The sequence below is a fragment of the Sturnus vulgaris genome, chromosome 16 (assembly GCF_052056855.1).
Source record: "Sturnus vulgaris isolate bStuVul1 chromosome 16, bStuVul1.hap1, whole genome shotgun sequence".
NCBI lineage: Eukaryota > Metazoa > Chordata > Aves > Passeriformes > Sturnidae > Sturnus > Sturnus vulgaris.
The window spans coordinates 4,177,528-4,248,894 of record NC_142258.1 but is presented as its reverse complement, the minus strand read 5'-3'; the positions used below and the strand labels follow the sequence as shown (position 1 = coordinate 4,248,894).

The 71,367-nt window shown below is 45.2% G+C and overlaps 2 protein-coding genes across 3 annotated transcripts; one reads left to right on the top strand and one right to left on the bottom strand.

The window, feature by feature from the left end:
* Window positions 1–8,481: 8,481 nt before the first annotated feature.
* On the top strand, window positions 8,482–16,768 carry AMZ1 (archaelysin family metallopeptidase 1). Of its 2 annotated transcripts, XM_014870436.2 has the most exons (6): window positions 8,482–8,823; window positions 9,422–9,589; window positions 10,448–10,576; window positions 10,912–11,075; window positions 12,493–12,669; window positions 16,090–16,768. In XM_014870436.2, the coding sequence occupies exons 1-6, from the start codon at window positions 8,520–8,522 to the stop codon at window positions 16,657–16,659; spliced, it is 1,512 nt and encodes a 503-aa protein (XP_014725922.2). In that variant the 5' UTR covers window positions 8,482–8,519; the 3' UTR covers window positions 16,660–16,768. The 2 variants fall into 2 exon arrangements, with proteins under 2 accessions (XP_014725922.2, XP_088030428.1); XM_088174302.1 differs by lacking the exon at window positions 12,493–12,669 and having other exon boundaries at window positions 8,511–8,823.
* Window positions 16,769–21,899: 5,131 nt separating this feature from the next.
* On the bottom strand, window positions 21,900–62,788 carry GNA12 (G protein subunit alpha 12). Its single transcript, XM_014870449.2, has 4 exons — window positions 62,453–62,788; window positions 50,657–50,872; window positions 29,939–29,989; window positions 21,900–29,054 (listed from the first exon to the last, which is right to left on the bottom strand). Exons 1-4 carry the CDS (start codon window positions 62,771–62,773, stop codon window positions 28,485–28,487), a joined length of 1,158 nt encoding a protein of 385 aa, XP_014725935.1. The 5' UTR covers window positions 62,774–62,788; the 3' UTR covers window positions 21,900–28,484.
* Window positions 62,789–71,367: the final 8,579 nt, after the last annotated feature.

The window sequence follows — 71,367 nt, the reverse complement described above, 5'->3', positions numbered from 1 at the left end:
AATTTCCGTTTATGTCACTTAGGGACATGCTTGGGTCCCAGCCAGGGTATTCCTTTTTCCTCCCATCCAGGGATGGCAGAAATGAGGGATCAAAGCACTGAAGAGGATCAAAACATGAAAGGCAGAATAAATGAAGCCATGGAGAAAGGAGAACAGAGATGCACTCCTTTAATGTAATTAACCTTTCCAAGAACAGATAATATTCCCGAATTAAAGGACATCTTGGGACACAGAAATGCATCCGGGTCATGTGGGAGCGATGCTGGGAGCGAGGCACCAGGGCGAATGCAAACACGGCTCTCAGGGCGGGGATGGCACCAGCCACCGGCACAGCCGGTCCCCAGACAGCCGCTCCTCGCCCAGCTCTCATTAGAGCCCAGATTAAAGGGTTTCCACCCCCCGGCACTGCTCAGCCCCGGCCCTTTCGGGAATGCGCTTCCCCAAACGGGGGCTGCGTGCGCTCCCAGGCTCCGGCAGCCGAGCGGGACCCGCAGCCGCCACCGCCGCTCCCGGGCCCGTCCTGCCCCCGCATTCCGTGTCCCCTCTGCACCCCGTGTCCCCTCCCGGACCCCGTGTCCCTCCTGCACCCCGTGACCCTGTCTTTCCCGCACCCCATCTCCTGTCCCTCCACCCCGTGTCCTCTCCGCACCGTGTCCCCTCCTGCACCCTTGTCCCGTCCCTGTCCCCCTGTCTCTCCCGCACCCAGTGTTCCGTCCCCGTCCCCGTATTCTGTCCCTGCCCCTGTCCCTGTCCCCCTGTCCCTGTCCCCGTGTCCCCGTGTCCCTGTCCCCGGTGTCCCTGTCCCCGTGTCCCCAGTGTCCCTGTCCCCGTGTCCCTGTTCTCGCGGGCGCCCTCCTGCGGTTGCCCCGCTCCCGGCAGGAGGCGGCTCCGGCGGCCGCTCGGCGAATCCCGCGGGCTCCCGGCGTCGGGGCCGAGCCCCCCTTTGCTCCCCCTTTTCTTCCTCCTCCTCCTCCTCCTCCTCCTGCTGCTCCTCCTGCCGCCGCCGCCGCCTCTGCCGGGCTCCGCTCCGCCTCGCCAGCCCCGAGCCGGGTGCCCCGGCCCTGCCGCTCCTCCCGGCCTCCGCAGCCCCGGCCCGGCGGGCGGTGAGTCCCGTCCTGTCCTCCCGGGCAGATCGGGGATGTCGCGGGGTCGCCTTATCGGGGGAGGGCACGGCCAGGCGGGAAGGGGGCTCCGGGTGGCCCCGGTGGGCTGGGGCATATGCCGGGGTGATGGGCATCGCCCCCGGGGCGACGGGCACAGCTCTGCGGGTCAGGGTGGCCGCGCTCAGGGCATCTCTTGGGGTGGTGGGCAGCCCTTCCCCGGCGACGACATCGCTCCGTGGGTGAGGGTGGCCGTGCTCGGGGCATCCTCCCCCGGTGGCGGCGGGTCACGCTTTAGGCATCCCCCTTCGGGGGCTGGTGACCGCGCTCGGGGCATCTCCCGCCGGGGATTAGGGACTGCGCTCTGGGCATCATCCCCACGGGCTCCAAGGGTCCTGCCCGGGCACTCTTGGTGCACCCTCCCGGAGGTTTGCGGTGCCGGGGGCTGAGCTCTGTGCTCGTGCTTGGTGCATCGTCCCAGAGTGCTGGAGGACTTGTTCCCTCCCTGCACACCCACCCGTGTGATTCTCGCACCGGGGACCAGCATCAACAGCCCCATTTGCACATCAGCGGGGCCGGGGGGTGTTCAGGTGTCCCAGGAGCAGCACCTGCCTCTGCAGCCCTTCCAGAACATGCCTCGTACGCAGCAACCCTCCGGCCGGCAGCGCTGGCTGGTGACCAGGGTACAGCCGGCCCCTCGGAAATCGTGGGTTTGCGCTCTGTCGTTGTGTCCCCCCAAAACATGCTGGCTGTAGTAATAGCCCGGAGCCCCTTCCTTCTCCTGGGCTGTGAAATGCCCACAAACATCCCCGACCTGGCGGCACCGCTTAAAAAAGCACTTGGTGTGTTGGGAGGAGGAGGCACCGCGTTCCCGTGCCTTTTCACGGCGGGATGAGGCACTTTTATACCGCCCGTGCTCCAGGGAATACCCACCCTGAGCCGTACCTGTTTGGGAGTTCATCCGTATGGAAAACGCAGCCGCTTTCCTGGCTAGCACCGGGCTTGTCGCGCAGAGACCATTTAGTCTGTCTAGACAAGTATGATGAAGAGCAAAGTGCCTGGAGCTGTGAGTGATTAGAGCTCGGTATCTCTGCAGTGCTACGTTTGTTGTACAGCTCTGATAGATGCTGCTCGGTGCTTTTGGCTCTCTGGTTAGCAAGTGCACAGCACGCAGACATGGATTGTGGAGGATTATTTCATGTCAGAGCCAGGGAAGGAGAACACAGCCAGCCCTTCATCACATGTGTGCACGAAAGAAGCATCACGGGCAGTGGAACCAGACTAAAATGAACAGAGAAAACTCTGAAAATGGTGAATAAATGGGTGATGAGGGGGAGGAGGGGGAAAGGCATATACTGCCAGCTTACTTTCTGGAGGGTAGCACAGAGAAGTTCATGAATGTTTGTGTGACACTTAAAGAGCCTCAAATAGCAGGCGCTGAAAAATAGGGTAGCGCTGTGTACGAGCATAGAATAAATAAAATCTGTAGAAGAGAAGGCTGAAACGAGGGATAATGTATGTCCTCAGTACGTATTAAAATGAAGCACAGTGCATTGAGAGAGCAGGCTTTAACATAAAACAAAATCAAGGGCAAAGTGGACGTGTATGTGTTCTTAAATACTAAAGAACACTTAAATAAGAATATTTAAGTAAGGACAAATGGAAGCATCTGCCTCCATCTTAGGTATTTAATGACCTTTGCAAATCTTGTCTTTCACCTTGCAAATCTTTTTTGCACATTGTTGAGTTGTCCATCTAACTTGTCCAGCAGTCCAAGTTAATTAATGAGGCAGATTCCTGGGAGAACAAACTTCCAGGACTGAGTCTTGCAGCAGTAACACATCAATCACAGCTCCAATAGGACAGGCAGATTCTCCTCCTGGTAAATGCACGTGTGAATCCCTGAAGGTTTCCACAGCACCAGGAATGACTCTTCTCGAGACCATCTGTTTCTGAGCCACAGACATATTCTAGAGACATTACACACAAATATTTTTGGGTGCTGCGTGAGGCAAGAAGGCTTTATCTGAGTTTATGGGCTGGAACACACACAGATCTGACTCAGTGCTTTGTGGCCACTTAATGCCAAGTGGACAGAGGATGCCAGAGGTGCAAGTAGAGGGCTGAGAAGGTCCAGAGTGGATTTTCTCTGTGAGCAGAGGGGATTGATTCTGAAAACTGCTCAGGGTCTCAAAACCCGGTCTGAACCTGGCCAAACAGATTTGCTGTGACCCCAGGAGCTGAGCCTCAGGGGCAGGCAAAGCCTGGGTCTGTGTGAGGGTCTGTGTTGAGCTCCTCAAGGAAGGAGCTGGACCAGTGAGAATTTTATTTGGAGCAGAGCTTCTCAGTCAAGAAAAATCTCTTTCTATACATGTCAACAAATAAATCGAGAAAATTGCTTTCAGGCTGTTATTGGGGCAATACTGGGAAGGAGAGGCTGTTCCTGGAGCAGCAGTAGCAGACTCTGAGTGCAAGTCTCAGGGAAAGAGCTATTAAGCAACTGGAGCTTGTGTTGATAATTAGTTATCGCTCGTTATGTTTGCTCTGGGCTTTTCATTTCTGTTGACTGGCAATGAATTTTCTGCACTATCACTGCTTGTTTACAGTACAGCACCTAACAAAGGTAATTAATCAGTGTTAAGAGACCCTGCTAATTCCCTCTAACATCCAGAGCTGGGTTAAGACAGTTTTTGTCTCCAAACACTTCACCAGAGCTGAGAGGGGAAGGGAACAGAGGGAATTCCCTTCTGTTCATCTGCAGTGCCTATGGGAGAGTCAGAGCTAGAAATTACTTACAAGTTGGCTTATAAAATACATAACTATAGAATGACCAGCTTAAAAAAAAAAAAAAATCTCTGCAATGTTAGGGTCAAATTGTGTACAATACCAAATAAATCCATAATGCACTGAGTGCCCTTTCTGGACCTGTACATGGAATTCCTGCACACAAGACCATCCCTGTCTAGTCAGAATATCCCAAATGAACTCATACTGTATGATATTGCCTTGGCCTTTGGGAATCACCCTGTTCCTGTCAGCCCCAGGCATATCTATCCAAGAAAGCAATGTCAATAAATTAGAGAATAAATGACATATCTATGAATTACAAACAGAATAATTCATAGGTAATTTTCAATTACAGAGAATAATTTATGTGTCTGATTTGCAAAGAGAATTATTTATGAGTAACCTGATTTGCACATGAAGCACATTAACAGGTTACTGTGGGAAAGGGAGTGTACAGACTGCTCAGGTGTCACGTGCTGAGACTGGATTTTGGGGCGTTTCTTGTGAAAACACTCACCATGAAAATAAAATCTGTCAGATTCCATAGTAAACAGATTTGTGTAATGTGCCCAATGTGATCTGAAACCTCTGAGTGGTGCTGAAAGCCAGATTCAGGGAGCATGTTGGAGCTCCTGCCTTGTGGAGCACTACAAGCAGAAACCCCTCAACTGGGGTCCTGCAACTTAATCCTTGGAAAAGGCTGGTGCCAGAAGCAGACAAGGAGCAGGTGCCAAAACCTTTGGGCTCTTTGTGTCTCCTCTGCACTGTGTGGAGGTGATGATGGATGATATGAAATATGCAAATAACAGGGAAAAAGAGGAGGGTTTGGATGAGATTCCCAGCACAGGCTCCTTCCCTGCCCTGGATCCTGCAGGTGCCAGAGCACAGGCACGTGTTCCATCCTGCACACAGGGACATTGCTCCTTCGTATCACAGAATCACTGAGGCTAGAAAAGACCTCCCAGATCATCAGGTCCGAACTCCATGGACTTCTTATGGCCCAACACAGCTCCTGGTTTAGGAAAAATTACAGTGTTAGCAAACAGCTGTGAGATGGAACGACAAAATGTGTATTGGGGACAGGATATTTTCCTAATGGTAGAGTAAAAAGGGGCACAAGAGTGGATGTGGAGAGTGTCTCCACTTGCAGCTGATCTCTACAATATTATTTTGCTTAAAGCATTTTCTTAAGTGCAACTACAAATTATTGACCTTTAAAACAAAAGGAGTTACTTTCTTCTCCCCAGGACTTGCTGGTCAGGTCCTACAGCTTGTCATTTAACAAGGGGCCAAATCAGCTTCTTTAAAGGCAGGACATCTTCCAAAATACCTGAAGGGCAGAAGGATGCATTGGTGCTTCCACTTCTCCACCCCCACCTGGGCATTTTAAAAACTGAGTTAAGAAAGAAACTATCCAAGCTGAAGAGCCATGCCCTCTTGAGGGACTGCCTCAGGGAGTTACACCAGGCACCCTCAGCATAAGAGCTAAAAATTATAAAGCCCTGTTGCTCTGCTCCAGTTAATGAAACACCATATCCATATATTAGACCAAGACATAAATAACATCTACTATGGTAATGTGGTAAAAGAGCTTCTTTTTTCAACCACTAAAGTTGGCCCGTAAAATTTTTCTGAAGAGTTAATTTTCTCCAATGAAGAATTTTAGAAAAGCTTACTAAAGACAAGGAATTGTTTTGGCTTTGGAGAGTGTAATGCATTGCTGCTGTTCTCTTGGAAGCAAAGCCAGACCCTGCAGGAGAAGGAGGCACATGTCATTCCAGACTGAATTCCTGCAAATGCATTCCTGTGCCTGAGCTTTTGAACCACTAAAGAGTCGTCATGGGCACCCTTGGGCATGGGGAACATCACAAAACACCCATGGTCACAGCTGGGAATGTCTGGAGCTGGGTGAATGTCCTCTTTTAGGAAGTCTAGGGAAACAATGTACATCCCATAGCTTTGGGCTCACACTATATTCCACGAGGGACCCTGGGGGGAACACTTACTACAAGACTGTGCACTCATTGTATTTGCATTCACATACATCCACTCTTTGCTGCTTCCCATTTAGCAGAGAAAAATCCATTCATTTTCTAACCAGCTCCTCCTCCCTAGACCAACGCTCCACTTGTTGCCCGAAACGTTAATGAAGGCAGCTCATGCTTCCAGAAATTTTAAAATTCAACTCCTTTGACATGATCAGTCTCAACCTGGACCAAGTGCATAGTCTCTTTCTTGACTCGCACTAGGCAGGGAGCAGCTCACAGCATCACATCCTTGGGCACTTGAATATTGCCAAGAGTTTCCCAGTGAAAGTTCTGCAATCACCAGGAAAAGGATGCTTGTATTTAAGGGTTGTGTAGAACAAGTGAAATCTTGTCCATTAGGAAAATGCCAGTCTTCACCCTAATCCAAGGCAAAACTCCTGATGACCTGCTGGGGTCAGACTCTCACTTTGTCCTCCCAAATCTGGAAGAAAGCCAGAAGTGTAGAGATTTGGGTCACCAAGTGCAGAGCAATCTTACACAAACTCTTGCTAGTCCCTGTAAAAAACAGTTGGAGCCATTTGGACAATTTTGGGCAGCAAGAAGAGCTGAGAAAGTATCACAGATTTTTTTTCCTAAACTTTCACTGGATTAGAGCCCTTGTAGCACTTCAGATCCCCCCATGCTACCTGCTGTCAGCCTTTAATGTGAGTGAAATACAAAGCTTGCAAAAATGAAAGAAAATAGCTTATCCACTCCCTCTTCAAGCTACACACCCTTAGAGACCAAAAAGATCACACTACATGAGTCCTTTTAAGGACTACCAATACATACACAGCTCTTCCCAAGGGTTAGATGAGAAGGAATGCAGTGTTAATTTTAATGGGCTGCCACTTTCCTCTTACAATGCAAACCACATTTGCATAACTGAGGAGAGGCTTTGGCTCGTGTTGGTACTACTTTTTTTTAAATATTGAATTTTCTTAATCATATTGCTGTCCTCAGGGGCCACTGAGTGCTACTTACCTGGCAGAACTAGGCTACAGACCTACTTAAATGATAGACTTTACCAGTTCCTCCTTGAAATATTTAATCTCTTTTTTTTCCCTGTGATTGAACGCTGCTGCTAGAGCAGTGATGGTCAGCAGCTGATGCATTTGGTGTCCATCCAGAAAGCTTTTCTGGCTCCTTTTAAGTTAGTATGAACTTGCCTAGAAGAAGGTAACATTTATTCCTAGTAATCCTGGGCTTTTGTTCATACATCCCCTGAATTTCTCATTCTGCTGTGAACAGGTGGAGCACTTACCTGTGGTAGGCAAAAAGCCCAAAGCACTGCTCCAAAATGCTCCAGTTCTGCTTGGCATGATCTCCTCACAAAAAGGAAAAACCCAGACATAGATTAGCCACAGGGGCTGTGCTTTGTCTCCTCTTTTTCTTCCCTCTCCCCAAGGTGTTCACTGGCACCTCCCCAAGTGCATAAACTGCAGTGGGAAATAAGTGCTTGACTTCTGCAGCTTTGGGGAACGCTGGCCTTGGAAAGGACCCTGGAGAAGATATTTCCAGAATGCTCCAAATTAGTTTCTTTGTGCTGCAGGCTTTCATTTGCTCTTTATTTGCCACTTGACATCATCCCCAGCGTTGCTGATGCTAACTCAGTGTGACATGAAGCTGTTCACAAAGGGACGTGATGGCAATGGGCCCGAGCATGTCCTGCTAGAGAGGCACCACCAGCACACGTCAGCCTTGCACAGCAAGTCCCACCTTTGCTGGGCAAACCTCCCCAAACCCTGCAGCCTGACAACAGCACTGGGAGCCAGCAGAGGCCCTGGGATAATACCTAGGATTAAAAGCTGTTTGAGGAAATTGTCACCAGAAAACAGCTGTTTGCTCTGGTGTCAGGTTAAGCTTCCAATCGACAGATAAAGACTAATATCAACCTCTTGGTTCCTGACATGGACTTATTCCAAGGAGTGTGGTTTATCCCAAGCAAACAGGAGCACCACCTTTCCATCCTTCAAGGTCCAGTACAACCAGTTGCACAACACTCAGACGTATTTCCCATCTTACTGAGGCTTCAGGATAGAGCACCAAAAAACCCTCAAGCCAGCCAAGCCATCTGGTTTACTCCAGACACCCAGCAGCATTTTGGGGCTGGGCATTCTTAAGCACCATCTCCTGGCACAGAGTCCCTGAGCCAGTGACACTCCTGGGGACGTGGAGAACCCATAACAGCCACTGCCACACGAAGCACAGGGCTCCATGGCAGCGCAGTGTGCAGTGTTTATAGCACCCCACAGACCCTACAGCCATCCAGTGTGCAGTGTTTATAGCATCCCACAGACCCTACAGCCATCCAGTGTTTGTAGCATCCCACAAAGACTGCAGCTGGGATAGGGATATTGATGCACACTGCTGAGGGCCAAGTGTGAGGCCGTGCCTGGCGAGGCTGGGTGCTGATGGCCATGTCCCCTCTTGCAGTGGGTGCTGATGGCCGTGTCCCCTCTTGCAGTGGGTGCTGATGGCCGTGTCACCTGCTCCAAGTGGGTGCTGACAGCCATGTCCCCTCCTGCAGTGGGTGTTGACGGCCATGCCCCCTCCTGCAGTGGGTGCTGACGCCGTGTCCCCTCCCGCAGGCCGGAGCCCCGCCATGCTGCAGTGCAAGCAGGCTCAGGAGTTCAGCTTCGGGCCCCGCGCTCTGAAGGACGCGCTCATCTCCACGGACCCCGCGCTGCAGGAGCTCTATGCCAAGGCCTTCTCCAGGGCCGAGAAGCTGTTCCTGTCCGAGGCCTACAACCCCCAGCGCACGCTCTTCTGCACGCTGCTCATCCGCACGGCCTTCGACTGGCTGCTCAGCCACCCCGATGCCCCCGAGGACTTCGAGACCTTCTACCACGCCATGCTGAGGAGGAAGCAGAACTTCTGTCGGAAGCACATTTACCTGCAGCCTATAGGTAATGGGGGGATGTGCACTGGGCTGCCTGGAGACACGCAGGAGGGTGGTGGGTGGTGTTGAGGGCTGCTGAGAGCATCCTCTGAGCACTGCAAATGCAATGGTCCTAGCAGAGATAAGTGTAACAGGCAAGGCTTTGACATGCCCCCAGTCCAGAGTCACAAGCCATGGTGGTAGACCTGCCATATAAACGTTTATGTGTGCTCCTGGGTGAGGCTTCTAGGAATTTATGCGTATATGTATATTAAAATATGAAACAATGCTGGAAAAACCAGCATTTCTGGAGGTCTGTCTCTGATGGTTCATTAAACACAGCCACCCATTCCCACGTTAATCATTCTGCACAACTTAAACAGGAGACAACCTTCCAGCACATCTGCTCTGCTAATGAGAGTGTACTAATGCCTTGAGCAACCTCTCAGAAAGAAAACCCTCTCTTCTCCTCTATTTCCATAACCATCCAGAGGTGTCCACCACATCCCAGAGTAAGCAATTAACTCCAGAATGAACCAGTTGATGTGACCAGTGCCACAAAACCCCTTCAGACCCTAATGTCCACCCTGGCTTTAAGGGACTGGTAACAGAGCTTCTCTCCTCAGATTTAATCGAAGGGCCCGCGGGGCTCTCTCTGCTGGATTCCCTCCAGAGCTGTGTGGAGTCTTTCTTCCTGGGTCTGCGTGTGAAGTGCCTTCCCTCCATCCCCGTCTCCTCCATTCACTGCTGCTTCCGCCACAGCCGGGACTCGGACAGGGTGCAGCTCCACGCAGGTGAGGAAGGAGCTGCCAGCAGGGAGCCCACAAAGACACCAGCCTGGCACACGGGCACCAGTTCTCCCTTAGGAAATGCCTGACACAGCCCTTCATTGCCTGAGCTGGGAGGGGATGAGGAAGGGAGTGAAAAGGCAGAAATCCTGTTCCCATGGAAAGCCCAGAGCTTTGAGGCTGGAAACAGGAATAAAAAACAAAGTGACTTTCATCATATTTTCCTCTGCTGTTTGTATTTTTCAGTGCTATTATGTTCAGGTCCAGCTCTGCAAAGCGACGGGATCAGCTCTGCAGGAAGGCTCTGTTGATTTGGTGCAGTCTGAGCTCTCCCATCCCCTGGCCAGAGCCAAAGTAAATTATTGGCCTGGGTGGTGCAGGGGGGGAACAGGCCTTTCATGATAGGAAATTTGGGTTAAAGTGTCACACATTTCCTCAGGGGACTGGGTTTTCCAGCTGCCAAATTTTCACTGCACAAACATCCACCTGGAATGAGATGTTTGCAGGTACCATGGGCAACACATGCTCAGCACAGACCCAGCACTGCAGCCCTGGGGCTGTTCCAGCTCAGTTCTGTAGGGAAATTCTGCTCCCAGGTGCTCATTTCCATGGGTTAGGACTGAATCCTCTAGCATCTCTGCTTTGCTTTAAGTCTCTGCTCAGCACCACTTCCAAAGTCAAGTCTTCTCTGATTTCAGGGATGGGTTACACAGCCATGATTCTCCACCTGAGATGATGAATCCAGCAGCTCTGGCTGCCTGTGGGCTTGGATTACATCCTCCTCCCCATCAGCAGCAGAAGTTCTGGCTCTGTGCCTTCCAGGGATTCTTCATTTAAATGAACATCTCTGTTGTATTTGTCCAGATGGGATCCTGAATTTCCTGAAGAACAATAAGCCCATGGATGCCCTGTGTGTCCTTGGACTTACCCTGCTGGACCTTTACCCGTGTGAGACCTGGAGCTTCACATTCAGCAAATTCCTGCCAGGACAAGGTGGGATTGGTGTCCCATGGTGATCTAGCACAGTGTGTGAATAAGGCAGTACTGTACCAAAAAGCCCTTCCCTGTGAGACTGGAATAGCCAAATCTTACCTTTAAATGCTATTCCCTGGGGAGTAACAGGTTTTCCTAATGTGGAATTAGGGGATCAGGGCTCCTGATCGAGACAGAGGTAACAGAGGTCATATAAACCTTTTGGGGAGTGGGTCTCATCACACCCTGTGTGCTCAGCTGGACTGTGCTCCCATAGCTGTATTTTCATGCTGCCTAAGGTGAGAGACAGTTGCAAAAGAGCAGATGCCTGACTTGTACTTCCCCTCTCTTCACAGAAGTGGGAGTCTGCAGCTTTGCCAGGTTTTCTGGGGATTTCCCCCAGGCTGGCTGCAGCAGCTTGAACCCACCCGGGCAGAAGGAAGAGCTGTGTGAAGTCAGCAAGGAGAGCAGAGACCGGACCTTGCAGTTCAGTGCCCAGGAGATGGTCCAGTGCTGTAAGGTAGGACCAGCAGCCTCCTGCATCCCTTGTTCCTTCCTGTGTAGGGTTAAATATTTCAGGCCAGGGCATAATCCATGCCTCAGCCTAGTGAAGCAGCCATGAGACTGCTCCCAGAAGCACAGGCAATCACAGCTATATAAGTCCACATCGAATTCAGACATAAAGAGCTTGCATTTTAGTGCACTGCATGGACAACTCCTACTCCCCTCACCACTGGAGCAAATAACAACATCAGTTACTGGGAGGGTACAGGACTTGTCTCAGAATCACAGAATGGTTTGGTTGGAAGGGACCTTAAAGATTATTTTGTCCCAAACCCCTACCACGGGCAGGGACACCTTCCACTAAACCTGGTTGTATCATGGAAAGGCACTGAAACAACCCTGCCCAGCTCCCAGGCTCGTGCTTGGGTAATCCTGAGTATTTTTCTTGTCAGGTCCAGCAGGGCTGATACAGTATTTGGAGGTTAATCAGAATATCTGGTGGAGGTGTGTGTAACTAATGGATGGCTGCAAGGGGTCACTGTCCTCCTCAGACAGTGACATCTGTGAGGGGAGGGGTCCCTGTGCCAGACCTGTTACATGGATGGATGAGAATAATACCTCAGCCAAGTTTACACTTCTATTTATATGCAGATGCCCCTTAAACCTCCCTGCCTCCAACACATCCTCTTCATGAGTGCTGCCATATTCCAGCTCTGCTTCCAGTGTTCCTCCCAAAGCTGGCCCCCACAGAGCAGTGACACCAGCACCTTCAAAGCCATTTCCCTTTGCTCCCCTGGTATTTGCTCAGGATTTGCTAGTTTGAGGTCTCTTCTTGTAATAATTTCAAATTATATTTAGTGGAATGGGAGGAGGAGAGGAATCCTCCATCCTCAGCCTTTCCACAATTGCCAGTTCCCAAGACAGTCATGCTTGGTCAGCTGACTCCAGCTCAGTTTTTTGCTTTGGCACAAAAGCTAATGGAGTCTGTTCTGGAAAGACCCATATCTGTTATTGCCAGCAGCTTCTTGCACATTTCTCACACAGGCTGTGTTGCTCTTTTCAGGCCCCACTGGGAATGGTTTTCCTCCTTAAAAAAACTCTCAAACAACAAAAAATCTCCAAAGACCACGTTGTCCTTGGGGAAGAGCAGCAGCCCTGTCCCACAGCTCCAAACACGCTGCCTACAGGGCCTCCCACATCTGCCTCACCCACACCCACCCCTCCTTGTCCACAACACAAACACGGAGCCGGGAAGAGGCAGCCAGGTTCTCCTGTCACCTGGGAAAAGCCTAGGCTGGAGGAGTGCCATTGCTGAGCAGGAGGTGGGTCAGACCGCCAGGGAGCAGGGAAGGTGCAACAGCATAGGAGGAAGAGGAGGGGGCAGTGAAAACAGCAATGACCACGCACTGCTGTGATCTTTGCTTCCCTGAAAGGTGACCTGTCACGAGATCTGCCACCTGATGGGGCTGGGGACGTGCCGCTGGCTGCAGTGCATCATGCAGGGAGCCCTGAGCCTGGACGAGGCGCTGCTGCGGCCCCTGGAGCCCTGCCCCATCTGCCTGAGGAAGCTGCAGCACGTCGTGGGCTTCAAACTCATCGAGCGCTACAGGGTGAGCCCCAGTCCCCCCCTGGAGCAGGGCAGGGCAGGGAGGCTCAGCCCAAGCCCCAGCAGGTGAAGGCAGGAGATTCCCGGAGATTTCAGGGTGAGGTGCTGAGGCAGCAGCTCCCACCTGCACACAGGGCTGTTCTACACAGGCTCTGACCGACAAAGCACTTTGCACAAGCTCCAGGGCTTTTGGCTCTTCTCAGGGACACTGCCACAGTCCAACCACACTTTCCTACTCCCCAAAACGAGGAGGGGGGGCAGGCAGATTGCAAGCATGAGCAGCAGTGAGTGCAGGGATTTCCACAGCTACACCCTTTCCTGTGCCACCCTGGATTTTTGCCTCTCTGGGGCTGCTGGGAACAGGGAGGAAACATTATGTGTGTACTTTGCTGCAGTTCCTCTGTTTAAATTTATGAGAAAGGAACCCAAATTATTACCCCAATATTTGGAGGATCCCAGATTCATCTTTTGTCTCTTCTCCCTTTCATACCACTGCTAACACCACATTTAGACAGATCGAGAACAATGCTAACACATCCTTAGCTCTTGAAAGGCTTTTCTACCTCTGCTGTCTAAACAGCAGGATGCAGTAGGCAAATGGCTGGTGGAATAGAAATAATGTTCTCACTCAGCACCCATCTTCTCCCTGGTTGTGATTCCTGTCTGACACACATCATGTTCAGAGGCAGGATTTTCCACGGCTGCCTATTTTAAAGTCTGTGGGTTGTATTTGTAACAAGATACAAGCAGAATGAGAAAGGAGATGCCTCTAGTTTCATTCAGTGTGGAACCAGATACACAGAAGCATGGCAAAGAGTGTGGGGAAACACACATTTTATGTGGTTTTCCTACTTATCTGTGGTGCTGCCAGACCGACCCTTCTCTGACTCTGTGGCTGTTTGGTCCCTACTTCTGTCTGAAAGGTGTCTAAATTGCCCAGACCACCAGAAAAATAAATTCTGCTTCATTTAAACACCCAGCCTGTCAGCATCCAGCCAGTGCTTTCTAGAAGATAACTGCTAACTGCATTAATCTTTTCTAGAAACATTTTTGCCTTTGCACCTGCAGCAAATACTGGAATTGGCTCAGCATCCTCTGGTGACAGGGAACACAAACCTCAAGGAATGATGCACTTGCCAAATGTCACATCTGCTTCCTCGAAAAGGCAAAGCTCAACTAGATACAGTACAAGCTGATGTAAGAGAGCTGTGATAATCTCTGTAAGAGGCTTTGCCATAATGTTGAGAGGAGACATAAATGCCAGAGATGAATTAAATAGTTAAGGAACCTGACAGAAGACAGCAAAAAGCATTTCGAGACAGTAACAGAGAGCAAAGTTAACTTACCAAGCATGTTAAGTGTAAGTCTGAAGTCACATTTCCTCTTGGAAAACTATCACAGATCCCCACCTGCCACAAAACAGCTTCAGACACTCATAACAACCACAGGAAATGCCAGAACCAAGCTGTGCCTCAGCAGCAGCAGGTAACACTGCTCAGATCTGCAGCTGAGACATGGTTTGAGGCAGAGGAACAGTAGGGCAGGAAACCAGTCCTTATGCAGCAGAAAGAGCCCCTCAGCTCATTTATCTGAGTTGCACTCAGAATCTCACTCCATTTTTTATTCCAGCATGAGTCATCTTGAAAGCTGAAAGCAAGTTAATTGTCCTGGTGTTTCCCCACCACAATCAACATTTCCACATTTCCACCTGCTGCTTGTGCAGCATCCCAGGCTGTCCTCATGTGGCGGCTGGATGAGTTTGCAGTGGCCACACACACACACAGACAGCAGGTCTTAGTGACATCCTTGGGAAGGACATCCACTTCAGCTGCTCTTGCCTGCAGGTAAACAAAACCCACACAGAGCTCATTCCTTCCTGGTTAAACAAGAGAACATAAGAGGCTGCAGCCCTTCAAACCCACCCAGAGTTCAAATGAATAAGCCACCCAAAGGATGAGAGACACTGAAGAGATTCTGGGAATTCAGGTAGTGATTCTGAATCAATCATCATTTTTTTTTAATCTTGAATAACCCAAATGTTCTGCTGGAAAATCCACATCTCCATAGCCTTTGTTCTTCTTGGGAATTGGACTAAGTAGCAATTGGGATTCCTTCCCAGATTTACTATTCTTGGGAATTTAGAGCCATTACAAAACCATGGGGTGCTTGCAGCTTTCCAGTAGTTTTGCTGTCCCCTTCACTAGCTCAGCTCCCACTGCAGCTTCTGGCACTGCCTTTGTTGGATAAACCCAGAGGGAGGGAAGGGCCATTGGAGGTGGGACAAGGCAGGAGAAAAGTTGTCCCTTTACAATTTGTCTTGCCCCAGAGGGAGGGGGCAGGGTGGATTAGCTAAACTGAAAGAGTCCATTTTATTCCTGTACGAAATTCTTCCCCCAGGCTCCATGCTCAGACTGAAATGAGAAGCAGGGCTGATTTCTCCCACCCACTCAATTTGAGCTCTTTATCCTTTCTGTCACTTGCCTGGAGAGAGAGCAATAGAGGAGAGAAGGGGGAGGGAACAGTGGGGGGCTGTGAGAGAAGGGAGCTCCACAGGGCTGGGAATCTCCTGCCTGCTCCTCAAACACTGCAGCTCCCCCTGAGCTGAGCAGGGACAGATCCAGCTCTGTGCCTGGCACACCACAGGGACAGCCCAGGCTAATCCTGGCACTGCTGGGCAACTGGGGGCTTTGCAAATGGATCACTGGGAGCTAAAGAAAGTAAAGGTGAAGAAATAGGCCACAGGAGTGTGAAAAACTGAAAAACACACACAAAAAAACCCCAATACTAGAAACAAGGCAGATGAGATCACCTTTTACCCAGGGATGACTGGGCCACTGTGGTTCATTCCCTACAGCTTTAGGAATAAATGTGCCAGGAGCAACCAGTTATATGCCTTATTGTGGCAGTTCATATTTAAAAAGGAAATTGTCTCAGACATTTTCCTTTCATTAATTCTTTCCTAGAGCCAGCCTTCCCACTTGTTCATTTCAGCTTGGGAGAGGAAGAGCTATGCTTGGGAATAAAATGCATGTTACCACAGGCATTAACATGATGAAACACAATTCTTCACTATCTCAGGAGTTTTTATAAGACAGTTTCCTCTGGATAGGCATTGGTTTGCCTCCCCTGGAGACCACGTTCACACAGCAGGGAGTGATCTGGTGCAGTTTTCTACCACCTTCAATAACAGGGCAGATAAAGTCCACATCTGACTGCAGGCAGCTCTGCCACAGTCCAAGAAAACGGGACAAGAGAAAGCTCCTGCTTTGTAGGGTCACCAGGAATTGTCTGAACCCATTGTCTGGCAGAGAGGACTGTGGCAGCTGAGCCACCCAAGATAAATAGGTTTACCTGGCCAACACTGGGAAATGTGTAGCTGGTGTCTCTCATCCTCCACAATGAAACCTTTCTGCTCTCACCACAGAAGCTCTATGCTTGGACACAGACCGTGCTGTCCACGTGGCCAAGGCAGGAGTCAGCAGAGCTGTCAGCCTCCGAGGACATCCTCCCGTTCAGCTCCGACTCCGGGATGTGCTGCGAGAACGACTCCGAGGCCGTGACCTCCCTGTCGGAGCCGCTGACCCCCGACACCTGCAGCCAGGGCGTGTCCCTGGGGCCGGAGCTGGAGCAGGACGAGCAGCCGAGCTCGCTGCCCGAGGCTCCGAGCCAGCCCCGGCCCCCCGCACACGGCAAGGCCACGGACACCATCAAGGATTACGAGCTGTGGCTGGAGATGTGCATTGCTGCCCTGGAGAGGAACGTCTCTGAGGAGGAGCTGGCTCAAGTGGACAAGACCGTGGATGCCCTGGCTAAGTGGGAAATGTTTACAGGCCAGCTCCCTGCCATGAGGAAGGACCTGCCCTTTGCTAGGGACAGCACCGGGCTACGCAAAGTTCTTGGAGACAAATTTTCCTCCTTGCGGAGGAAGCTGAGTTCCAGAAAACTGTCCAAAGGGGAATCATCCCCTCATCGCTGGCGCTGGGAGGACAATTAGGCTGGGGCTGCCTTGGCTTCCAGCCTTCCTCACCCCAAGCTGTTGCTGTCTCAGGGAAACAGCAACTCTCCCCAGGAATAAAAGGTGTTTTGTTTTCTGAGATTGCTAACTCAGTTTTGATGTGATTAGTTCTTCTCTAAGGGTTTTTTCCTGTGCTGGTTTAAATGACACCACCACTTCACACCCACCTCAAGTCCCATGTAGGTGCTTTTATTTTCTTGGTCTGAAGTTGGCCAGGAAGAGATCAGCCAGGTCCCCAAAAAGGCTGAACATGCTCACACAGGAGCAAACAGATGCAAACTAAACCAGAGCAGCGCCCCCACACAGAGAGCTCTTCTCTGCTTAGCACCTCAGTCCCAGGCACAGATGAGATTTCTCCCTCTCCTCTCCTCTCCTCTCCTCTCCTCTCCTCTCCTCTCCTCTCCTCTCCTCTCCTCTCCTCTCCTCTCCTCTCCTCTCCTCTCCTCTCCTCTCCTCTCCTCTCCTCTCCTCTCCTCTCCTCTCCTCTCCTCTCCTCTCCTCTCCTCTCCTCTCCTCTCCTCTCCTCTCCTCTCCTCTCCTCTCCTCTCCTCTCCTCTCCTCTCCTCTCCACTCAGAGTGCCCCCTCACTGCCCCATCAGCTGGAGGTTGTGCTGAGCACAGGAGCACAATCCAGGCTGATGGACTCTCATAGATGGAGGAGATGGGCACAGAGTAAAAAAGAAAGATCCCTGGCAGCTTGGCTGCCCCAAAGAGAAGCGTTAGTCTGACAATTGTCTCTTGGCAGACACTCAAGAGGATCCCCAGAGCTGCAGTTCAAACAAAACCAGGCTTGGAGTGTGAGCTGGAACAACTCACATCCTCTGTAGACTGGCACAGGAGAGGAAACCTTTGGAAACATTCACAGACTCATTGATTATTAATGAAAAAGGGAGAACCACACGTGCATTCTTCTTTCTGCCTTGGGAAGTAACCACCCTGTCCTTCCCTCTTCCCTGCTCCATAAAGCACCGGCTGAGCAGGACACGGAGCTGTGCTGGCACCCGAGCAGCAGAGCCTCCCTTCCCATGGCCAGGGCACGCTGTTCCTCTCTGCTCCTCCTGGCTATTTATAGCCAGAGCTCAAGAGGCCGATGGGTTCCTTGCTCCTGCCAGGGGAAGGCTGACCCCTCTCCATCCCCTGCTCCCTGAGCACTGATAATGCTCCCACAGCTCATGGACACGTGGCTGAGCTCCTGATTTCTCCTGTCTAAAAAATACCAGCAGGTAGGATCGGATGCAGCGCAGCTGGGAGAAGGGAGAGGAAGTTTTCCTCCGAGGAGGCAACAGCCTTGGCTTTCCGGAGCACTTGCCCTGTGCACTATGAGGGCCCCACCTCATCAGTGCGATTCTGGAGCAGGAAAAAAGAGGATAATGGGAAGACACTGGAACAACGCCGGAGATTTACACACGCAGGTGAGTAGCAAAGATGGTCTTGCAGTAAATTCAGCTGGATTCCGGAAACACAAGCATTTCACATCCGCATGATTCATACGGAGAGAAAGGGAGTTTGGCTCCGGGACTGATGACGGCAATTCCTGGAAACATTTTCCAGGCTGCGCGCCTGGAGCAGGGCAGGCAGAGCCGCTGCTGCCGCCCTCTCCTGGCAGCCACAAAGGGGATGGATCCTCATCCAAGACATTCTTCCCAGCAGCAAAGACCTTCCAAACAAACCCTGCTTGAATTACAAATCCGAGTTCTGCCCCCGAACTCGCTCAGTTGTTGCCTGAACACATTTACTATTTTAAGCAAGAGATTACTCTCTGTTCAGCCGTTTTCTCTGCCTTGATTCCATACTGAGTTATTAGGTTGAACTTTAGAAACTTTCCAGAAAGAGGCTCAGGATGACAATCCTGCCTAAGGGAACAGAGGCAGCTTCCCATCATAAAATTCCAAAGCCAACAGAGGAGTGGGGTGGCACAGAAGGGCTGGCAGAAGTCACAGATGGGAGACTCCTTGTGACTCTTGGCTTCCCTTAGTGCTGCAGGGAGAGCAGGGATTGCTGCTGAAGAGCTCTTGTGACTGCAAATGGGTATTTTGGACACCATCACTGCCAGCACCACCACTTACCTGCTCAGCTTGTCCACGAGTGCTCCAGGTAAGACATAAATGAGATGGCAACTCAGAGCTTCACCTGGGCAGCTCAGCAGTGCCCGCAGGCAAGAGGCAGCTTTGTGGTGAAGAAGACTTGGAAGTCCTTCAGCAGCTGGAGGATCCCTGCTGGATTCCACTGCAGGGTTTGGTCATGTGAAGACATTGCTGTGGAGGGGCTCCTCTTCACACCAGCAAAGGTTTCCAGTGCTGCAGCTTCAGGTTAAGCACAGGGTCTGTGAGCAGCACTTTGCCCCTTTCTACACAGCCCACACCACTGAAAGGACTGGAGGCAGCCTAGGTCACAGAGGAACAAAAGCACTGGCCAAGGCTATGTCAAAAATTAAGGTTATAACCAGAACTAAAGCACAAAGGCACAGTTCCTACTCCTCTGCATGTACCAGAGTTGCAGGGAAGCAGAAAACAGCTGACACAGGAATAAGTAGTAGGCCAAATTGAAGGTAAGCCCCTAAATAAGATTTCCTGCATTTAAAGCAGCAGGTTCCAGGGGAGATCCTTCTACTTGGAAAGGTGTGGGAACTTAATCTGCAGTTTATAAGCTGCTGAGGAAGCTGTGAAACAGAAATACAGATGAGATAATTAGGAGTCACTTTAGAAGGTCAAGCTGTGGATTAACCATCAGCAAGAAGGAGTAGGCTGCTCTGTATATAAATCCAACACGCAGAAGTCACTGTTCTTCTGTGTGGCAGGCAGTGGGCAGGAGACCTGGGTGATCCCTGTGCAGCACCTCAGCCACAGCCTGGAGAGCCCTTGGCAGAAGAGGGCAAGGGAATGAGCTCAGATGGGAAGGCACAGCAGGTCCCAGAGGGACACAGTGTCAGCAGCCTGCCCCAAGCTCCCTGGGCACGGCCCAGGGCTCTGGCTGGCAGCTCTGCAAGGCACTGCTTGTGTTCCTCTGCCCCGTGGTGACAGGCAGACCACGAACCCTGCACATGACCCACCTTCAGGAGATCCCCCAGCTGAACCAGCAACTCCTTCCTGCAGTTGCTGCTGCTTTCCATTAACAACCCCTAAAGCCCAACACAAATCCATGTTAGACTCCTGTGGCTCAGAGCATGTCCCAAACCACACCATCCTGTGGCTACCTGGAACACCCTGCACCACCAAAGCAGCTGAGTCACACCCTTTCTGCCCTAAGCTCAAGGACACTTGTTTTGAAGCAACTTCTCAAGTCTAATCCTGAACACAGTAAAAACCAGTCTTTTAATAGCTTTACAAGCTCATAAAGACAAATATCTTCTCCCAAGAATAAACAGGCAGAACATTCCACTCCTACTCTGAAAACAAGGACTTGCTGTAGCTGAAGGGAGATGGGAGACAAAGCAACAGTCCAGAGGGGAAAAAAAAAAACAACACAACAAAAAAATTCCGTGCTCTTTACTATTAGGAGTGCAATTGCCTACAACAGCTTGCAAGGGTAGGAGAGAATAAAGCAGCAGCTTCCACAGACATGTCATTAGCATGATCCAGCACTTGGGGATTTAGCAGTGGCTGTGACCTCTCTGCCCTAAAAATGGTACTTCTCACTGAAGTCTGCTTCTGCTGTGCAAAATTAGGGATTTAAGGGAAAGCTACTTTTGGTAAAAATCCCTGAACACTTGTCCTAATTAACTCTTCCTGCCTTAACACCACACAGCTTCCCAAGATGCCAGTCAGTCTTGGGAAGAGTGGTAAGAAACTTGGGATTAGTAACTGAGTAAACTTCCTCCCAAGTCTGTAAGGATAATGAGATACCAGGCTTGAGCTAGAAACCACAAGGATTTATTTAAATTTCTCTCCTCAAAGTGTTCTAATGAACACTTTAATATTACTATAACAGCCCCAAACCTTACACCTTGTACACTTGAGCAAAAATACAAGCTATACTTTGCATTTTAGAGCAGCCTCTCCCTGGGGAAACAGACATGTTCTCTCTTTTATCTTCAGTGTTGGATTACTGAAATTGCAGGAGAGATACTCTGGTTCTGAACAGAGTTGTGCTGCTCCTGGGAAGGTAATTCCAAGCTAATATATGGAGTTTAGGCTCTCCCTGGAGCACAAGCACTCACTGGCACTGAACAGTCAAACCCACTTGCAGAACCAACTGCTGCAGCTCTGCTCTTGTGCAGCAACATCTGCACAGCTGAGTTGGGAAAGGGGCACCTCACAGAACACCTGGGCCCCAAAAGGGCTCCACAGAGCTCACCAAAGAGATGCCCTGGAGCTGCTGCTGTTGCCGAGAGCTTTTCAGATTACAGTGCTTGTACCTGGGCACCTTCTGCTAGAGCATACTGAATTTGCAGTTGCTGTTCAGCAGAGATGCTGAACACTGGCAATACATCTCACCTGAGAGTGCCCAGCAACTCCAGGGACAAAGAGTCAGCCATTCCCAAAGACCTGATGCAGCTGAAGTGCTGCATTTCCAATTGTTAGCAGAAAGGACCAAAAAAACTCCATGAAGTGTCTCAAGTTGTGCACTGCCAGTGGAACTGACTTGGCACTAATAGTTTACACAAGAAACAATCAAGACTTGCCACAAAAATCTGACCTTTTGAAGTGAGGGAATGTGAGGAAATGTTAATGGCATTCCCAGCCCGAGTTCTGGCAGCACAGGTGGCCACAGGATGGCAATGCTGTGTGACAGGGACACTGGTGGCCCTCCAAAAGTTCTGCTCTGCTCCCAGACAGGGGCCAGTCCCCATGGGTATTTATCATCAGATCCTACAGAGCACTGAGGAATCCCCAGCTGGTGCTCCCATCTCAACAGGCCCAGTTATCTTCCCTTGCTGAGCTCAAAATACAGAAGCAAACCCCAGCTGTGCCTCCCCTGCCACCTCCCATCAGTGCTAATGCCCCAGTCAGCCCCGGGAATGCCACAGATGAACGAGTTCCAAGTTTCACACAGGTAAATGTGTCACCAGCCTGAGCTCCTGCACACACTCAGGAAGAATGATTCCAACCAGGACTGGAGGAGAGGGAGATAGCTAAAGGTTACAGACTGAGATTTCATGGCATGACAGCTGCACTTCCATAGAGTCCATGCTGTTTGTTCAAAAACTCTCTCACAGAAAAAAAAAATTGATTAAGGAAAAAAGTCACCTCAAACTCTGTTGAAAGATAAAACCCATAAAGAACAGTATAACAAGTCAAGTTTTAATAGATTTATAAAATTCATATATACAAAACAGTAAACTAAGTCACCAAAGCTATAAAATACACTTTTTACACATCACAATATAATTTTATCTAGTACACAGTTTTCATAAGTTGAAACTATTACAGCAAGTAGCTGCTTCTATCACGGATGCTGTTTTGGTGCTAGAAAGACACTTGTGTGAGCAGTCTGGGACTGTGCTTTTACTTTATGCATTTTCCACCTTCTTTTAGTTTGTAACTGTTTTTAAAGTACTTTCCTGTGAATTGTTAAGAAAATTAAGGCTAAACTCAGGCCTTTCTTGCCCAATGTAGTGAACTGGTTTAACAAAAAGACTGATATTGCATAGTATGTGTGTTAATGCATAGGCACCAGAGAGCAAGTACATTGCAGAATAAAAGATAACATCACTTGGCTTCCTAAGCTATGTGGTCATGTCACAGATAAGCTGGTGTTTTGTCAGTTTGCTTTTGTACATTTTGATTCCACAAACAAGACAATTTCTCACTAGAGTGAGAAACACCAGCACTGCTGTTCAGTGGAGCCTCCAGAAATACTTTTTAATCTGTATCATCAATTCAAGCCCATTCCACATTCCAGACAACACAACCTGGAGGAACACTCCCTATCCTACAGAGGGTTAATGGCTTCAATGCAAACGGGACTCTGAACACACCTCTCCAAACCTAAGTCCACCAACCACCTTCCCAAGTCTCTTGAGCTCCCAACAGATCCTTTCTCCTCCACATCCCCCTGCTCCCTGCTATCTCCTCTCAGCCTTTGTGCCCAACCACCTGCACAAGAGATCCATGGGAAGTAATAGCAGAGAAGTTGTGCTACTCAAAACCTGTCACTTCCCTCAAAAGATGCTCTCTCAGGTCCTACTTATTAAAAAAAATGTTGCTCTCCATCATTCGTAGTTTTTATTCAAAGAATGGAAACAGTCTCTTACCTTCTTGTGCTCTGGTATCTTGAAGAAAGTTTAAGCAGCTGTCAGGAAGGAGTAAGATGCACTGTCTGGCCAGAGATCTGCATAGTGTATTTTATCAAAATTGAGTTTCAGCAGCCAGTGATGAACAGATGAATAGAGAGATTTCCAAAGGCAGGGCCAGCCTTGCCAGCCTGCTGCTCCTAATTCACAGTCAATGGCTCTCTGGATCACCCAAAGCTTTTGGGTCAGTGCAGATGGCATTTCACTTCAATACAGTCTTCAAGCACCATCAGCTTTTGGGATCTGTTTAGAAACTAGCTCCCCTCTCCTGCTCCCCTCCAACATACTTTGGCTTTTTTTTTTTTAACCAGAATGCCCACCTTGGAAGTCAGTGCTGCTCATTTTTCCCCCCTCTGACTATTTTCACACCAGACAGAAGATACGACCTTCAGTCACAGGCCAAGAGCTGGGCTGGGACAGCTCCTCAAGCCAGGCACAGAACCACCAGCACTGACAATCTAGAACCTCCACACTCCCCACCCAGTAAGAACACAAGCATATCAACACACAGACAAACTTCAACACCGCTTTCCAAATGCCATTAGAAAGATAAAAACGTCAAGGATCGAGCTGAACTGCCCAACACCAAGATGAGCCAAGAGGCAGCATCACCTGGGTAGCAGAGAGGCAGTTTCAGCTCCAAATCTCCTGGCTTCACTCATTTCCATCTATGTAAAAAAAGATTAGTGTTAAAACAAAGAAGTGCCCACGTCACAGCACAAAGCAGAGATCACCCCAGCTAATTACAAAACAGGTATTATTAAAAAGCACTAGGTCTTGCATTACCAATTATCCCTCACTAGGCTAGACAGTCCTCACCTAGAACTGTGTGGAGTCAGCATTAATTCAGGCCAAGTCTGGCCCAGACCACGCCAGTCTTCCTGATCCATAATGGATGCTCCCTAAAAAACTGTTAAAAGCTCATTTACAAAAGTAGGCACAGATGTTTTATAGTTGCTACTGAAACACCCCACCCACCACTTCGTGTTACAGAATTAGAGTATGAGGTAAAGAGTTGGCAGTGCTATATTAAACCCCTGACTACACCACGTGATTTTATATTAGAAAGAGGATACAGAAAAGAGGGTACTGCTAAACTTACAGTTCTCATCATGAGATCAGTGTTTGGTTTACATACAAACTGCACTGTGTGGAGGTGTTGTTGCAATATCGTGTTTGTCTCTCAAGCTGGCACACATCAAATCATCCATCAATGCAGCAGGCACTCCTTAAAATTTGGTGACTGAAGCCAAGCTAAGTCAGGTGTCAAAACTCACTGCTTGAAAATCAGAGGGGCCTTTTAGAGAAATCCTCTAGGTCCATGCACGGAAGGATTTTTTTCTCCAGAAATAAAGAAGTACACATATAGAAAAGACTCCAAAACATAAGTTAATATAAATTAAAACATTGTTAATACAAAGACAGCCATCTAAAGGCAGCAGAGGACCTGTTTTTCTAAAATGCTGTTCTGTGGAAGGCAGCTGTCTGTCACTAAAGAAAGCTGCTGGTTTCTTCAGTGGTACCACATCTGTTCTTCTAACTGCTTTAATTCTATGTTTCTCTGCAGATCACAGTAACCAGGATGGGTGAATTCCCAGAGGGAATGAAGCCATGGGGATGGGGGGACACACTCCAAATGCACCACTTTTCACACCAAATGCCACTCTAGCTGTCCTGGGGGAACTGTATTTTTGTCTCCAGTGCCAGGTACAAATGAGCTCCTCCTACTCCATTTCCCTATGGTTTTATTGGCCATTACTGTCTCTACTCTGCCTGCTTGGCTGCAGCTCAGCTTTACCTGCCTCAGAAGGCCTGGGAATGGTCATCTTCAGGAGTTTCATTCTTGTAACGTGCCTAGTTCTAGGTTTTACACAGCAGCAATTAAAAAAAAAATTATCAAGTTAGTAAGTCAAATAATCTATGCTGCCATATTAAATAAGATCTGTTCTCTGCACGAAACTGAAAGCATCTTTGCATTGTAAAATGGAGTGGCCAGTAATTTCAATTCCATAACCAGCACTAGCTAATTTTCAACATTAAGAACTGTTTCATTCCTTCAAAGTGACAAGTGCCTATTGAATATGTCACTTCCAGAAAACAACTCTTCATTTTTAACTCACCTTGCAATGCATGTAAGGATTGTTCAGAGCCTTACAGCACTGCAATCTGCAGGAGTGGTACTGACACACTCCATTAGCTTAACACTTGTTTTGAGGACAACAAACACAAAGTAGTGTTGGATAAATGACTCCCACTTCGTTTTTCTACTTCAACTCCAGGATTACGTAAGTCTCTGCCCCCAGCACAGGCTGCAGGAGCTTCCTCTCTTTGTCCTCGGGAGAGACAACCCCTCTGCAACACTGTCACTGACCCCAGAGGAGAGACAGCAAAAAGCTGCTTTTTTCTTTTTTTAAAAAAAGTACTTGTTCAAGGTCTCCATCTGATGATCATCCTGCTTGTGACCCATTTCCTGACCAGCCTATGAACAATAAGCCTATAAAACTAACAAAAAAAGATGTTTTCTCCAGCTGTGTTTACCTGCAAAGTTCTCCAGGATGTAATTTAAAATAAAGTTTTCTATTTGTTTCTGGTGAAAGGACTAAGCAACCAACCAGGCCTGTCCTGAGATGTGTGAACAACCTCATCTACCTAAGTTCTGCTTTAGTAATTCATTGATTTATCATATTTATCACAACATGATTTTCTGGCTTTATTATACTACAAATATGGGAAAAAAAAACCCAAGCCCCCTCAACTGTGCCAAGAAGAATATTTTGCAGAGAAAACTGACAGTTAGAAAAGACCCCCACGTCCTTTTTCACTCACAAGGTCAGCTCCTCTACAAACTTGGGAAGTGCTTGACTTTTGCAAGGAGAGTTTCCTGACCTGGGGTTCCTGGTGTGATCCATCTCTATCCAGACCTGACAGAACTCTGAGCCCACAGAGCCAAACCACTGATTTTCACCTGCAGCTGCAGCCCCACACTCAGGCCCATTTCATCAATTAAAACAAGAAAGGCAATAATGGGCCCAAGGTGGGCAAACTGGTTCTCTAAAACTGATTTAGTGTGCAAAACTGCCATATCATACAAAAAAAAAAAAAAAAAAAAAAGCAGCTTGAGAGCTCAGTGTGAGATCTCTCATGCTGTTTATTTTCCAGGTGCAGATTTTAAGTTACTTAAAATATAAGTTGCATCATTAGCTCTGTTGAAGGTAAATCCATAAGGTGACTAAGGATACAAAACCATGGATGAGTGTCAAGAGAAAAACAGAACAGGAAATTCCATGCTATGCCTCCCAGGTAAAACTACAGTAGATTCAGACACTAAACTGAGGTAATTCTTGAGAAAAAATACAGTTGAAAGGGAATGTTCAACTAATTTGAGAAAACAGGCATAATATTAATGCATCTGGAAAATTCAGTGAAAGAATAAAGCTCACAGCAAACTAAGAACTAAAGTCAACCTAGAAGTCAGGTGAGCCCACAACTGCTTCCTCTTTCCCAGTATCTTGTGTGAAACAAAAATCACCACCAAGAACTCAGAAAACATCTGAAAGCTTTGAAAGCAGTCTTAGTTTTCAGCCAAACAAAGGGGCTCAGAGAAACCAACCTTATGTGGTGAGTAAACTGGTTTGCATCACGCCGTGGTGAAACATTTTCTTTTTCAAATGTAATAATCTTAATATTTTTCCTCCATCTGAATATTAGTCACGTAACATTCTTCCCCTTCAAGGCTAAAAATTAATAAATATTTAAAAGACAGAGTTGGTCCTGGCAAAATAAGACTTGTTACAAGGAAGCTAATTCCTGTTTAAGTTTGCTGAAATTTAAGTTAGATTTTCCCATCTGCAACTTCTCAGTTGCTTCTTACCTCACTCCTGTGCCTGTTACAGGCACTGAAACAGCCACAGCTTTTCCACTCTGGAGCCTGCACAAAGCCAGGAGGCTGCTACATCAGGAAACTACACAAAAAAATACTGATGTGAACATCTGCAAGCTTCAGAGGGGAAGAAAGATTCCAGATTTTATCCAAATTAACATGAAAGGACAACGGAACAGGACTTTTCTTTGACCACATTTCCCATGGGATTACCAGCTGAAGTAAAACTTTGCTTGTTTTGACATGCCATTACAGGCTCAAAGGGGATAAGAACTCCAGGGAATCTGCTGACTTTTTATGGGTACAAACAGCCCTTCAGGTTTTATTCTTGGATAAAAACTATGATAAAAATTGCACAGTAAACTATGTTCGAGTTACCTAAAGGATAGCACTACAATATCTTCGGTTTGTCCATGTACCCCACTGCAGTAGAAAAGATTCAATGTCTGTACACAGAAAAGGCACCTGGCAGAGATTGAGAGCACAAGGAAATTCGGAGTTCACATCCAAATTATTCACAGCCTCTTGCCATTTTACACACAAACCACTGCCCAAAAGAGGCAACTCCAAACCTGACTGTGCTCCGAGTTCCGTGTGCATCACTACAGGCTAAAGATCCCATTAATACACAGATTAAAGGCTAATTTTACAGCAAGGTCTTGCTGTCCAAACACATCAGTGCAGCTGGAAAGCTGGGATCTCCAGGGTGTTCAGTCTTTCTACAAGGTCAGCTGTTGGGAACTAATCAAGCAGCTGCTGTGCTACCAAAACCTTTGCTTAAAGAGTTTAATCAGCTTCCAAACTTTTGAGTACAGATGAAGCCCTGTCACGAGAGATACTGAACCTTCACAAATGCTGCCCACTGTGGGTGTGAGGACAGTGCTGGCTGGCCATGGAGCACATCTCCCTCGAGCACCCACTGTGCAGATACATGGCTGGGTGCTCCAGCACAGGCTGCTGCACCAAGGAAATCAGTTTTCCCATGATGTAACACCCTCCACGCATAGTGCAAAATAAACCCTTCTCCGTATCAGCGAGGCCTTAGGTCCCCATCCCATTTACTCCAGCATGAGTTTCCTTACACAGTTTTAAACTTCTGCCTCAGGAGACTCATGCAAAACCTTCAGGCAAGAGCTATGCATCCACCTTGGGGGGATGGATTCTAGACCCTCGCCAAAGCTGAACACACACACAAGACCTGGTCATATTCCTAAGGGTTAAGAATGGAACTTCCATTAACATTCTCCAATAATACAGCTGCCAATCTCATCATGTTTAGATTAGTTTGATCGATTCAGCACCTCCAAACTACAAAAAAAAAAGGCAGTTTGTACAATTAGTGTCTCTGAAAATGAGCGCATTCATTTGGAACGTGTCTTCCATCCATGGTTTGTCAGAGATTTGTGTTCTCGAAGAAGGCAGACGGTGGTTGTGTCATTCAGCGTTCCAAACTCGGTACAGAACCTACCACGGCCAGGTTTCAGTAGTGTTTTAGTCCAAATGATTCAGTAGCTAACATCAACATGACTCCTCCGGCCTATAGCTCCTCTGTTTGGACTGGCTAGTGTACAGCATTCCTGAGCCAAGGAATTCGCATGGGTCCTACGCCGCATGCAAGGGCCATAAAGAAAGGATAAAAACTTCGATGGAACCCTCCAGCGAAATTCCAGCAGAGCAGGGGGCTGCTCTCCTTCACTGCAGCATGATATCCTTGAGGTTCTCCTGCAGGATGGTGTCCTTGACGGCGTGGAACACGAAGCGGATGTTCTCCGTGTCGATGGCCGTGGTGAAGTGGTGGAACAGGGGCTTGCTGCGGTTCCGCCGCTTCCTGTCGAAGCACTGCACCAGGTAACGCTGCACGTCCTCCAGGCGGTGAGGGTCGCCCTTGAAGTCCGAGAAATACTTCTTAATGCTGACAGTCTTGACCTTCTCCACGAGAAGATCCATCTTGTTGAGGAATAGGATAATGGAAACGTTAAAGAAAAGCTTGTTATTGACTATTGTCTCAAAGATATTCATGGATTCCACGAGTCTGTTTGTGCGCCTGTCTTCCATGAGGACCTGGTCGTATTCACTGGAGGACACCATGAACAAAATTGAAGTTATTCCATCAAAGCACTGGAACCATTTTTGACGCTGAGATCTCTGTCCCCCTACATCCACCATCTTGAAAGGAATTTTTTTAATGATGAAATCGTGCTCTACTATCCCCTTCGTGGCTTTTCTGGCCAGCAAAATATCTTGTTTGCTGGGGAAATAGTTCTGCAAAAGAAAGGAGAGAAGTGTCAAAAAAAGTCCTTCAAAAATTCTGACTAATGCCTGAATACTGAATAGATGGGTAAAATCACCAGGAGCTGCTTTTAGATTTAGAAATTATCACAGGAAGAATGAATACTCAACTTTAATACACTGGCCTGTTGACCATTTAGCTCAATACTTTGGTAAACAGCTACAGAAGATCCTGAGACATATGAGAACAAAAATAAAGGACTAATTCACTCCTCACACTTTCATCTTCTTCGTTTAAGGCTGAAGTGTATTTTTTCATCATGAAATTCTTAGCTACAGTGTTACTTGCCACTTAGGTAGTGTTCAATAAAGCAGATCAAATCATCACTGAAAGGTTTTTATTTTTTTAAATCTAGTTTTTGCACAATTCATTACTCTTACAAGGACCATCTTGAAAGCTCTGGTGGAAATTCTTCTTCCAGGTTCACACTCTATGACCAGCAAGTACAGCAACAGATTCTACCACAAGCTGTGGCCCAACTTACCACTGTGGAGAAATATGTTCTTCAGAACCTTATCACTGTTACTGTTTAGGAAAACCACCTCCTCTAAGTCTCCTGACAGATGTTTTGATTACAGATATTGAATCTTACAAGTGCTAGGAATGGTTTTTATTTGCTAAGGTTTCATTCTGCTACCTTAAGTAGCATCAGCCATCAGATCATCAGGAAAAGCGAATGAGACCCAGAGACTGCACATAAGGGCTGATAAAATATGTGCACAAATACAATTTCCATTTGTTGTCTGTCAAAAGAGATTGAACAAATGCTAAGCTTCCAAAAAAACCCAACCAAACCCCATTGATCACAGCACACTCAGGCTTTCCTTGTCTGGCTCAGGAGGAGGAGGTTTCTTACCAGCTGACCGATGCGATCCAGGTTATCCAGGAAGTATTTCACTGATTCACCCTGTGGAAAAGGAAAGACATGGGAACTGAGCTTGTTCCTAGGACAGCAAACCCAACAGAACCAACCTTCTTCCCAACATGCACTGAGGGCTAACAGAGCAATATCACCAGGCCTGGAAAAATTAAAGTTGAGAAGAGATTTGAAAAAATGCTCAGATCTATCCAGTAAATCTACAATAAAAGAGAAGTGTTATTAAAGTCAGTTCTTTGACTTAAAGAATTTGGCTTTTTTCAAACCCTTACAAGATAAATGCAGTTAACTGACACTGAGTGGGTGTAAAAAATGAAACATACTTGTAAGAAAGCAGTATATTTTGTTTAAAATTTGTAACAGTGAACAAAAGCATATCCTAGACAGGCTGGAATATCTTTAGAAAAGTGGAAGATTTAAGTCCCCCACAATTTATGATGATTTAAGCTAGACTTGCTTGTCACAAACAAACAAAAAAATGAACATTTTCAAGGACTTGCTCTTCTATAGATAGCTTCCCTTTTGAGCTCAAGACTTTTAATAATAGATTTGCTCATCTTGTACAAAGTCCTTTAGCAGTTATATTGAGAAGAAAATAGGAAGGTTTACAGGGAAAATTCATTCTTGTGTGAAAATTTATTCTTGTGTAAGAGGATTTGGTCTTTTATCAAACATGTCCCACTCAAATCAAGTGTCCCTTTGCATGAAGTGGGGACAAGAAGCTCTGCACAGACTTTTAAAGAATTCACAATATTGTTTCCATACAGATGCAGACTACTCTGGAGTGAAACTCTCCTGCAAATGCTTCCCTTCATGAAGAAGAAATTCACTAGGTCTTCTTTATTGTTCAGGATGTGTCTTGTAGTTGTAGCCATGTCATATGAAAAATAAAGTGGAAAATCCTGCTGCCTTTTAGTGCTTTTAGGCAGGAAAACCCATTCTTTATTACAGAGCAGGGTTGTCAGTCATGACCAAATAACAGTAGGTGCCCTCACCAAGTCACCAATTCAGAATGGAACTTCCTCCAAATACTACCCTGGACTCCAGCAGCAATATAAATTCTCAAACCACACATCCTCCTCTACACCATAGGCCTGAGACAGCAGAGCAGAATTATTGCCCCCAGTACAACTCTAACCAGATGAACACAACAGGTCATTGTGAGGAGCCACACTGGAGATCAGAGGATTCAGTGTTGGACAAGTACATGCTCCCAGCCTAAGGCACACACAAAAAGAGCTGGAGTTTATTATTCCCTAACATTTAAAACTGGAAGTGTTTTTCATAAAGGAGAGAGAACACACGGATTTGCAAAAGACTACCATGTATCAACAAAAGATTTACAATGGATTGCTAGCATAAAAAAAAAAACCAAAAAAACCACTTCTTTTTTGGGGGGGTGGCGTGGGGGAGAGGGGAAGTTTCCAAAGAACAATTGCTCTAAGAGCTTCCTTACAATCATGAATTTTCATAAGGTGAAAGTAATTTCCTGTATTTTTTGGCACTCTGTGGATCAGAAGAGATATCACAGACTGCATGAATAAGAGAAAAGGGCTTCCTGTACAGCATTAGTCATGTTCAGGAGATGGGAGAGCCCAGAAAGAAAAGAACACTGAAGCTACAAAAAATCCCTTCTCTATCTGTTGTGCTCCGTCCCACACAGTGGCTTCAGATGTGCAAAAATACTGCACAGGGGCCATCTCTGATAGAGATTTTTCCAATTTTCTACCCAGTTTCTTTAAGAATCTCTGCCTGTCTGTCCCACCTCCCACGCTGGAGCAGGGAACAGCCCTTTGCCTGTGAAACACAGGGACACACAGGCAGGATCATCTGATTTACAGCTTCTGCCTCCCCTAATTCCCACCCCACACATCCATCACTCTGACATTCTGCACATTGATAGGGAGCTAAGAAAATGAACTCACTAAAGGAAAAAATACAAGCTCATTTCTGCAGTGATTTAGAGAAAACCAACTTCCCTAGATTCTTACCCAGCTCTTATTAACATTGCAATTAAGCCACGTAATTTGTTCAAGGAAATTTTAAGCAGCAATGGCAAAGCTCTGGGAGAGCTGGGTAACCAAGTCAGGTGGCTGGAACAGGTGTGAGCACCATATGCATGGTCTGACAGATCTGAAGGAATCTGAATATTCTCTTCTGCCACAGAATCCAAAGGCATCCAGGACTTAAGTCAAAATATCTGTTTCCAGCCAAAACAACAAATCCTCAACAAGCTCCAGAGGGTTTGAAGTTTAAAAACCCTCAAAACATTAAAACACACAAGCATGAAGGGAGGAAAAACATCCACCAAAATCCTTCCAGAGTAATAACCCCAAACCCAGTGCACACACTCAAAACCTCCTGCTATAACGATTCCCTGATTAAGGATTCCTGTATTAAGTTCTACAGAAGTGTGGACTCAGTTCCTGCTCCAAAGGCTTCTGGAATAACCCTGTTCTACATTTTAGTCAGATTTACAGCAAACTGGGATGTTCTGGGAAACACAGTCAGTTCCTCTAGCCAGCAGCACACACATGCACTGGACATGAACTGCCTTGATGAGTAACACAACTTATTAAATGAGGAAAATATGGAAACTCCAGGTTTCACAACTGCTTGCTATTTGTGTTTTTAATTAGAACAATTATGCTAACTGAAAACTCCTTTCTATATACGTTTTTCCTAGTCATTCAGAGAAAACAGACAGCCATATTAATTAGATCTAGAAGTCAAATTCATTGAGTTTTTTATTAAGTTGCAAGTCAATGGATTTTTGAATTCCACTAATAAATTATTATTTATGCAAAGCTGTCTCATGCTTTGGGTATTACACACATACACAAACAAATGCTTATGTATATAAACATATGTATATAAAAATATACACACAGTTTCTAAGTCAAAGTAGATTTTTACATTCAAAGCAAATAATTATCAAAATAAAGTATCAGCTGAGCTGCCCCTTTTGTGTTGAATTATTTTTTTTCTCTTCAAGACACTGGCCATAAAGAAGCTGGTTTGGTTTTTTCAGTGCAAATATTTAGTGTTTCTCCAATATCCATCTGGCCATTCAGCTCCATTCAAAGCTGGCTTTGCACTTCAAGTGCTCTCCTCCTCCAGATCTTAGCCAGTTATTTCAGGTCCACGACCATGACTTCCTATAAAAGTGTCAGTAAATATTTGCAATTGATTCATCAGATACTAAAAATATCTTTATGCAGATTGATGACTTCAATTTCAGTATTTTAATGGTTCTGTTGGAAAAAAAAAAGGTTATTTTAACATCACAATCTATTTTGAGCTATGCTTGCAAAGTAGAAATGAAAGCCGAAGTTATTTATAATATATGTATATTTATACCCTCTATGTGTATTTATACTACATGTAACTACCTAAATATAATCACATCGTGGTGTGTTCACTTTAAAAACAAACAAAAAAAGATCCAGATCAGATCTTTTACAGGCTGATGTTGCAAGAAAAACTGTGGCAGCTCCAGAAACTTCCTCAGATCAATGACGCTCATAGAAGGTTGCTGAGCTTCTGTCTTTCAGATTTAAAGACTCATATCTTGCATTGTCCTTATAGTACACTATTTCCTTTAAAAATACTCTAACAATATTCATGAATAACATTCTTAAAATATGAAAGAGTATTTAATTTCAAACAGAACAATACTGAGATAGGAAGCCCTGTTCTGTCACAGTCCCAGCAGAGTCTGCCATTGAAGCATTTACACACTGACATTTCTTAATAATTTTAACTAGTGCTCTATTAGTACATTTCACATTGGAAAGTTACAAACCAGTTCACTATTTCTATGGATTTTCATCCTTCTTGATAATAAATCAAGATGTTTCAGTGGTGTCTCCTGCACCCACACCCAGTTTTACAGGACAGCTGTGGGGGAGGGAACAGTGACCTCTGAGTTAGGAATTTTCTGTCGCTCAGATGGTTCTTTTTTAGTACCCCAGAGTACAGCAGTGCCCACTCGTGTTCCACTCCTTGCTCCCCACACAAGAGTGACCACAAAGCTGGGGTGACTCATTCTGTCACTGCTGATCTCCTCCCTCTGCAGTCCAGACCCTGTGAGTAACACTTCTGCCAACTGGGACCAAGAGAAGGAGTAAGAGATGCTGTTCCCATTGTTCAGGAGGATGAGTCACTGCACATCTGGGAACTGGGGGAATCAAGAAACACAAACAGAAGGCCTCAAATGAGCCCACAATGCAGTATCACTCTTGGATTTTTTAAAAAATTGTTATTCTTTTAAACTGGCCTATCTGCAGTATAAAGTTGGTGAAACCAGAGAAAATAGTACAATTTGTTTAAAAACTGACTGGTGGAAGAAAGGGAGGAAAGTCGAAATGTAAACATATACTCCTGCTTCCTGAAATAGTCCTCTTAAAACTCTTTTTATATGCAAGATTATTTTGACCACAGCATTCCCAGGGGGAGAAAGCCATGAAATAAAGAAATTTTTGATCTGCATACTTCGTACTATGCGAATGCCATCTTAACATGAGCTCCAAATAAGTCACCATGAAAATAATTGATTGAATTCAACATCTCTGTCCCTTCAGGCTACATTCAAAGCACATAGGAAATCTCCACACAGAAATATAACTAAGCTGGCATCACTTCCTTTGCCATTGATAACCTCATTTTGGGCAGAGTTCCCAAGAAGTATTTCTTGCATGAAAATAAATGCATAGCAATCATATGCAGATTACTTTAAAATACCCCCAGAAACTCAGTAGACATGTTCTGGAAGGCCAGAATTAATCAACCTGTCACTGTATCCCTTAGTTATTGAGACTGAGCCTTGGTCAGACCATAAAAGACACTGAAACATCCCATTGTCCAGCTCCCTAAAATACTGGCTCATTTCAAACTTTCCCTGCTGAAAAGCAGTTCCTCTAAATTCTGCTCTGAACTAAAAGACTTGAAAGGGGACCCTCTGTTCCAAATTGGCTTTTTTCCTTTCCTTGTCCCAAGGCCTTTTTGACATAATATTAATTTAGCCCTTCCTGATCATTCTGTCTCTGGCTGCTAAATTTAGAGTGCACAATTTAAGGTAGACCTGTCAGTCTTAGCTTGTTTCAGATGACAGATTAAACCACAGAGGAAGGAAATGTACTTCAAGGAAGCATCTAATACAGAAACAAAATACAGATCTAACAGAATTCCCACACTACAGCAAAACACCCAGAGAAACTGATATTGCAAGTAATTGCCACAAACTGCAGCAGAATCTGCAAGGTGAGAGAACACTGATCCAGATAAAACACCCGTGTTGGTCACTCAGCCTCTGCTCAGGAGCTGTGAAACATTCAGCAGCAGGGCTGAGAAACACACAGGAAATCCAGGAGACCCCAGAAAGATGCCTGGGAATCTCCCAGCTCTGAGATCTTGGATACATAAATGGGGTGGACTTAAAGCATTGACACAATTTCATCCAAAGCTGGCCTTTATTTAAGGAACCATTCCATGAGGGCTGCTTGAGACATGTACAGACAAAAAAGCAAAATCCTTGTTTGCAAACCCCGAGATCTCCTCTTTTCCAAGTTTCCTGGGATGTCAATCACCTCTTGACTGTAAGGGGTCTGAACGTCACCACTTCAGATGTTTTATAAAAGCAAGAGGCTCAAGGGAAGAGCAAAGTTACAAAATAACCAGGAGACCAATATTTGAATATGTTTGGGAGTTAAATCAGCCAAGTTTTTGGGCACTGAAATTAGAACCAAAACGTCACCATCAAAAAGTGATAGAGAAAATGCTTTCTTTAGTGAGAGCAGCAGGCTGACACCCTGCCACCACAACACAAATCCTTTGGAAGTGAACAGGCTCAGGCTCTGCACCCTGCTTCTGTCCAAGGGCTAAAATTCTCCTGAGGGACAAACAAACAACTCCCCCTCCCCAAGCCCGCAGGCTCCTTCAAGAGATTACTTCTAACTCTGCACTTCTATTCAGCCTCACTGCTAACAGGGCATGGATTTACTGCAGCCAGAAGTGTGTTCTCTCCTCTCTGACAGCTGATGAATTCAGTATTATTTTCCAAGGAGGTGAGCAAGTCTGTGCTTGTTAAGAATTCCCCCAGAGGATGCTGAAGTAACCTAAATTGCCCTGAAATGCTGATGCCCACTGGACACTGCAATTCTGTTCTACAGATATTCTACATCCTGTCTGGGCATCGAAATTTATTGACACAAGACAAACATTAATTTTTCATTCAATCACCAGCTCCAATGCAGAGACCAACCACTTCTCCTTATTTAAGCTGTACAGAATTCCAGCTATCAAATCCCTCCAGTGTTATTTAACTTCCTCCTTAACAACAGACTGAGCTCCTGGCTCCCATCCAGCCACTCCAGTGCTTATCCAAGTTACTGCTATCTGGACCCTACAAACATACCAACTATAAAAAAAAAGTACCATATGGTTCCATACTTCTAAAAATTACCACTCCTTTCTCTTGCCTACTCACACACAGGAGGAATCAGATGTTAAGGTCAGAAAATATTTTAAAAATTCATTATTTGTCAGCTCAGTCCAAATAGGCAATGGAAAAATTTGTTTGTACACGACAGGGTGGGTTTATATTAACTCATCCTACATGACACATGGCCTAACAGTGTTTTGCAGCATATGGATAATAATAGGTGACAAATATTTATTTAATTCTCCAGAAAAACTTTAGGATAATCAGAGCTTCCCCATTAGTACTAAGATTTGTGGAATCCTGTGACTGAAATGCCAGCCTTGCAGCTAAGAAACACTCCTACAGGAGCAGGGTTCTTATGCTGAAGGGCAACTCTTAACACGTGTTATCTTTTTCCAGCAATCAAGTACAGCAATTCTTTCTCCTAAGTGCTCCAAGGGAAAACCAAAGTTACATTTTTTTCCTGAAATTCTAGGTATTTCTACATCAACAGGATGTAGATGAGATAAATTACTTTTGGACTAGGTTAACAATTCTGTCCATTTGTCTCAAATATGAACACCAGCAGCAATGCCTCCAGCAAGAAAGGAATTTTCTGTTAATAGACTAAGGCAGGCTCCATCCTACACTAAAAGCTTCAAGAAACATTAACAAAAGATCTCTGTAATTTTGATTTTACTCATACTTACTGTCACAATCATTTGTGTTTCTGCTTCACAGATTTGCAGTGGCTGGAAGAAAAACAGGTGCAAACACCAGAGAAAACAGTACTGGCCACAAACCAAACACAAAGTGTAACACATACATGCTAAATGTTAGCTTAAAAAAAAAAAAAATCTAGAAAAATCCTTAACCAGTCAGGCCTGCACATCAGCCACAGGGATTCAGCATGTCCTATCCTTCACTGACCAGCAGCTAGCAAGAGTGGAGGAGTGCATGCAAGGGGATACAGACCAAATTCACGTGGAAGAATCACAGTCATGTTTAAACAACAAAAATAATCCAACGACTGCATCCAACATCAGCAGCGAGCCCAGCTCAGTCCTGGCACGACTGCACGCCAGACCTACCCCTAAGCATCCCATGGAAGGATTCCTTCCTGTTTCCCTGCCAACTGTCCGAGGGAATTCATTGTCTGCAAGTGCTGCCAGAGCCCTTTCATCTCCCACACCGGAGGTTCTCCGTGGAGCTGAGTGAGTGCACGCCAGGCTCAGCTTCTCATTCCAGGCACAGGCAGCTCAACAGCCCAAAGGCAACTGGAACACCACTCAAAGAGCAAAGTCCCGAGCTGCAGAAGGAGGGATGGATCCAAGATTCTGGCCCATCACCAGCAAATTATCCCATTTTTTCTCAGTGGGCAGCTGCCACGGAAAAATAGGCATTTTCAACTACCATGGCAGAATTTAGAAGCAACTGGATGATTTTACATCCCCTGGAATGATGCACAGTCCCGTTACTCCGTGACCCCATGCCCATGCTTTGTTCCCAGCAGGTCAGAATGCAAACCTGAAACTTGCTCTGTTTACAGGAGACATCTGCAGAACTAGAACAGACAGTGACAAAAAAAAAAAAAAAAAAGTACCTTCTGAATTAATCTAGTCAGCAGTACTGACTATCTGATCAAGACTAAATCACAAGTTTACCAGTGAGTTTCCCTTTCAAACCTTATCAGATCAAGGGATGGGAAATAAATATCTCAGATCTTGTGGGCTGAAAAAGCAGCTAACACCAGCCATGAGAGAATGTTGAGCTTGGACTTTTCCATGGCAGGTGGCCAGCTGGAAAGCTCAGCAACTTGGATGCACTTACAAGAGGCATAACCTTGAGTATCTCGCAGAACAATGCTTCCTGCTCCACTTACACACCAAAGATTTGCTGCAGTGTCCTAATGCTCCACTTTCTGGGGAAATATCAACTCAGACATGTCATATTGAAATTTGTCTGTTGTTAAATGGTGACTGTAAGGATTGCAAAGTGTCATTTGTCCTTCATATTTCTTTAAAATTTTGTTCTAAATAAGATTCTCATTTTGTCTGTATGTACACAGCTGAGACATTTTTAGATGGGCAGACTAAAATGATGGTCTTGCAAAACTCAGAAAGCTGCTCAGTATCTGAGTGTAAGGTTTTAGGTAAAACAGCTAAAATGAACTTAAGTCTTAGCTGCACTCAGGTGTGCTATTTAATAGTTTGATTCCTATAAAATCAAGTGTGTAGAGAATAGAGTGAAGAAAGAAATTAAATTCCACCTTGCTTACATTACTCTGAAGTTGTGCCCCATGCCCATTACCTCAGTGCTTGGCAGGGTCAACCACAGAGAACACAAGGCTTGCAAGTCTGAGGGATTCCTCAAGGCAGCTTCACATCTCATTCTCAAAGATCATTTGCCCCAGAAACAAAAACCTCCCTTTTCAATAAAAGTTTGGTATTTTTTAATTCTAAGAGACTTAAAACTGACCAGCTTTGAGGTGCAGTTTCTGCCTGTTGTTACCCTGCTTGCCTTCCCAGTGCCTTTCCAATCAGTGCAAATTCTCATCCTGCTCTGCACTGAGAAGCTCCTCTGCACCTTGTGTCCCTCACTTACATCAAGACTTGTATCTACCAACTCTGACCTTCACACACACCTGGAAATGCCCCAGACCAAGCTGTCTCATGTCACATGCCAAGAACACTTATTTCTTTAGTTCCCAGTTGTAGTTTGGGTCTGTGAGAGGCTTTCACCCAAGCAGTGACTGCCCTCTCCACAACCTCATCTCTCCTTCTCCAGTGCCACTGACAGCCCTCCACAGATGAATGAACCTCCAAGGACCTTTGGTGACCTGAAATAAACTTCAGTTTCCATTCACAATCAAGTCAAGTTTCTCTGTGACCATATTTATAGGCATTATCTTGCAAGGTTTTTTATCTATTCACATCAAAACATAACAGCTATTCTAAATATTCTCTCCCTTTCCATCATGCCTGTTTTGGCATGAGGAGGAGGAATTCTCCCAATCTGCACTTAAACCTTCACACTATTGATACTTCAGTATGAAGATTTCATGCAACCTAAACTACTTTTAATTTAATTTCAGAATTTGTTCTCTTTCAGGTCTGAAAATAAATCTAAACATGAAATCTTAGATTAGAAAGAGGTGACAGTTTCTATCCTTAAGGCCTCAGCTACACACAGAAATTAATCAAGCCACAGTGGAAAATGAAGTGAGTTTAACAAACTTTTCCAAGCTGTTGAGCAGACTAGCCTATAAAAAAAAATCCTAATTAAAGCCTCGGTCACATCCTACTGAACTGGAGAGAGGGCAGCAGTCCAGCCACGTGGATGGGCAGCTGAACTCCCTGCAACCAGGAATGCATGTGCTGGGCTGGAAGAAGAAAGGCACACAAAGAGGATATAGTAGGTGGCTCTTTTGTCTCCTGCCCACATCTAACACCATTACTGATCCACTACTCCACTCTGACCAGACTGAAACCACATGGATCAAAGTCTTGAACTCAGAGGTGGAATTAAATGGGAAAGAGCTCCATCAATAAACCACTGCTTTTTCAGTTTGAGATTCTACTGAGTTTTCCAAAGTAGAATTAAGCGAGTATCAAGGGAAGCAAGTCAAATGAAGAGCTTTGGGGGCGGGGTGGAGAGCAGACCTTCTAAGGACAAACAGCAACAGTTTGTTCAGGAGGGAAGCCAAGTGAAGCACAAGTCTGCCACAGTCTGACTGCAGGAATCTGTGTTGTATACAGAGGAGACATTCGAAAGGTGTCAATAAATTACTTCTCAGAGCAACATGTTTTCCACTCTCTCAAACAGAAAATCTTGCATGATGTTTCCAAGAAGTTTTCCTGCCCTCCCCCAAATCCTAAGTCAATAATAGAGCCAAACAGGTTTACTCCTCAGAGCTCCTTTAGGTGTAGCTGCAAACTACTGAGAAGTTGGGGACCACGCAGCCTTTGTGACAGAAGCTTTTGCAGCAGTGCAGCTGAGAAAGGAGAAATGAAACACTGACCTAACCCTACTCAGCTCTGCTCCCTCCACTAGTGAGTGTTTGCTTATCAGCTGGTTGGTTTGTGGCACTTTGGAGCACTGAGATATTTCCTGGAACAGCATCACATTCAGATGCGTCTTAAGTTATCTGTTCTATGGAACCCTCCCCTGTTGCACAGCTACCACTGCACATAAACCCAGAAGTCAAAAGTCAAACATCATTTCTTCCTCTGCTCATGTCCTCCTCCTCCTCACTCAATACCTGTGAAGCAGAGCCTGGATTTGAACAGTCTGTGAACACTTCAGATACTCCAGAAACTTGGAACACAAACACTCTTTGAGGTTACAGGCATCTTATCTTGGCATCAGGAAAGGAGCCATTGCTTGGGAGAAGGATCAGTGAGACAAAGGCACTGTGATCACTCCTCGGCAAGCAACAGGTTAAGGCAATTGGTGCCCACCTGTGATGGCCCTGGCTTGTTCCTTCCCCAGCAGCACAGCATGTCACCCCCTCAGCTGTGCTCTCTCACCCCCAGGCTGCATCTGCCCCTTCTCCAAGAGCAGCTTCCAAAAAACTCACCCAACATTAGCAAGAGCATAATGCAAAGCAGAACTCCCCAAACCACCATTTCCTATTGCTCACCAGGATTACTCTGTCCAGAGCTACAGCCCAAGGTAAGCTGAAACCAAGAGTGGTTTGCATTCAGTGAAACTCTCCATGTTTTAAAGCAAACCAGGCTTGTTTGGGAGACAGCAGGAACAGGGGAAAAAACAGAAGAAAAGTAGGCTCAAGACATTACAATCTTTTTGAGAAGTCTTTGCAAAAAAAGTCAGGATTTGGAAGGGTAGCAAGGGTACAACATCACCACCTGAGCAGGTTAATGCTGCCTAACCATCCTACCTGCATTTTCTTTTTCAGCTTTCTGTTAGGTCCCATCTTTTAAAGAACGTGGACTCATTAAACATAATTCACTGTCTTTGTGACAAGTAAAGAACAACTTCAAATATCTGCTAAGCATAAAAATGCAGAACATATGCCAATTAAGACTGTCTCGTAAAAACAGACCTAGTTTTTAATGTTTTGCTTATTTGTTCATCTGTTTGTGTTACTTGTTCTTGATCCTACGTAACTTACAATAAATTAGGATATTCAGGAAAGCCTGAAAGCATTCATTACCCGTTATCCTATTAAATTCAGTGGCCCCTTTGAAAAATCCAAGCCTTAACCTCTTACTGTATTTTCTCAAGGGAACCTTTTAGAACATTTTTAAAGACACTGTGAAAACACCCTTGCTCGCTGTCCCAGTTCTAGGTGAAAAGCACAAGGTTTGGTACCAATAAAAAGCTGAATGGGTACCAAAAGAAAACTGAATCACTACAAAGAACATATAAATGAGGTACAAAAGGCTGACTTGTAAAACTGGAACTTTCTGAAATGCACAGTCAGCACTGCTGCTCTGAGCAGAGAGAGCCATGTCAGGGAGACAGGCTTAACAAAACCAGTCACCTCCTCTTGGGCAGTGCCTGTTTTTCCCCCCCAGTTTCCAGAAACCAACCACAGGGTCAGAAAAGTGCTAATACAGCACACAGCAAGGAGCAGGAGCTCTCCCTTTTCCTTCACACAGCTAAGGCAGTCCTAGCTGGATCTGCAAGTAGTGCACGTAGCTTTCATACACCAAAAACTTTGAACTCTACACATCATGGGAACACAAATATAAGTCTCCTTTTCAATTGTATCTTTGAGACTGAATGGATGAAACCAGTCTGACAAGTGGAGCCCTTCTACTAGAAATAATATTCTTTGTTTTTAGGCAGATAAACATTAACATATATGTCTCTGCATAATTAAATATTTTTGCAGCAACTTAAATAAAAGTTGTGCTTGTGCTACCATGGCTTTTACATAGATGCTCATTACTGAATATGTGAGTTCTCTCCTGCCTCCACCAAATTTCAGAAGGAACTCTTCATTAGACTCCCTTTGTCATTCAAAGAGTGCACCTCTAAATGTGCCTAATTTCTCAGATTTCTGGAATACATTTTCATTATTGGAATTCTCTAAGGTGATACTAGTTGCCAATTTTAACGTCTCCTGAATGACTGAGGTCCATTAGAAACTTTCTGAGTATGAAATTAAACAGCATAATCAAAGCCAAAGGCTGCTCACTGGGCTGGATTTGTCTCTGCCCAGACCTTTCCTGCACACTAGAAAGGGATAAAGTGATTACTCCAGTGGTTTGTAGCTGCAGTTGGGTACTGGCTCAGACAGCCTGAACTGAAAGTTTCCTTCCTTGTTTCTCACAGCATGTGCCAGCATTTCTTGATGGGAATGCAAAGATTAATTACAGCTGTACTTGCTCTGAACAAATCCTCATATTCAATACAGTTCTGCAAGATTTAGAGTAGCACTAATTAGGGCTTAGAACAACAATTCTGCAAAGACAAACATACAGAGTATTTTTTCTAATTATTTTATGCATAATAAAACTAAAGCTTCTTTCCAGAACCAAGGTGGCATTTATTCTCAAGAGCTGAGAGCCAAAAGGACCTTTCCAGCCTAAGAACATTAGATTTAGTGTTTCAGAGCTGTTGTTGAAGGTAAGACAGCAAACAATAACCACTTCCATATGCACACAGAGAAGTAAGGGTGAGCAAAAAAACCTTTTGGGACACCCAGACAATTCTCTAAGGGGCTCAGTCACTAAGAGGTAAAGACAAAAAATGTCTGTACTTAGTAAAATACACATAAGGAAAAAGAAATCTTTCAACCAGAATAATGGCAATTATTAGGCAAGAGGGAAATGCTTCCAATGAATTTTCACCATGGGAGCTGTAAATATGAAGTTGTTTTTCTCATGTATCTTAGCCACACCAAAAATACAGTCAAGATACATTGGCTTCCAAGGGCCAGTAGCAAAAAGCTCCTACAGGAAGCCTTACATAGTACCAGACTTTTAATCTGCCTTCAAGAATCTGTAATTAAAGGTAGGTCCACACTAAGTCTGAATTTCAGCCTTTTGGCACCCACAGAGAGCAGAGCATTAATGAAGTGCACTAATTATACATCTTACAGACTTCGGAGGTGATTTTGCCCAAAGTTTTTGATCTTTAAATAATGTAAAAATTAAAAAATGTTTGAGTGCTGGGAATTCACTGTACAGAATAGCAGGACAGCCAGTAGCACAGCTCTTTTTATTCAGATCCATCTCAGCTCCCATATGGGTAGGCATATCAATTTCTTGTTATTCACTTATTTATTATGTATGATCTGCTCATTACTTTCCAACTTATCCTCCCAATTCCATGCAGGCTACATTTCACCCAGCTGTTGCACTTTGTCATAACCTAAGGTCAGGAGAAATTCATAGAAGGATTCTTGCTATTTTTCCACAGAGCATTCAGCACTCAATGCTTGGTTGAGGCTTCAGGCAGGTACAGTAACAAACTGCAATTCTCCAAGACTTTTCCACTTGCACTGTTTTAAAAAAGTCATCATTCATGACCTTACTGGTTCTTCTCATTTCTCTCCAAGAGCAGAAAGTATTTAAGAATGGCTAGTAACTGTTTTACCCATCACAACTTCCTTAGGTTGGTTCTGCCTCAGAGAACAGCTCATCACTGAAAAAAGATTTGGCAAGAGCAGATTTTGCTAGAATTCAAAATGATTTGCAGTGATTCCCGAAATGGCAGTGAATGCAGCCTACTTGAAATGCAAGTTCTTCTCACCTCTTGTTCAAAGGCACCTAGAGCAAAACCAAGAGTACCAAGTGCAGCATTCCTTGCTGTGGGTGACAGCCAACATCTCCAACTCTGCCTCCTGCTCCAGCTCAGTCCTCAGGCTGAATCCCTGACTGTCAAGACAAACTGGCACAGCCAAAGCCCACACGGCTCCAGGAGCTCTCTGGTGGCAGCAGGCCCATTAACATATCTCATTTAAACATTTATTTTCAGAATATAGAAAATATAAGACTGAGGACTGAACTTCTGCAGATGCAAACTGACAAACTCTACAGCCTTAGCCAGTACCCACAGAATTTTGTGTGAAGGTTTCCAGCTGCATTTTGCTTTGCTATCTTTCAATTTTTAATAAAAGCTAAACTATAGCTCACTAACATTCACCTCCTTTAACAAAATGCCAAACTTCTGTTGGAGGGTTCTTATTTGAGACCTTGCTCTGAAAAAATTTTCCTATTTGGTCATAGAGACAGGATTAGAAGCCAGGGACTCCAGCTGCTAATCCTTCCTGCTGCAGAGCAGCCACCACACTTTGCAGTATTACACTTAAACAAGCAATTAACTTCTCCTGCTGTACAAAGATGAGCCAGACTCCATAACCTGACCATAAACTTTGGAGGTCTTGGGATTGAAAACAGAACCAGGACTAAGAATTTAAATCTGGATCTCTGGCCACTTAATTGCCATGATACTGGCCCAAAACCTTGCTCAGATATTTAACTAAGGAATATCTTCATAACTCTCCCTTCCATACGAGCCCAGAGCAAGTCTGGGATCTTTTGGGTTAATATCACATCTTGTATCAGAGCTTGTATTCAGAATTCTAACATAACAAAACTAAGTTATAATTGACTATTGTTGTGTTATATATATAAAATACAGCATTATCATTCCTTACATGTACTAGCTATGATGCAGACAAGCCAATTTACCATCCACAGCTTCACAATTAGCTTCAAAAAGAAAGAATATAATATTGTTAGATACAGATGTACTTGACTTTCAGCGCTAATAGTGTGCAAATACAAAAAATTAAGGCTCAGCAACAGCAAACATGAGTTTCTGCTTTGTAGCTCTACTGTCAATCCCTTGTTCTGTAAAAAATTTTGTGGGTTAGAGTGGTATGTCCCATCCAGATCTAGAAAAGAAAACAAAAAACCACGTAACTTCCCAGAAATAATTTAGTTTCACAGGAGTTCTGCAAGCTAGGAAATACCCATGCAGAGCTCAAAAGTAATTTGGCAGCTGCTGCCTAGTCCCAATTACATGCATTAAATGGTAACAAGATTTCCCAGGCTGGCACTTTGAACAGTGTGGTTATTGCCTTTGTACATCTCACCAGCATTGGTCAAGCCTCAATGGATTTCACTGATGAAATATGAGTTTCACAGCTCTGGGAAAAAAAAAAAAAATCACCCTTGCAGAATAGGCAACATTCACAGTCTCTTGTGTAAGCTCATATTCAAACAGTAGTTTGCAAAGAGAAGAGCTCATTTTTGTGTTACAGCCAATTGTATAAGCTGGGCTTGATTTGACACTTGGTATTTCCTCAAGTGCAAAGTGTTTTGCAGCAAGGCACAAGTATCCCTGCATTTCAGGGCTCTGCCATATGTGCTGAAGGAGCAAATTGCCTACAAACATGCTTTTAGGGCTGGCTGTACTCTGCACTGCATCTTAAAGGGAAATCATCAGTTAGAAACTTCATACTTCAGGATTCAGGAAATCTGTTAAAGTGCACTGAAAAATTCTGACAAAATACAGCCCATTGCTGTAGATTTCATTGAATGTATCACTTCAAAAGTCACCTACTTCTCACATTAAGTCAGTTTTCTGCTGCCCCATCTCTCAGTTCACTTGGCTTCAGTCAAATACTGCCACAGAATCTCCCAGTGCCTCAGGGGCCAATATACAGCCCAACTCCTGATTACATCACTGCTGTACTGAGCATTTCTGTGCAAAAATAAAGACATTTATGCCACAGTTTGTCTCCTCTGATCCAAGAATTAGTGTGAATAACTGGTGCCTTCCCTGCACACTGGCCACAACACACAGCTGACTGCCTGTGAGGCTTTGAAGCCATCAGCTCCTTGCATGGGGAGAATGAAACAAAGCTCTCCTCCCCCGAGCAGCAGGCTGCTCCCTCTGCAGTGCTCCAGCACACTGCCTGTCCTGGCAGGCAGAACTTCACCAGTTCCAGGGTCTGCTTAAAGGAAAAACTACAAACCCCATAGTTAATTCTCAGAGGAGTCACCCATGTCCTATTGCAAATATCCCCCAATTCCCCCCTCACCTCTTGCCCAGAGAATGGTGAATGAATATAAAAGTTAGGGTCTTTTATTAAAACATTTTCCAGAGTCTTCCCACATCCAAGGCTTCAGAGGCTCTCAGTATTTGAAGTATTAATGGAAGCGTTCCATACAATTCCCTGTGCACACATCTAAAAATAGCTATGGACACAGTATTAAGGTTTTTGTCTATATTTGCAAGAGTCTTACTTCCCTCTCAGGAACCACAACTTCCTATAAATGCTGACATTTATTTTTTCTTTAAAAAAAGAGCTATTAAAACACCAGAAAGTCTTTTAACAGTGTAGGGAACATCAGTAATAATATTAATACATCAATAACAGTAATTTCAATTGATATTCTGGTGACAGATCATGAACATATTCTCTATATCAACAATGTCAATTTTGCTCTAAGAACTGATAAAGCCACATGATGGCCTTGGCAGATCTGCTCATCACTATCCATCTGTTCTGCTCGTGACAAAAATACAATTTTTTTTCCCTGATAAGCCCTATTTGTCCCATCTTTACCCACAATAACATCAAGCATGCCAAGCTGCAAAAAAATCAAAAGAATATTTAACCTTGTGTCAGACATTTTGTTCTGGACACATTAAAGAAGAAGTGAATAGATTATCACATTCTCATAGTAGAGACCTGAGAAGATGGAAAAAACCAAAAAACTCCCAGACTACAAAACAAAACAGAAACCACATGACCAAAGCAATTCCTACCTTGGCCTTGGTCTCCATGGTTTATATTTCCTTTATGAAAGGAAATGTCATTTATGGGTGAAAAAGAGCCTGCAGATGCACACACCCAAGCTCCCAAATATACCCAAGCACCTGTCACTCCTTAGGCTCAGCCTGAGGAAGATGCCACCCTTGCAGCTCAATCCAGCTGGGAATGCCACTGCCCTTCCCCAGGAACCGTTCCCAGTGGGATTTGTCTCCCCCTGCTGGGACTGGGGGATTTGCAGCCCCCTGCCCAAACTACTCTCCAAGGAACGAACCCAAGACATTTGGAGACTCCAATGTATTCCTTTCTAACAGACAGACAGAAAACGGGGTGGGGGGATAATGAGAGCAGGGGAGAAGGGAGAAGAATCCCATTCCGATTACAAAGGAATTCCTATTCCAGTAGTTAAAAAACGAGGACAGACTTGACAATGGAAGCAAACATACAATGAAGCTTTTGTCCCCAAACTACTTGGCTCCCATACAAGGAACAGAGGAACTTGGGTCTGGGGACTGGCTGGGGCAGGGGGAGAGGCTGATGTTTGTCAAAAGAAAGCAAAATTGGTTTGTCTGCTTTAAGAAAGGCTGGGAAGACAAAAGCGAAAAAAAAAAAAAAAAAAAAAGCAGTCTGCTATTGTAGAATCCACCCACTCACTTCTGAAACGCTCAAAGACCCAGACAGGGATTTACAACCAGCACTTGTAGGCACCGAGTATGAAGCAGAAAACACTCAAATGCCCAGAGGCAGCTTCTGTGGTGCCAGAGAAGCAGCTTTTCGATTGCACAGGGTTATGGTCAGGGCCGTTTTCTTCCAGCAAGTTTGTTACTGCTGAGTCAGCCACTGAGCTGGGCATCACAGACCGGAGGAAGGCACCTGCACACTGCAATTTTCAGCTCTAGTCAACCAACCAATGTGTGTTCCTTTTCAACAGTCACACAACTTCCTGGAGAAACAGAGCATTCAAGAGCAGACCAATAATCTACATCTTTGAAGCCAAAATAATAACAATGATTAAAAAAAGCACTGGTGTTGACTGCAAGATGAGGGTCAAGAAAACGCCAGTGCTGAGTGGAGTTGTTTTTTCAAACAGTGTCAAGGCACATTCAGAAAGATCACAGTAATGTAATGCTGCTAAATTTTGGTGATGATTTAAGAACTATTTTAAAGATAATAAATTCAGTTTAAACCAAGCATATTCCATTTAATAGCTCGCTTATACTAGGGAAGAAAGAGAGTGCTGATGCAGAGGTTTTCTTTAGCCTGAGTTAAAATCAGTTCAGAAAAGATTTATTTTCTCAGAGTCCACTATATCTGGCTTCTATTTATTTACACAAGTCTATATCCAGCAAGGGTATAAACTAAATGAAGGTATGGGTTTATACATATCATATGCAATTACAAATTAGGCATCTCCTTAAACCACCTCTTTCTTTAAAACGTTATGTAGTTTAAATTTTTTTAAAGGAATTGTACAGTTGCTTATTCCCATATACTCAGGGAATCAGACTTCTGAATTTAGAAGCAAGATATGGAAACTTGTTCAAAACATTAACGTGTTAATAATTTGTTTAATCCAGAAGCAGCATTTGTATCCTTGAGACCAATGTACTACATTTAAAAACCTTTTATGCAGCCAAGTGGTTCTTTTTAGTTCAAAGTGAGGTACTTCCTAATCCCGTGGTGATGCAGCCTGCACAATAAAATAACAGCACCCAGATTTTCATGTTGTCAGTGCCACAGGTGCAGGACTGGGATGGAGTTACAGAGTTTTTGTGACACATGTGGCCGCAGTATTGACAGGGTAACAGCCCCGGTGCCCCAGTAACATCACAGAGGTTACACCAATGGCATCCAAAAGGATGCACCGTGGAACTGCAGCACGATGTTGGAGATGACAGCATATCAAATGATCAACTTGCATGCCTCTCTGCTTTGTTTCTGTGGGGCTTTTTTATTTTTTTGGTATTTCCTGTTTAATCCTCTAAGCCAGGGAGTGCAGAGGTAGGCCGACTACTTTTGGAACGCTATTTATTCAACAAATGGGACTTTTTTCCCCCCAGTTTGATACTACTTTATTGCTAACCAGTACAGGAATGACCCTCCCACATGATCCCCATCTGAATCTCCCACTACAAACAAAATCCATGCTTGACCATAGCATTTCCCAGGGAAAAAACAAACAAACAATCTTAACAGGCTGCTGATGCAACTATTGCTTACTATACTGGATTCTCTTAGCAGTTGTTTCATGGCAAATTCAAGTTCCCCATGGCATGAACCATCGTTTTATTCCACATTTGAACAGTGCTTAGAACAGCAAAGCAAAGTCTACAGATGCTAGGAATAATAGAACAATTAACCCATCCTCCCTCCTCCCCCTGCACATCCTTTCCCCCACCCCCAGTGCTGTAACATGGAAATTGTTTCATTTTTAGCCTAAGGAAGTGAGGTTTATCCAATCATCCTGTGACAGCTTTACTTTGCCATTTCATTTATTCTTTACCTATTTGGCAGTCTCATGATACTTCAGAGACAGATTTCAAAGATATGAAACAACAAGACTCAAAGAGGCATCTTATTAGTGGAGACAGATGAGTACCTAAGGGCTGCAGCATGAGTTTAACTACAGTACCAGACACTAGAGAACCCACACAGGGAAGCAGCACGAGGGAACAATCAGAACTTCACTATTCAATCTACCAACTTCCTTTGTAAAAGAATCTAAATGAGACTAGGCAAAGCCATGTTTCTGTCCTTTAATCCCCCTAATTAAACAATAACATACCAATTGTGGTACCAGGTTGTCTGGATCAGTACCTTGCTCCACAGAACAAGGAAGGAAAAGAGAAGCAAAATAAATCCTCTCCATTCTGTGCAGTGCATATGAAGAAAAAGGAGTGGATTATGAGCAGCTGTCAGAAACATATCCCATACCAGAAGTGCAGCTATTTTAGCACAAGAGCATGAAGACCTAACAAGAAAAAAGCAGGGAAGAGAGCACATTATGCTCACTGTCATCTTTCAGTTGCTTATCCAAGTTTCACTTGCAGACGTCAGGATGAAAAGAAACAGTCAGGGAGCAGCAGCAGGAATGGGTGTTGCATTTACTTCAAAAGAGCTGCATGCAGGAAGAGTTTGCCAGTATCAATACAGTGCAAGCTGGCAGGACTGGAAAGTTACAAATTAAGTGTGCCTTCATCAGTGACCTACTATGAACAGACCTACTGAGCTGCTAAAATATTTTTAGTTCAACCAATTCCTGCCTTTTTTGGTTCCTCTTGCTCTTCCAGTTTATCCAGTCATGTGCACTTTTCCACTCCCTCTTACTGCCATGTAGTTTTTCAAGTTTGGCTCCAATTACCACTTGTTTCTGCTGCTGGAGTGCTCAGATTTACAGCACTCCTACAAACAGCTAACAGGGTGGCTCCATCTTGCACGTAGCAAGCTGTCTTTCAGCTGAAGAGAGATTTATAGAGCAGCACTTTTCTCCTCCCACCGTGCACACGGCCGTACTCACCAGCTGATACTCGCTCCGACGGCTGAAGGCTTCCTTGATTCCCGAATCCCTCCAGAGTGCACCCAGAGCAGGGACATAGAGCTGGAAGGTGGCAGGCTCGATGGGCATTCCAGCTTTGTTTTCAAAGGCCATCAGAAACATTCCATGCTTCTCATTCTCTGTGTACTGCCAAGGGATCCCCAGTTTGTCCCGTGCGTCAACCAGAACCCTGCAGCCCTAAAGAAGGATTCAGATAAAAAAGTCAGTGATAAAAAGATTAAAGTGTAAAAGAATAAGGATTTGAAGGTAATTGAAATTTTTTTTTTTTTGACACTGCTCTGGTGAGACTGAACTCAGGAGAGAATCATAAACATTGTTTATTGCAACATCTCCAACAGAAATAAGATAGAGCCTGCTACTGTAAGCAACTTAGCCACAAAATATTTCCCCAGGTGGAAAAAGTATTAACGGCAACAGCTAATGGCAACAAGCAGTGCTACCAACAGATAATGAAAGTAAACATCAGTGAGAGTATGAAAAGTGTCTGGGAATTAAGGAAAGTGTCTGGGAACTAATGTGTGATCATCATAGCCGTAGTTTTAAAAGTAACACCATGCCTGAAACCATGTTCTTCCATCTTTTTCTCTGCATTTGGGTTTCTGACACCAAAAAGGACATCCCAGCTTTCTCAAGCATTAGGGAGATCAGAAGAGCATCACAGGACTGAAGACATTGCATGGATTCCAAGCTGCCAGTCTCAGGAAAGCAGATCCAGTTTTCCCTCTGAATCAGCTTACTTTTTGAACTTGCCACACATTTGCTAAGCAATGTGTGACAGGTAGGTTTTGCTACTCTAATAATGGAAAAGAAATCTGGAAGCAAAGTGATCTAGTTCTCAAATTCAATTGGAGATTACTGAGCTGATTGTTTTCACATTTTGCAGTTTTTACAGAAATCTAATTTCATACTCATGGCAACAAGCCAAACACATGAGGTTAAAGAAATTTGAAACTTCAGTCTTGACTCCAACTTCACCTGCAGTAAATAGCTTCCAATGGTCAATACTGATTTCTCAATAATGAGCCCCATTTTAGTAATGGATAGATCTGCTCGTGGTGACTCAGCACCTCAACTACTATGGAATTCACAAGTAAAATCTGTGGGTCATACTGGATTACTTTTCTCATTATGTTGATATTCAGTTCTAGAGATATGAAAATAAATAAAATAAAAAATATCCAAAAGTAAATTCAGTTACACACATGAGCCTCCATATTACTGATCTCTTTTTTTTTTTGCATACTTTAAGCTATCAAGACTGCATGTATGTTTTATTAACACTTGAACCTTTCTGCTCTCCAGTCCTTTAGCAGCACCACACAACAACAGCAGTAACTTCCCAACAGCAACCAAGATTAGAGAGGAAAGTGAGAAGCAACTTAGTGGAGTGTCATAGAATAGGAACTCAAAGCCAAGTGTCGTGGCTGTCACTATCCAACAGTGCTCCTGAAGAGCAGCTTCCCAAAATTGTAAATATTTATGATTCTCCACTGATTGTTACATTCTCTACTTTATGAGAAAAAGTATCCCCACAATGCCATGAAAAGACAAAAATCAAATATATTTACTAACTGCTGCTTTAAATTCCAGACATAACTATTTAGTAACTCTGTCATACAGACCAAAAGCCAACTCTCATTCCTAGTTGCAGAGTTTATCCCTTTATTAACAGAAGTCTTTCGATGATTATTTGAAAGGCACTAACAAACAGAAGCATGAAAAACCCACTTATAAGGCTCTGTCTCTGAACTGCAGATGCCTCCATGACATCTCACAGCTTCAGACACTTTTGCAAACCACCCCATGCACACACCCCCATCTTGGCTGCAACTGAAAGACAGGGTCAGCTCCCCACTATGCCCAGTTAAGAGCTTGGGAGATTTTTCCAGAGCACTTTGATGACTGAGACCAACAGGACACAGTTATTTCTAGGTGTTTCATGCCAGGTTTGTCTCTGCTCAGTGAGAATTGTTGTGTATGAAATGGTTAATCAGCACTGTGTGTGGGACAGTGCTCACCATCTCCCCAGCCATTTCCCCATGGGTCACCACCTCCCCTCGCTGCCCTGGGCCCTGCACAGAGCTCCCAGCCCACGCAGCTCTGACCTTTCTCCTGCCTGGGCCCTGCAAGATCTCCCCTGGCTGCTCAGCTCCAGCCCTGGGGCTGGATTAACCCTTCTCCACCCCACAGGCCCTGCACAGCATCTCACAGGAATGGCTGCGGGTCTGCACAATTCCCGCTGGGATAAAAGTGCACTGCGAGCTCAGTCCAAGTGCATTTCCCCACACTGCTGGCCTGACTTTCCCTGCTCCCACTGGAGACACAGAGGCTCTCAGGAGGCTGTTTGTTGTTAGGGAAAGTTTCATTATTTGTGTGGAGTAAACCACAGAATAGTTTCAATCAAGGGCATAGAGACTGCTCCAGTCCTGGAATAGTGCCTTATCTGCTGGCTGCTGCTCAATGGAAATGCAGGTCTGACCCTCCCTGAGGCAGGAGAGAAAACTAAACTTAGGTTCCACAGACTCTGTGGGAGTGGATTAACCACTGTAAGGTCACCCATGGGGAACATGTGGCATCAGCACCTTCCTCTGACCGTTCCAGAGACAGGGATGTTGCCACCAAGTCACATGTAGAGCCTGACCTAGGACAATGCGATTCATTAGCACGACAACAGCACTGACACACACTACACACAACATGAAGAAAATTAAAAAATAGCACAGAGGCTAGCAGGAATGTCCTGTGCACACCCACAGCACCTCTCAAAGATTTTAGAGCATATCTGCTTCAAGATGTGTCTCTAAAACACATCAGGAATAAAAGCTTACATAATGAGAAGAATAGTCAATGCTTCTTCCTCCCAACTCTTAGCAGTTAAAGTGTGACTCAGCAGAACCCCCAGTAAAGTGAATCTAAACTTAATATTTCTCCATCTCCACAAAACAGTTCCATAAATGCTACAAACAGATGTCAGAAAAATGAGGAGAAGCAGAGGAATCACTAAATTTAGATCCTATATACAGCTATTCTTGCATCTCAGACTTACTGGTAACACTGTATTTTGCAATCTCACTGAGCATTAGATAATCCCTGCCTCATTAATCTACAGAGCAAGTTACCATAGGAAAGGCTTCCTCTTACTGGAAATACAAGCAAGACACTTTTCCTACCCTCTCCTGACAGCTTTTCTGATTTTCTGCTACTATAAAAAATTTCAATTCACTCTTTCATTTGCAAGGCTGAATACCACCAATTACCATTCTGTTTTCAAATTTGGACTATGGAATAAAAATGAAGCAACAACTTTACATGGGAAATAAACTTCTGAACACTTCAACTAATTTAAAGCTTTTGTGCTGTAGTTAAAGCAGGACCCGGAATAACTACAGATGGAAAGAATTAAAATTCACAGATAAGGATATTGTCAGGCATGAGAAAATAGGAAACCAGCAGCATAATGGAAGTACCAGCTTCCATTTCCAGGGAGGAAAAAATAGGAAATTCTCTGTTTCATTCCTTTCTTAATAATTTTTAATATATTCAAGTCACTGCATAAATCCCTGGCATGCACAAACCTGAATGGAATCAGGGTAGAAGAAGAAAAAGATGTAAGATGAGTGTGATGAGATGTACCTCATGAAGCACCATATCTTATACAGAAGAAAACGCCAAGTCTAGAAATCCACAGATTTAAAAAAAAAAAGACAACTAAGGCATAACACACAAGAAATGTACAGAAATTACAAACCACTTGCAGAAAGGGAATAGACAAAGACTATTTTTCTTCTTCCCCTTGCTACACAAACATGAGTTATCAAACAGTTCAAACTCAGAACCTACACACCCCCAGCCAGCCAAATGCATTTACACAGGATGTTGGCCAAAAGCATAAGTGGACTCCAAAAGCCATGAAGAAGAATAGATGGAAGCAAAGTCCAGAGAGGACTATTCGATTACATTCCAGATGCAAATCCTGGCTCAAGAAGTTTCCGAAACCAAAGGCTGCCAATAACTGGAAGAGCACACCAAAGGATCACATTGCCTCGTGCTCGTGGCCCATTTTGGTTGTGGGTTGTTTTTTCATGTCACAGACAAAGGCCAAGCTCCTCGGCCTGACACAGCACAGCTGTTTGGAGCACGTTTGCTACTCACCAGCAGGAAGGCTTTATGAGCATTGACAGAAATGCTCATTACTAGGACTGGCTCAAATACATTTGTTCTCCTTTACTTTTGAAAGCATCCTAGCTTTGAAAAAAAATCCAGGTTCTCTTGTATTTTTCAATAATAATTAAATGAATTTGTGGGAATTATTAGAAAGGTTATCATGAGCTAATGTCACTTGAAGCCAGAGATGTTTGCCAATATAGGACAAGACGTGTTGCAGTATTTAAAGAGCAGCGTAATTTAAGCACATTTTACATGTGCAGTTACACTGCTACATAAAACACAACACTCACTTTTTAAATTATTCATATGCTCCAGTACTTGAAGGATTCATTATCCCTAAAACCTCACACCTTTCAGCAGATGGACCAACTCAGAGGCCAAGTGAACACCTCTCAATTAAGCACCAAATGTAAAATTGGCAAAACAGCTTTGGGGAGCACTTGGTCAAAGGCAAGGCCAGGTTCTTCCATGCACACACTGGCAGTCAAGTGATCAAAAAACCTGATTCAATGTTACAAACCTGCTCAGAGTTCGTGTACAAATAGAAGAGTCTCCTACAGGACATTTTCTCAAAATAATTTTAGGGAACTACTACTGGGTATGAGATCAGAGGCAACAGAGTAACTGTTACACATGAAATACTACAGCAGCTACTTTTTACACTTGTACCCATTAATACAGTTTAAACTCACAGCAATGCCCAAAATCTCCAGTATCTACATATCAGTTATGGGCCTTATTGTCCTGAGAGAAGTGCTGATCAGTGCTGAGCACTCCCTGGGGGACTCCAGGTCACAGCTAACAGGCACTGCTGTCTTCTCCTACAGCTGAAAACCAACAGGAAGACCGCAGGCACAGGGAAACTCCAACGTGTTTCCTACTCGGCGTTTTTCCTCGTTGTTGACAAGGAATTAGCAAAAGCCTGGGGATCTCATGTCACAGAGACCAATATGAATCTGAGCTGTTGCCAACAGGATTGCTCCCACCTCAGCCAGCAGACATTCCTTGGAGCCAAAGGACCAGTACAAGGTGATGCAGCCATAGGAACACAGGTATAGCTGCACAATTTTTAAAAATAAAGTTGTCAGTGTCAGCAAATATAATCATATGCACTGTTTGTAAATTGCTGTCTGGAACACTGCAGAGAAGGTGACCTACTACAAACAGACTGATACTAAGACAATCAGATTTTTACAGCACACTATCATAAAAGCATTAACAGAGTTTTTCTTTGATCTATGTCCTTGGAGCATTACAGCCAAGCAGCAGTAGAGAACCCAATGTCATTCAGGATAAGGTTTCACATTACAGAACAGTCAAAAAACAAGGTACCATCCAAAGAGGCATCTTTGCTGGCAGTGGACTTCCACTCTTTTCTGTTTGATAGGTTTGCCATTTGCCTGAGCCCACAATCCAGTGAGCAAACACCACCAAAACCTGGCCACTCATAAATAGAGATTTCCAGTGGCTATTCAGTTTGCTGTGAGGCGAGACACAAGGGTAGTGCTGGGAGCAGCACCAGTTGGCCCAGTTAGACAACGCAAAGGCTCCCCAGTTTTGCCTGTCCTTTCACCACTCACATATTCCAGTACCACCCAGGTGAGAGCAGGGTAAACAGCAAAGATGACCTACCTTCCAGCCCAGCACACAAATAAAAAAATGGAAACAAAGGGGAAGTGTCATTTACCTAGTCCACAGGAACACAAATATTAAAAAACATTTGGATTAGCCACCGAGTCTCTGGATTGGGAGCAGCAGTGATGTCTGCTTGTCTGGAAACTCTGAAAAGAGTCCTTGTTTTTGACTGAACTCAGCAAAATGACGATAAATGCAGCAGAAGGAAAATACTCACTGCAAACTTTACTTGTAACTCGGCACAGGGTAGAGAGATGATGACCTCAGACATGACGAGTGGCGCAGGACCTCACAAAAAGTTCCCAGTTAATGTTTTCAGACTTGTATTAGCAGCTTTCTCCTTGCCCTGAGAGCATCCCACCAATATCAGTTCACAGTTAGTTCATGCTTTCAATACAGGAGACACAGCATCTGCAGTTCCAAACGTACCCCTGCCATGCTGCCCTCATTGATTCAGTCAGGACCCAGCACATGTGCTCAGACAGAGATTTCAATGCCAGGGTGGAATTAGCTCCTGACCTTCATTAGGCTGAAAAATCCCAGTCAAGTGGTGGAAACTCATTTGGAAACTCTGCAGCCTCCAATTCCTTTCAGCTTTTTCCTTGTTGGAATTTGCATTTAACTTACTTTTTTCAGACAATGTAAACTAGAGTGTGCTCCGAAGTTTTCCTGTAAACATTTTTAAGAGGACAATTTCTTAATTTTTTGCCAATACTGTTTCCAAGCTAATTATAAAACTACATGTATAGTTAACCAAGTGAATATAATGTAAGCTCCCAAATTTAGTCACTCCAGTGACTAAACGTTTGTCTGGAAGACATCAAAGTATGTGCCTGCAGTCTCCAGGGACTAAGTCATGTTCTGTAATACTAATGACTACATCACAAGAGCATTGTGAGCTCCATTTTGGAAAAACTATGAATATTTATAATTTACTATTGACCATTACTCCTCTTCCAGTATCTGCCATGATTTAGAGATTGCTGTCTCCCAGCCCGACCAAGAGACACCCTAAATGCAAAGGGACCACCAGGGTTGATGGAATTTACATTTAAGACATAGAAAATACATCAACTGGAAATCAGTACGAGATCCATTGATGAAATGAACCTGGAACAACAAGATCAACAAGACTCATCTGGGTTTTTTGTCTCTTCTACATAAACCAGTGAATCTTATTTTTCTTAATAAAATAAGCTCAGAGCAAAGATAATCAAAATTTAAAAACTGTTCTAGTACAGAACTTTAGCACTTCTACATTAAATTTAAAGGAAAAGATTCTAATTAACCACAGTCCCTATACTCTCCTTGTCATTCCTCTGAAAAGCTGTTCCAGCAGAAAGGAGATTGACACTGTCCTGAAACCAACTACTCAAACAGCTGGATCCCAGCTCCGAAGCAACAGATGGAGTGTGACCATCATCACCTCCTAATGGGTTTCCAAACTCATTTGCATGGAAACCCAGGGAAGCGAGGAGTCAAGACAATTTAAAGAGTAACTGGGGTTTACCTGATGTATTCCCCCTGGGTTTGTAGGCACTGGAAGAAATATGCTTACATTAAAAATGAGTAGTAACTTGGTCACTTGCAAGCGTAGCCCCCAAACAAACTGAGGAATAATCTGTTTCCACATCCCAGAGTTTGTATCTGTACTTGGCTGAAACTTGAAAGTTGCAGCAGTTTTCTTCGTTTGTTTGTTGATGACAGGAGGTACAACCAACTTACTTCAGCCACCATAAATAGAATTTAGGTACATTCAAGGTACACAGAGTCCCAGCAACAGTCCAGGTTTGGTATTAACTGCAGAAGTCTAAAGTTCTTAAAGCTGCCTTCAGCACAAGCCACTGATTTTGTTTTACTGCCACTCATATTCGTGCTGTCAAGGAGAAACGCTCTCAGGTATCCCCTCGTGTATTGCAGCTGCACTCAAAAGTCCCAAAGGAGTGCTCCTCAAAGACTTTACATGTTCAGAATCTTTCCTTGTTTTTTCCCCACTCAGGTCTCACAAATGAAATTACACCTAATTTCCTCTGTAGTCCTTCCCTCTGTAATTCCAGTCTTTTCAATTTCTTAGTCAATTATTACACTTCAGGCCACAAACAATAAGAAAACACTCATGGATATACTGAAACTTTGAGCTGGTCTCTCCATTCTCAACAGGAAAAGTAACATTACCAAAAGAGCTCAAGAGATTATACTTCAGGCTTCTAAAAGCTGAACTTTTTCTCTCCAGATCGAAATCTCCTCAACAAGCTGGTGCAAGTACCACTCTGGCGCTTGTAGATTGCTGTAATTATTTTCTTATGCAACTAAACTGGGTTTTTTTAAGCAGCATGATATTCACATACTTGAAACAAAAAAACATTTAGACAAGGAACATCAGAGTTGTGACTCGTTGAGTGTCTGAGCTCTTTAACTTTTATCAAAGGAAGCAAATAGAATAGCAAGGCCAACTCATCTGTTTTGGATGGAAGGTATCAAAAGATTCCTGTAGCTACAGTTGAAAAGCATCAAAATACTCTGTAATACCACCACACATTGCTTAGATTTGAGACTTAAGGTACATGAAAGTTTTCCAAGTTTCTCTGCATAGCCAGGAGTCACCTTAAAATTCAGGCCTCAGCAGTCAGACAGCCCTGTCCTGTGCACTTTCCTTTTCCAGGTGGGTGTGCTGAAGTCCTGAAGCCTGTGTACTCATACCAGAAGATTAACACTACTGCTTTTCACTTCAATCATCAAAAAGTTCCAAAAAGTTACTTTGAAACTTAGCCTCGATTAACAAGCAAAACCCGAGTTAACCGATGACTATTTACCTTAAACCAAAGCAAAACTCCTGTATTTGAATACCATCCCACAAATGCTAGAAAAAGCTAGCAAGGCCCTGAACCATCACCTGTACTAAATGGAAAAGTAAATTCTGTATCATAGGTTTATTTTGCTTCAGCATTTTGTTTCTGACTAGGGTTTCCCCAAAATGAGACATGAGAACCAGAGAGAACAGAGTAAGCAAAGAACTCGGCATTAAGTAGATATCAGAAAAGCAAGAAGGTGAAAACTCAAAGTGGAAGCTGACACTAATGGCAATTCATACTCAGCACTGTTATTTTCAAAGAGGTTTCACATTGTGTTCTCTGAAGCAGTTTCTTCATTCTCCATAAGCTGTACAGTTGCCTAAACACTACTGCAATAAGTATTTCAGAAATATCCAGCACTGTTACAAGAGTAGGAATGCTCCTTCTTCAGACAGAAGTTTAGTCATGGCTGGAAAATGAAAATTGACCATTTAATCCCGGAGATTTACGCTGCATTTCTAACTCAGATCTCAGTGTTGCAGAAGCTTAGCAGGACCATTGTCCGACCACGCTGAGGACTGTGTGGAAAAATGGGCTAAGGTTGCCGCAGCTGTACTTCACAGTGTCACACAGATTTAAATGCTATTTGATAGGATCATTTCCACTTCACATTGCCCACATATAGTACTAAAAACTCATCTGAGATCTTTTATTGTCGGTTAAACACATGGCGATCTTGGCTTCATTAAGTCTTAGCGGGTGATCACTGAACTTCCTGAAAAAGTGAAAAGAACCTGTAGTCTAAACACTGTTATAGAAAGAGCAGCAATCACGTGCACTTGACAATTTACATTGTCAAAGAAGCTAAATAAGTTTACTTTAAACACTGGATGTTTATTCACAGAACAAAGTTTAATGCAAGAGAATATTACACAATTACCTAAAATGAAAGCATTGACAATCACTCTGTTTTGAAAGCCATTATTCTGTCTTAGTATTTGATTTCTTCCTGATGATTATGGCAGAATATCAAGGTGTTATCAGGTTTCTCTCTGATGAGCAAAAATGCAAACAAAACATCTCCTGCCTTCCCACCAGAAAACTCTTCCAGCTCTCTTTGTTTGCTTTTCCTCCTTCTGCCTACTTTTCCCATAGTGACTATTCCCAAGCCATTCCCCAAATATTTATGGGGGAGTATAAGTGGTATTCTTGCATGCAAGAGCCACCTGTATTATGTGGAGAAGCAAGGGAAGGAAGAGTCTGACACATACCTAAAGGAGACCCCTAACCTAACCTTAACACTTCCAAATCACCACCTGCAAGGCCGAAAGGGCGATCAATCTGCTGAACCATATTAACACACTTCAAAGCTACTTCCAAATTTTATTTTCAGGATTAGAAGAGTTTAAAAGGCTCAACTGACACAGTCTAAGAAGAGCTGTAAACTACTAGAACACCTGACTGCTATCTTGAGGACCAGGATTCTACTCTGAATATTGCAAATCTCCCCAGAGCCATCCAGCAAACAAGTGTTTCAAGTGTGTGATTCTGCCTCCCCTACTCCAAGAAGGAGACACTTTCTTTTCCAAAGCACACCAAGTTCTACTGCTGAAAGCTCTACACCTTCTGCATACATAAAATATTACATCATTTTACCATAACTGCTACCTCTTAGACAACTTAAAGAGGAAGGAGTCTCAGATTTTTTCCATTTTCACAAACTGCTTCCCTAAAAGCTTCTGCTATTACTTCAAATTAGTAGCAGTAAAACAAATAAATCACTGACAGGACCACAATAAGCATTAAGAGCTAAGACTTCTTATTTCTAGGCATATAGATTTAAAAAATCATAACACTTTCTTTGCTCACAAAGCTACAATAAGAGAGAAGCTTCTGAATTTCAACTTTCTTGCAGCTAATGGGCTCCAGCCTGAAAATGGACAACAAAAAAGGAAAAGAAAATTAGACAACCATTTTCCTGATCATTAACAGAAGTGAAAGCCCTTTATGGAATAGCAGCATTCTTAAAAACAAGAGTCATTGTATGCATGCACTTATTAAGTGCACATAAAGCTTCTATTTAAACGCAAATCTGGAAACTCAAAAGTAACTCGTTATCTTTAACTTGCACAGTTCCCTTTCCTTTAACTTTCTATGAAATCTCACAGAGCCTCACAAATCCATGCCCACAAAAGAATGGAGATGGCCCTACAGAAAAATATAGGCAGGAAAGCAGCATTTCTTTTAGGGAAAGATTATGAAGACGAAGAGAGAAACACTCCCGAGTGAGCATTTCATGTATCTTCAGGTATTTTCTGAAATGTGAACACTTCTACCCGCACAGGGCATCAACGCTTGTATCCCTGAAAGGGACAGTATTTCTCAAGGCTGGTTTTCCCTAGTTAGAGAAATACTGGTCAGTAGAACAGGGGCTCTACCAGAAGCTTTTAGTCTCCAGTCAATAGGGACACACACTGCCAGCACTATAAAACCCGCACACACACTGAACTACAACTTTCCTGCAAAGGCACCAAACCAAAGTTATTTCCATTTCAGCTCCAGGTTTGATGAGAGCCCACACTGCCCAACTCTGTGGGCCTACACTCCCCTCATTTCTAAAGATGCACCAAGTTAACCACCACTCGCAGCCATAACATCTGTACGAGGGCCCCTTTCTTGTCCCATCTCGAGGTGCACAGACTGGGATACTTTGCAAAAGCAGATAAATTCCTCCTCATTTCTTCAAATCTTGAAGTTTCTCCAATTCCGAATTCGAAGATGCTCTCATAATGTTTTTCCAGAAGGCAGGCCACACCTATATCCTCTTTCCTCTGCGTTTCCACAAAGCTTGTCTCAATCCCCTTTGCAGGGAAATTTCCTTTGAGCCTTTTTCTCGCAAGCCTTCAGCCGGGAAACGCCGGAACCCGCATTCCCCGGGCCCCCCGCAGCACAAAGGTCCCCGCCCTCCCAAACACCTGCACCGAGAGCCCTTCCCGTGAGGAGCGAGCACCGAGAGCCGCGGCGGGGCAGGCGGGGGGCGCAGCCGCCGCCCCGGCAGAGCTCTCACATCCTTTTCCGACGGCGACTCCGGGCACGGCCCAAGCTCCCGGCGCTGTGGGATGTGCCGGCGCCGGCCTCCATCCCCCCCTCCGCCGCCCCTCACCTTGAGGATGTTCTCGTAGATGGTGGCCCGGAACTCCAGCAGCGCCTTCTGGTCGAACTCGCGGCCGTGGATGATCCGCATCTGCTTGAGGAAGGTGGACTTGCCGCTCTCGCCGGCGCCCAGCAGCAGGATCTTGACGAGGCGGCGCACGGCGCGCCGCTCCCGGGCCAGCATCGCGTCGATCTCCCGGCTGCGCCGCCGCGCCTCCCGCTCGGCATCGCGGCTCCGCTCCTTGCCGTCCCTCCGCGGCTGCTCCCCGGCGCGGCCCGCGGCCTCGGCCGGCAGCAGGCAGCGGCTCAGGGTGCGCACCACGCCGGACATGGCGGCGGCGGCCCGGCCGGAGCGCTCACAACGCCGCCGCCGAGACCCCGAGCTCCGCCAGCATCGGGCGGAGGCCGCCGAGACGCTGCGACCGGGAGGAGGAGCAGCCGCAGCCGGGGGCTACGGGCCGGGACCGCCCATTCCTCGCTCCGGCTCGGCGGAGGGAGGGAGCGGCCGGCCGGGGGAGGGGTGGGGGCGGCAGGGCGCGGCCCGCAGGCCCTGCCCGGGGAGGGGGCGCGGCCGCTCCGAGGGGCCGCGCGGGGCCGGGGGCGGCGGGAGGCGCCCGGAGCCCTCGGCGCGGGGTCGCGGCGGTGCCGCGGCGGGGCGGGGGACACGCGGCCCCGGCCCCTCGCACAGCGAGCGCCGCCGCCCGCGCGGGGTGGAGCCCGCGCCGCCCTCATTGGGCGGCAGCGCTGTCGCTCATCGCATCCGTTCTCCAATTGGAGGAATCGGCACGCGGGGCGGGGCCAGGCGGGCGACGCGGCTCTGGGCAAGGCGGGGCGGGCAGCGCCGGGAGGGGGGCGGGGACAGAGGCGCGAGCACCAATCAGCAGCGAGAGGGCGTGGCCTTGCTGCTGGGGCGGGGCCTGAGAGGCGGAAGGAGAAGGCGGGAACACTGCCCAGGGCGTGACGTCACGCCGTGCCCCGTTTTGTTGGCGTGACGTCACGGCGCGTCCGGGATGACGTCAGGGGAGCCGCGACGGCGGGGCCTGGGCGGTCTCTTGGGGTCCCGAGCCGGCGGTACCGGGGCGGTGTTTGTAACATGTGGGTCAGAACCCAGGGGGGTTTGTTCTCACCAGAGCCAGCTCATGCAGTAGAGTCGTGTAATCGCTGACGTCATCGGGGAGCACACGTCCATAGCACTGCAGCATCCGTAGATCCTTACTCAGCCAGATGAAACTCCACCTGGCTGCCCCCAGGAGCTGATCCCGGGTGGATCCAGCCTCTCCTCTGAGATCCAAAATCCAACACTCAGGGTGAACCCTCTCCTGTGGGGCAGGGACACTTCAGTCCCTGAGGACATCGGGTGTCATTCCTTGCAAACACGCCGGAGCAATCTAGTGCCGGGCTGATGGCGAGGCGGGGATTAAAGTATCAAAGTACATGTTTAAAGAAATCCCCTCGGTCGTGTGATTAGGTACTGGAGGGAAAAAAACATTTTGGGAAGCAGCTGGTGTGTGATCACCGAGTGGCAGCTGGGATCCCAGACCTTCTGGCTGCAGAACGAAATCATAAAAGACAGACACATGTCCTCAGCTCTGAGATTATTTGTCGTTTCTGCCTTACTTCTGTCTGTGCTTCCAATTATTTGTGCCACAAACACCTATTCCAGTTTAAGTTTCAGATTATTTATCCTCTCCAGGCCTGTTCCAAACACGGGGGCAAGTGAACACAAGTGTACAGAGCTGATGGAAACTACTAGAATGAGTGAGATTTCATAGAATATTAAGGATGCTAAGAATCACAGAATGGTTTGGGTTGGAAAGGACCTTAAAGCTCATCTCGTTTCACCCCCTGCCATGGCAGGGACACCTTCCTCTATCCCAGGTTGCTCCAAGCCCCAATGTCCAACCTGGCCTGGGACACTTCCAGTGATGGGGCAGCCACAGCTTCTCTGGGCGCCCTGTGCCAGGACCTCCCCAGCCTCACAGGGAGCAATTTCTTCCCAATACTCAATTTAACTCTACCTCTCTCCAGCTTCAGGCCACTTCCCCTTGTCCTGTCACCACCCTGTCAAAAATTCCTCTCCAGCCTCCTTGTAGGCATTGAGACATCTTAAAAGGTCAGGGAGTAACAGATTTAAAACAAAAACAATTAAATAAAACCTTTCATGGAAGTCAGAATCCTGTGTGAAGATTAATCCCACTGAGATGCTGTTGTCATCTCTTCCCCAAAGAGCAAGTGTTTTTCTCCCTGGCAAGAAGAGACATTTCAAAACACATTTGGGTATTGGAGATTTCAGGAGACCAGCACTAAACTCCTAACTCCTGAGCCATTCACTACAGAAGCTTTCTTGAGCAGTTTCCCTTCCATGGTCTTACCCTTTGATTGTTGTTTGAGACTCGGGAGCGGCTCATTGCTCCCATCAGGTGCTGCTGTAGTTCAGGAGTTTCCCGCTGGATGTCATGATTGCCCTGCCGGAACCCAGCCACACCGCTGGGATGGAGAAAACACCCCAGCCCCGAACCCCCGTGCTCTGCTTTTCACAACAGCTGAGCACTCAGGACTCCCGCTGGAATCCACAGATGTTAAACTGCCTGGAAATCAGCCCCTGTGGATTGGCGTTTTCTGATTAGCTCGGTTTCTCCTGCTCCACTGGCTTTGTCTGTGCCCTACTTGAGGTCCTCTTCAGACTTCTGAGGTGCTGAGGGGTTTTGGCAGAGAGTAACTGCGAAGTCCCACTCCAGTGACAGACCTGCTTCATCTGGGAGAGGGAAATTGTGGTATACAATAAACTAATCAAATGAATCAGTTGCCAGACTTCCCTAGTTCTCCATGCATTCATCCATGAAAGCAGCTTTCAACAGCTCCCATCTAATTGTCAGAAGGGAAAGGTCCAGCCCTCCCTCCCTCCATCCCCCTCAGCACTGTGGTTCCCCATGGAATCACTGGAAGCTGCTCCGGAGCAGCACAAAGCAGAATTCTGTTTGCTCCTGCAGCAGCCGGGCAGGGCTCACAGCCAGGTGTGACAATCCCCACGGATGGCCCTGCAGAGGCTTTGCCACGAGCGTGAGCAGGAGGTGAAAGTGTCACCGATGAGAGACAGGTTTGTTCTCAGCCTCAGAGAATTCCCTTTCCCCTTTTCCTTATTATCTGTCCAGCTCCATGCTGCAGGATTTCTGGTTCATCTCCCTGCTTTGGACTTAGACTGAAAATAAAACAACTTACTTTGATACAAAATAAAGCAATACCAATTACTTCATCTTTCTATTATTTTCCCTTTTCAAACATTTTTTTTCTATTTCTATTCTGTTTTTCTCTTTCCCATCTCTATTTCTTCTTATAACACCTGTTCTCTTTCTGCTGACACTGCAGCTGCTTCTATTCCTTCTTCTTTAATCTCCCATGGAGAAAGAGAAAAGACTAAAAGATGGAAGAGAACAGAGAACTGGAGGATAGAAAGAAAGGGCCAGTTAGGAAAATATTATTTCAATTTACCCCCTAGGCTACAGAGCAACTGAATTGTGAGCAGAAGATGGGGAGCTTTTGGGAGAAAGGCTTAGGAATAAACTTTTGGGGCTCTGGCCCTGAGAACATCTGCAGATGAAAGCTGGAAAGGTGTCTGGCAGCTGGAGAAGGCAGTGGGCTGCTTGTGCATGAAGATCTGACTGCAGCTGGGAGTGACAGCAGGAAGCCCGGTGAGAAGGAGCTGCTGCCATTTGAGCTGAGGGTGCAGCTGATGGATTCTGTACTAAAATCTGTTTGCCCACACCTGGGACATGGCTGCCGTTTCCCTGAGTGCCATCAGACACCAGCACTGCCACGAAGAGCATTTTGCTCAGTGAAACTGGGAAGCAAATAAGCCACAAGGAGGATTTGCCCCTGCTGCAGTAGTAGCACCTTTGCAGCAATGCCAGAGCTACTGCAAATGCAATCAAAACTCCAGAGTTTAGGCACAAAACTGAAGATCTTAACAGGAAAGGTGTGCAGTTGATGGAATCACCCAAGGTGATAAATCACCCACCTCGTGCTGGGTGAGCAAACTGAGCCAGAATATTGAACTGTTGCTCCCACAGGGCAGGTGCACTCCTGGCTTAGCCTGGGTGATTTGAAGATGTCTGGGCACTTGAATTGCTCATTGTGCATTCAGGCAGCAAAGCTTGTAGTTCTGAAGAGCATTTATGATCTAAACTCCTTTTGCTGCTTCTCTGTTGAGACTGTGACTCTCTTTGCCTGAGGAGGTGCTGGAGTTTATGTGCACTTCAAGCCTTACCTAAGCTCGTAGTTTTGTCGTGTTAAAAGTGCCATGTTCTGCTTATTGCATTCTCAAGGTTTTATATGGCTTTTTCAATGGCCTTCTCTCTGCACACTCCCCATGGCAGAATGAAAAAGTGCAGAGAGGCAAAGGGAATAACATTCTCCTGCACAGGAATGAACAAGAACAGTTCAAACAGATCAACCATTTTCTAGCAACATCATTAAGTATATGGGAACCTTCTGGTACTAAAGTATTAGTTTTTTGCTGTAGGTATTGAACCCTTGGCTGGTTGTTATCTGCAAGACTTTATGATCCCTATTCTATTCTCTTTCTGAGAGATCCCAATTTTTTGAAGTGCTTGTAGTCTTAACACTTGTGAGGCCAAAGAAAACTGGAGTAGTTTGGCATTTCTCAAGAAAAAAATCCACTTATTAGTGAATTTGTATCTCAGTATTTGCTTTGTCCCTTTTAATGCCACTTTTAATGAAGGGCTGAGAGAATGGGGTTTGTTCAGCCTTGAGAAAAAGTTGAGGGGAGACCTTATCACCCTTCTCCAGGATTTAAAGAGGGGCTGCAAAGAAGATGGAGACTCCTTCTTTACCAGGAGTCACATGGAAAGGACAGGAAAAATGGGTACAAGTTATTCCTGGGGAGATTCTGACTGGACACAAGAGGAAAATTTTTTTACAATGGGAACAATTGGTCATTGGAATAATCTCCCTAGAGAAGTAGTGGATTCCCAATATTGGACACTTTTAAGGTTCAGCTGGACAGGATGCTGGGACACCTTGTTTAGACCAGTCATTTGCCAAGAAAGGCTGGATGGATGATCCTTGAGATCCCTTTCAACTTGGGGAGGATCTCTATGATTTCAGTGTATTCTGATTTTGAATATATTTTCTTTCCCCTCTGTGAATACAGAGGCTGCAGAGCCTTTGGTTCATACTCTTTGTGAGTTCTCTTGCAGTGGATTCTCTTGCAGTGGCCCAGCCCAGCTGCCACCAAACAGCCAAAACACCAAATTATGTCAAAGCAATTACTCTGGCTTCTCTTATTTAATTGGCAGACACTATTTTTTCTTTTCCATGTGGTATTTTCATCTTCTGTCCCACAGAAGACACATTACTCATACACATAAAATATGTGAGTCGTGACACTTCATGGAGTTAATTTTCACTATTTTCAGACTGCTTGACAGCAGCCTGTTCTCCTTCATTAAACACCAGCCAGTGAGTGGATTAGTTTACTTTCAAAACACAAAACCTCATATTAATCCACAAACAATTAATTATTGAGAGAAGACAAGCATATTTTGAACCCAGCCTGTGACTTTGCTACTTATTTCATGCAACGAGGCATGATCTGTGTAATTCCAGGCATGTCCTGCCAAGCATCCTTGCAGTTCTTACCTAGACTGGATATTGGGAAAAAATCCTTTCCTGGCACAGGGTGCCCAGGGAAGCTGTGGCATCCCTGGAAGTGTTCCAGGCCAGGTTGGACAGGGCTTGGAGCAGCCTGGGATAGTGGAAAGTGTCCCTGCCCATGTCAGGGGGTTGGAACCTGATGGTCTTTAAGGTCCCTTCCAACCCAAACCATTCTGGGATTCTGTGAAGTTACTGTGATTGCCCTCTAGGATGATAAACCTTGGTTCTGATAGTGGAGAAAGATCAGAAATTGAGGTTCTGCTCCAGGATGTTTCCTCAGAGGGCACAGAACCTGGGGCTGTGGGACCTGAGTGGGGCTTTCCCAGGTTTTGAGTTCTAAATCTGGAGACACGTTGCTGCAGCAAAACAGCTTATGCTGGCTCAAGTGCTCTTGAGGTACAGAAAAACTTGGCATTGCAGAAACAACTTAAACCACATCTAAGTCCTGAAAGCATTTGGACCTCTGCTTTTGAGTACAAAATGCTCCAGCAATAAGTAGCTTTGTCAGTTTAGGTGCATTTTGTTTAGTCATCTATGTCATAAAAAATTATCAGAAAACAAGATGAGTGACATTAAGAGGGGAAAAAAAAGGGCACAAATCTATAAATTGCACAAACAAAGCCAAAGCCCTGGGAGCAAAACCTCACACATTTGCTGCCAAGCTTTGTCCATTTTTTCTGCATTGTTTTTAAAATGACTTTTCATCTGGTGATGCAGAGCCAAATATCTCCACGGGTAGCATGTATCTCCCCAAACTCGTCAGAAATTAGCAAGCCTTAATAAAATTTATGCATGGCTTGCTATTGCAGTTCCACATCTAAAGGGAAAACAGATGTTCTCTTTAGTTATTCTCTTCATGTCCGAAGGAAAGCTGTTGGTTACAGTTTGTTTTTAAAAAGGCTGGTGCTGAAAAGGTTACAAATGATGCAATTTTTGCAATCCTACTCCGAGGCTCTCTGTGAACCTGAATTGCTGAGGTGACACTTGCAGATGCCTGTCACCCACTTACCAGCCTCATATTTCCTAACACCTCCACTTCAGGATGAATAACTGGAACAGAGTTGCCAGTGTTTGCCTGAGATCACTGACAGGGTGGGGGGCCAGGCTCCGAGCCCTTGGCTGAATCCACGGTGAGGTTCCTCAGCCTGGGCTGGCTCCAGAGGTGAGGCAGAAGGGATGGATGGTGCCTCTGAAAAGTGTCATTAGACATGTCACTGGATGGGCCTCTCAAGGCTTCAGCAGGAGGAAGGGAAGCCTTGATTCTTCACCTCCCTCACCTGGCTCCCTTCACTGAGCACACAGGCAGTGCCCACGGCATTCCCCACTCACACTGCAGATGGGCAGTCTTTGCTCTTCCCATTTTTACACGAATATTTCCAAGATGTGCAAAAAATGTTGGCACTTACAGTGAGTGTTTGCCATCTGAAAGAGTTTGCCCCTGCAAACATGGATGCATGCATGCACATATATCTGAAATTCATATTTTACTTTGCAGATGAGTGTCAAACACAGAGCCTTTCAAAATGCTAATATTTCTTTGTTTCTACAATGTATTTATTCATTGCTCCCTGAACGAAGGATCCCAAGCCTTCTTTATTCCTCTGCAGCTACCAAGTGGACATTGGTATAAAAAGCTGCTCCCTATCCACAAAAAAAGTCCCAAAAGAACAGCAAATGCAGTAAATTGTAGACATTGGTTTAATACCCTTTCTAAGCATTTATTCAAACAATCCTTTTTAGCCTGTGAATAGTCATAGTCTTACAATTAATACGGAAGATAAACACTCTCACCACACCTAAATGCAATGAGCAGCTAGTTTAGGAATTATTGCTCTCCCAAAAATGGAGAAGGAATAGGATCTGTCACTTAAAGAAACGATAGCAAATGATGCAAAACCCAGGTGGCAGGAATGCAGAGAAGAGCTGGCAGGAGCTAACCAGATGAGTGATCAGCATTTTATTCAGACAGTGTTTCAGCGTCCACCCAGAGGAGATTAAGTATCCTGTCCTTTCAGTGCAGAGAAGGAGAAATAAATCAGGTTTTACCACAAGTAGGGTGGCAGGGAGTTAATTAGGAATGGAAAAAATATATTTCAGTTTGAAAAGAAATAAAAAAAAAATGGACAAATGAAAGAACTAAAATACACTGAAAACATGTTGGAACCCACCTGGGAGGCTGACTGAGAATCCTGCCCGGGGATCTGCAGCCACAGGGGACTGACACAACAGGTGATGCCGACAGCACTCTGAAAGCTGCAGTCCAGCAGCCAAATGCTGCTGCTCTGAGATGTTATATGAAAGCAGACATTTCCCATAGCCTGTCTCATGTCAGAGTCTTCCCAACCACAAGGCGTATGAAAAAAAGGCAAGGTTGCATAAAGAAATAAAAGAACCTTCGTTTTCTTCTTAACGTAGTTTTTAAAAACCACAACCCTCGTTAAAGTCAACAGGAATTTGCTCCACATCTCTTCTAATTTGCCTCCTAGGATTTGTGTGAAACTAGAGGATGACAGATTCTGCTATTAGAACAAGCAAAACTACACCAGAAAATTAGCAGAAGCCACAAGCAGCAGAACAGTGGTGAAACCACCTTATTGCCCTGTGCTCAGTGATTTCCATTAATGATTTAACAGCAAAGGTCAATTAAATGAGTGGTAGATACTGGCTGTGGCTCTGCTCTGTGTTGTTGGAGCACATGGATATAGATGTACTAAAGCAGGAGAAGCTTCCAAAGGCAATGCACCATTTAGCCCTGGCCTGACCCAAGGTCAGGTGTGCCTGGGGCATTTCCTCTGCTCCTAACGAGGATCAGTTCCAAACTAAGGCCAGTCCCTTTCTGTCAGCTGAAGGACAGTGGTTCTAGGAAGGATAAGGCTTCTGTATCCCTCTGGGATTAAACTCTGGGTACCAGGGGGTCTGGGGGCATGCTGCCTTGCAGTAGGCAAAGTCCTGGCTGTCAGCTGAGGAGTGAAACTCACCTCTGTGGAAAATGGCACAGGGCCTGCTCCCTGCCATTCCAGAGCCCTTCTTGCCAGGAATGCCGTGGGCTGCAGGTCACTGCTCAAGAGGAATGGCTGGGATGTGAATGAATGCATGAACGTGGCTTCTGGCTGAAATATTTAATCAATGTGGAAGTGACTTTGTGCCACCAGTGAATATCAGCATTCCTCATTTTGGGTAAAAGCTGGGAGTCACATTCCAACAATATATTCAGAAAGCATCAATATATTCAGATTGCATCCGCTGATGCAG

Coding starts and splice junctions, on each gene's coding strand:
- GNA12 (XM_014870449.2), bottom strand. CDS start 62,773: ATGTCCGGCGTGGTGCGCACCCTGAGCCGCTGCCTGCTGCCGGCCGAG. Junction 29,990..50,656: donor GTCGGAGCGAGTATCAGCTG/GTGAGTACGGCC, acceptor CCTTTTCCACAG/GGTGAATCAGTGAAATACTT. Junction 29,055..29,938: donor TGGATCGCATCGGTCAGCTG/GTAAGAAACCTC, acceptor TTTCTTTTGCAG/AACTATTTCCCCAGCAAACA.
- AMZ1 (XM_014870436.2), top strand. CDS start 8,520: ATGCTGCAGTGCAAGCAGGCTCAGGAGTTCAGCTTCGGGCCCCGCGCT. Junction 10,577..10,911: donor CAAATTCCTGCCAGGACAAG/GTGGGATTGGTG, acceptor CTCTCTTCACAG/AAGTGGGAGTCTGCAGCTTT. Junction 11,076..12,492: donor AGATGGTCCAGTGCTGTAAG/GTAGGACCAGCA, acceptor CTTCCCTGAAAG/GTGACCTGTCACGAGATCTG.